Here is a 70,639-nt window from a genome sequence, read left to right as displayed (position 1 = left end):
GCTGGCAGTGTCCTTCGGGGACAAGCATATCTGGCTGCCACGTCTGAATGTTTGCAACCGCGGCAGAGCTCTGCAGGTGCAATTGTGCAGCAATGCAAACTGCTTACCCTTGCCAAACTTCCCGGGTGTAGAAGAAACCACGGAGGATTTACAAGGAGATGTTCACCCGGAACACCAGGAGGCCTGCTTGCAGCATGATTCTGGAATTCTTCCTAAGAAGCCTTGAAAGCAGTGAAACGCTTCTATGTTGCAATAACTCAGTACCTGATTCTGAGTGTTCCCGGCAGGGGTCATTGGGCTGAACACTACCGTGGACTAACTAGAGCAAGATGTAGGCAGTGCTGTCCACACTGCTGGATGGACAGTCGTCGAGTGCCAAAAAAACTGAGATCTGGTTCTCCAAACTTTCACAGAGTGCCATAAGTAGAGGTTCAACTTACTCCTCAGGTTGAGTAGAGTGTAGCCGTGAAAGCTGGAATCAGTAGCACTGAGGTGAGAAGAACGGGAAGCAGATATACCCAGTCAGCTGGCAGTGTCCTACGGGGACAAGCATATCTGGCTGCCACTTCTGAATGTTTGCAACCCCGGCAGAGCTATGCAGGCGCAATTGTGCAGAAATGCAAACTGCGTACTCTTGCCAAACTTCACGGGTGTAGAAGAAACCAAGGAGGATTTAAAAGGAGATGTTCACCCGGAACACCCGGAGGCCTGCCGGCAGCCAGATTCTGGAATTCTTCCCAAGAAGCCTTGAAACCAGTGAAACGCTCCTATGTTGCAATGACTCAGAACCTCATTCTGAGTGTTCCCGGCAGAGGTCACTCTTCTGAACACAGCTGTGGACTAGTTAGACCCAGATATAGCCAGTTCCGTCAACACTGCTGGATGGACAGTGGTCGCGTTCCAAACAACTGAGGTCTGGTTCTCCAAACTTGCACAGAGTGCCATAAGTAGAGGTTCAAATTTCTTCTCATGTTGAGTAGAGTGTAGCTGTGAAAGCTGGAATCAGTAGCACTCATGTGAGAAGAACGGGAAGCAGATATACCCAGTCAGCTGCGAGTGTCCTACGGGGTCAAGCATATCTGGCTGCTACGGATGAATGTTTGCAACCGCGGCAGAGCTCTATATTTGCAATTGTGCAGCAATGCAAACTGCGGACCCTGGCCAAACTTCACCGGTGTAGAAGAAACCTCGGAGGATTTTCAAGGAGATGTTCACCCTGAACACCCAGAGGTCTGCCCGCAGCTAGATTCTGGAATTTTTCCTAAGAAGCCTTGAAAGCAGTGAAACGCTCCTATGTAGCAATGACTGAGAACCTCATTTTGAGTGTTCCCGGCAAAAGTAATTCGGCTGAACACAACAGTGGACTAATTAGAGCCAGATATATGCAGTTCCGTCCACATTGCTGGATGGACAGTGGTCCCATGCCAAACAACTGAGGTCTGGTTCTCCAAACTCTCACAGAGTGCCATAAGTAGAGGTTCAACTTACTCCCCAGGTTGAGTAGAGTGTAGCCATGAAAGCTGGAATCATTAGCACTCAGGTGAGAAGAACGGGAAGCAGATATACCCAGTCAGCTGGCAGTGTCCTACGGGGACAAGCATACCTTGCTGCCCCGTCTGAATGTTTGCAACCGTGGCAGAGCTCTATAGGCACAATTGTGCAGCAATGCAAACTGCGAACCCTGGCCAAACTTCAGGGGTGTAGAAGAAACCACGGAGTATTTACAAGGAGATGTTCACCTGGAACACCAGGAGGCCTGCCGGTAGCAAGATTCTGGAATTTTTCTTAAGAAGCCTGGAAAGCAGTGAAAGGCTCCTATGTTGCAGTGACTCAGAACCTCATTCTGAGTGTTCCCGGCAGAGGTCACTCGGCTGAACACAACCATGGACTAATTAGGGGCAGATATATTCAGTGCCGTCCATAGTGCTTTAAGGACAGAGGTCACGTGGCAAACAACTGAGGTCTGGTTCTCCAAACTTTCACAGAGTGCCATAAGTAGAGGTTCAACTTACTCCTCAGGTTGAGTAGAGTGTAGCCGTGGAAGCTGGAATCAGTAGCACTGAGGCGAGAATAACGGGAAGCAGATATACCCAGTCAGCTGGCAGTGTCCTACGGGGACAAGCATATCTGGTTGCCACGTCTGAATGTTTGCAAGCGCGGCAGAGCTCTATAGGCGCAATTGCTCAGCGAGGCAAACTGAGTACCCTTGCCAAACTTCCCAGGTGTAGATGAAACCTCAGAGGATTTATAAGGAGGTGTTCAAAAGGATCACAGGGAGGCCTGCCGGCAGCAAGATTCTGGAATTTTTCCTGAGAAGCCTTGAAAGCAGTTAAACGCTCCTATGTTGCAATGACTCAGAACCTCATTCTGAGTGTTCCCAGCAGAGGTCACTCGGCTGAACACAACCGTGCACTAATTAGAGCCAGATGTAGGCAGTGCCGTCCATAGTGCTGGATGGACAGTGGTCGCGTGCCAAACAACTGAGCTCTAGTTCTCCAAACTTTCACAGAGTGCCATAAGTAGAGGGTCAACTTACTCCTCCAGTTGAGAAGAGTGAAGCCATCAAAGCTGGAATCAGTAGAACTCAGGTGAGAAGAACGGGAAGCAGATATACCCAGTCAGTTGGCAGTGTCCTACGGGGAACAGCCTATCTGGGTGCCATGCCTAAATGTTTGTAACCACGGCAGATCTATGCAGGCCCAATTCTGCAGCAATGCAAACTGCCTACCCTGGTCAAACTTCAGGGGTGTACAAGAAACCACGGGGGATTTACAAGGAGCTATACACCCGGAACAGCCGGAGACCTGCCGGCAGCAAGATTCCGGAATTCTTCCTAAGAAGCCTTGAAAGCAGTGAAACGCTCCTATGTTGCAATAACTCAGAACTTCATTCTGACTGTTCCCAGCAGAGGTCATTCGGCTGAACACAACCGTGGAATAATTAGAGCCAGATGTAGGCAGTGCCATCCATAGTGCTGAATGGACAGTGCTCGTTAGCCAAACAACTGAGCTCTAGTTCTCCATACTTTCACAGAGTGCCATGAGTAGAAGTTCAACTTACTGCAACAGTTGAGTAGAGTGTAGCCATCAAAGCCGAAACCAGTAGAACTCAGGTGAGAAGAACGGGAAGAAGATATACCCAGTCAGCTGGCAGTGTCCGACGGGGACCAGACTATATGGCTGCCACGCCTGAATGTTTGCACCCGTGGCAGAGCTATGCAGGCGCAATTGTGCAGCAATGCAAGCTGCGTACCATGGCCAAACTTCACTGGTGTACAAGAAACCACTGGGGATTTACAAGGAGATGTTCACCCGGAACAGCCGGAGGCCTGCCGGCAGCAAGATTCCAGAATTCTTCCTAAGAAACCTTGAAAGCAGTGAAACCTTCCTATGTTGCAATAACTCAGAACGTCATTCTGAGTTCTCCCGGCAGAGGTCATTCGGCTGAACACAACCGTTTACTAATTAGAGCCAGATGTAGGCAGTCTCGTCCATAGTGCTGGATGGACAGTGTTCGCGTGCCAAACAACTGAGCTCTAGTTCTCCAAACTTTCACAGAATGCCGGAAGCAGAAGTTCAACTTACTGTTCCGGTTGAACAGAGTGTAGCTGTCAAAGCTGGAATCAGTAGCACTCAGGTGAGAAGAACGGGAAGCAGATATACCCAGTCGCCTGGCAGTGTCCTACGGGGACCAGTCTATCTGGCTCCCACGCCTGAATGTTTGCAACCGCGGCAGAGCTATGCAGGCGCAATTGTTCAGCAATGCAAACTGCGTACCCTGGCCAAACTTCACGGGTGTACAAGAAACCAGGGGGGATTTACAGGGAGATGTTCACCCGGAACAGCCTGAGATCTGCCGGCAACAAGATTCCGGAATTCTTCCTAAGAAGACTTGAAAGCAGTGAAATGCTCCTATGTTGTAATAACTCAGAACCTCATTCTGAGTGTTCCCGGCAGAGGTCATTCGGCTGAACAAAACCGTGGACTCATTAGAGCCAGATGTAGGCAGATCCCTCCATAGTGCTGGATGGACAGTGGTCTCGTGCCAAACGACTGAGCTCTAGTTCTCCAAATTTTCACAGAGTGCCATAAGTAGAGGTTCAACTTACAGCTCCGGTTGAGTAGAGTCTATCCTTCAAAGCTGGAATCAGGAGCACTCAGGTTAGAAGAATGTGAAGCAGATATACCCAGTCGGCTGGCAGTGTTCTACGGGGACCAGCCTATCTGCCTGCCACGCTTGAATGTTTGCAACCGTGGAAGTGCTATGCAAGCGCAATTTTGCAGCAATGGAAACTGCGTACACTGGCCAAACTTCACGGGTGTACAAGAAACCACGGGGGATATCCAGGGAGATGTTCACCCGGAACAGCCGGATACCTGCTGGCAGCAAGATTCCGGAATTCTTCCTAAGAAGCCTTGAAAGCAGTGAAACTCTCCTATGTTGCAATAACTCAAAACCTCATTCTGAGTGTTCAACTCAGAGGTCATCTGGCTGAACACAAGCGTGGACTAATTAGAGCCAGATGTAGACAGTGCCGTCCATAGTGCTGGATGGACAGTGGTCGCGTGCCAAACAACTGAGCTCTAGTTCTCCAAACTTTCACAGAGTGCCATAAGTAGAGGTTCAACTTACTGCTCCAGTTGAGTAGAGTGTAGCCCTCAAAGCTGGAATCAGTAGCACTAAGGTGAGAAAAACGGGAAGCAGATATACCCTGTCCGCTGGCATTGTCCTACGTGGAACAACCTATCTGGCTACCACGCCTGAATGTTTGCAACCGCGGCAGAGCTATGCAGGCGAAATTGTGCAGCAATTCAAACTGCGTACCCTGGGCAAAAGTCACGGGTGTACAAGAAACCACAGGGGATTTACAAGGAGATGTTCACCCGGAACAGCCGGAGGCCTGCCGGCAGCAAGATTCTGGAATTCTTCCGAAGAAGACTTGAAAGCAGTGAAACGCTCCTATGTTGCCATAACTCAGAACCTCATTCTGAGTGTTCCCGGCAGAGTTCATTCTGCTGAACACAACCGTGGACTCATTAGAGCCAGATGTAGACAGTGCCGTCCATAGTGCTGGGTGGACAGTGGTCGCGTGCCAAACAACTGAGCTCTAGTTCTCCAAACTTTCACAGAGTGCCATAAGTAGAGGTTCAACTTACTGCTCCAGTTGAGTAGAGTGTAGCCGTCAAAGCTGGAATCAGTAGCACTCAGGTGAGAAGAACGGGAAGCAGATATACCCAGTCCGCTGGCAGTGTCCTACATGGACCAGCCTATCTGGCTGCCTCGCCTGAATGTTTGCAACCTTGGCCGAGCAATGCAGGCTCAATTGTGCAGCAATGCAAACTGCGTACCCTGGCCAAACTTCTTGGGTGTACAAGAAACCATGGGGGATTTACAAGGAGATGTTCACCCGGATCATGTGGACGCCTGCCGGCAGCCATATTCCAGAATTCTTCCTAAGAAGCCTTGAAAGCAGTGAAACGCTCCTATGTTGCAATAACTCAGAACCTCAGTCTGAGTGTTTCCGGCAGATGTCATTCGGCTGAACACAACCGTGGACTAATTAGAGCAAGATGTAGGCAGTGCCGTCCATAGTGCTGGACGGACAGTGGTCGCGTGCCAAACAACTGAGCTCTAGTCTTCCAAACTTTCACAGAGTCCCATAAGTAGAGGTTCAACTAACTGCTCCTGTTGAACAGAGTGTAGCCGTCAAAGCTGGAATCAGTAGCACTCAGGTGAGAAGAACGGGAAGCAGATATACCCAATCCGCTGGCAGGGTCCTACTGGGACCACCCTATCTGGCTGCCACGCCTGAATGTTTGCAACCGTGGCAGAGATATGCAGCACAATTGTTCAGCAATGCAAACTGGGTACCCTGGCCAAACTTCACCGGTGTACAAGAAACCAGGGGGGATTTACAAGGAGATGTTTACCCGGAGCAGCCGGAGATCTGCCGGCACCAAGATTCTGGAATTCTTCCTAAGAAGCCTTGAAAGCAGTGAATCACTCCTATGTTGCAATAACTCAGAACCTCATTCTGAGTGTTCCCGGCAGAGGTCATTCGACTGAACACAACCGTGGATTCATTAGAGCCAGATGTAGGCAGTGCTGTCCATAGTGTTGGATGGACTGTGTTGCCGTGCCAAACAACTGAGCTCTAGTTCTCCAAACTTTCAAAGACTGCCGTAAGTAGAGGTTCAACTTTCTGCTCTGGTTGAGTAACGTGTAGCCGTCAAAGCTGGAATCAGTAGCAGTCAGGTGAGAAGTACAGGAAGCAGATATAACCAATCCGCTGGCAGTGTCCTACAGGGACCAGCCTATCTGGCTGCCACGCCTCAATGTTTGCAACTGCGGCAGAGCTATGCAGGCGCAATTGTGCAGCAACATAAACTGCGTACCCTGGCCAAACTTTACGGGTGTACAAGAAACCACGGGGGATTTAAGAGGAGATGTTCACCCGGAACAGCCGGAGGACTGTCAGCAGGAAGATTCCGGAAATCTTCCTAAGAAGCCTTGAAACCAGTGAAACGCTCCTATGTTGCAATAACTCAGAACCTCATTCTGAGTGTTCCCGGCAGAGGTCATTCAGCTGAACCCAACCATGGAATAATTAGAGCCAGATGCAGGCAGTGCCCTCCATAGTGCTGGATGGACACTGGTCGTGTGCCAAACAACTGAGCTATAGTTCCCCAAACTTTCACAGAGTGCCATAAGTAGTGGTTCAACTTACTGCTGCGGTTGAGTAGAGTGTAGCCGTCAAAGCTGGAATCAGTAGCACTCAGGTGAGAAGAACGGGAAGCAGATAGACACAGACCGCTGGCAGTGTCCTACTGGGACCAGCCTATATGGCTGTCACTCCTGAATATTTGCAACCGCGGCAGAGCTAGGCGAGCGCAATTGTGCAGCAATGCATACTGCGTACCAGGGTCAAACTTCACGGGTGTACAAGAAACCACGGGGGATTTCCAAGGAGATGTTCACCCGGAACAGCCGGAGGAGTGCCGGCAGGAAGATTCCGGAGTTCTTCCTAAGAAGCCTTGAAAGCAGTGAAACGCTCCTATGTTGCAATAACTCAGAACCACATTCTGAGTGTTCCCGGCAAAGGTCATTCGGCTGAACACAACCGTGGCCTAATTAGAGCCAGATGTAGGCTGTGCCGTCCGTAGTGCTGGATGGACAGCGGTCGCGTGGAAACAACTGAGCTCTAGTTCTCCAAACGTTCACAGAGTGCCATAAGTAGAGGTTCAACTTACTGCTCCGGTTGAGTAGAGTGCAGCCGTCAAAGCTGGAATCAGTAGCACTCAGTTGAGAAGAACGGGAAGCAGATACACCCAGTTCGCTGGCAGTGTCCTACGGGGACCAGCCTATATGGCTTCCACTCCTGAATATTTGCGACCGCGGCAGAGCTACGCAAGTGCAATTGTGCAGCAATCCATACTGCGTACCCTGGTCAATCTTCACGGGTGTACAAGAAACCACAGCAATTTACAAGGATATGTTCACCCAGAACAGCCCGAGGCCTGCCGGCAGCAAGATTCCGGAATTTTCCGCAGAAGCCTTGAAAGTAGTGAAACGCTCCTATGTTGCAATAACCCAGAACCTCATTCTGTGTGTTCCTGGCAGAGGTCATTCGGCTGAACACAACCGTGGACTAATTAGAGCCAGATGTAGCCAGTGCCGTCCATAGTGCTGGATGGACAATGGTCGCATGCCAAACAACTGAGCTCTAGTTCTCCAAACTTTCACAGAGTGCCATATTAAGAGGTTGAACTTACTGCTCCGGTTGAACAGAGTGCAGTCGTCAAAGCTGGAATCAGTAGCACTCAGGTGAGAAGAACGGAAATCAGATATGCCCAGTCCGCTGGCAGTGTCTTACGGGGACCAGCCTATCTGGCTTCCACCCCTGAATATTTGCAACGGTGGCAGAGGTATGCAGGCACAATTGTGCAGCAATGCAAGCTGCGTAAGCTGGACAAACTTCACGGGTGTACAAGAAATCACGGGGGATTTACCAGGAGATCTTGACCCAGAACAGCTGGACGCCTGCCCGCAGCCATAATCCGGAATTCTTGCTAAGAAACTTTGAAAGCAGTGAAACGCTCCTACATTGCAATAACTCACAACCTCATTCTGAGTGTTCCCGGCAGAGATCATTCGGCTGAACACAACCGTGGACTAATTAGAGCCAGATGTAGGCAGTGCCGTCCATAGTCCTGGATGGAATGTGGTCGCGTGGGAAACAACTGAGCTGTAGTTCTCCAAATTTTCACAGAGAGCCATAAGTAGACGTTCAACTTACTGCTCCGGTTGAACAGAGTGTAGCCGTCAAAGCTGCAATCAGTAGCACTCAGGTGAGAAGAACGGGACGCAGATATACCAAGTCCGCTCGCAGTGTCCAACGGGGACCAGCCTATGTGGCTGCCACGCCTCAATGTTTGCAACCGCGGCAGAGCTATGCAGGCACAATTGTGCAGCAATGCAGACTGCGTACCCTTGCCAAAATTCATGGGTGTACAAGAAACCACGGGGGATTTACAAGGATATGTTCAACCGGAACAGCCGGGGACCTGCCGGAAGCAAGAATCCGGAATTCTTCCCAAGAAGCCTTGAAAGTAGTGAAACGCTCCTATGTTGCAATAACTCAGAACCTCATTCTGAGTGTTCCTGGCAGAGGTCATTCGGCTGAACACAACCGTGGACTAATTAGAGCCAGATGTAGGCAGTGCCGTCCATAGTGCAGGATGGACAGTGGTCGCGTGCCAAACAACTGAGCTCTAGTTCTCCAAACTTTCACAGAGTGCCATATGAAGAGGTTCAACTTACTGCTCCAGTTGAGTAGAGTGTAGCCGTCAAAGCTGGAATGAGTAGCACTCAGGTGAGAACGGGAAGCACATATGCCCAGTCCGCTGGCAGTGTCCTACGGGGACCAGCCTCTCTGACTTCCACGCCTGAATATTTGCAACCGCAGCAGAGATATGCAGGCGAAATTGTGCAGCAATGCAAACTGCGTACCCTGGCCAAACTTCACGGGTGTACAAGCAACCACGGGGCATTTACCAGGAGATCTTGACCCAGAACAGCTGGACGCCTGCCCGCAGCCATAATCCGGAATTCTTGCTAAGAAGCCTTGAAAGCAGTGAAACGCTTCTATGTTGCAATAACTCACAACCTCATTCTGAGTGTTCCCGGCAGAGGTCATTTGGCTGAACACAACCGTGGACTAATTAGAGCCAGATGTAGGCAGTCTCGTCCATAGTTCTGGATGGACAGTGGTAGCATGCCAAACAACTTAGTTCTAGTTCTCCAAACTTTCACAGAGTGCCATAAGTAGAGGATCAACTTAGTGCTCCAGTTTAGTAGAGTGCAGGGGTCAAAGCTGGAATCAGTAGCACTCAGTTGAATAGAACGTGAAGCAGATATACAAAGTCCACTGGCAGTGTCCTACATGGACCAGCCTATCTGGCTGCCTCGCCTGAATGTTTGCAACCTTGGCAGAGCTATGCAGGCTCAATTGTGCAGCAATGCAAACTGCGTACCCTGGCCAAACTTTACAGGTGTACAAGAAACCACTGGGGATTTACAAGGAGATGTTCACCCGGAACAGCTGGACGCCTGCTGGCAGCCAGATTCCGGAATTCTTCCTAAGAAGCCTTGAAAGCAGTGAAACGTTCCTAAGTTGCAATAACTCAGAACCTCATTCTGAGTGCTCCCAGCTAAGGTCATTCGGCTGAACACAACCATCGACTAATTAGAGCCAGATGTAGGCAGTGCCGTCCATACTGCTGGATGGAGAGTGGTCGCGTGCCAAACAACTGAGCTCTAGTTCTCCAAACTTTCACAGAGTGCCATAAGTAGAGGTTCAACTTACTGCTCCGGTTGAGTGGAGTGTAGCGGTCAAAGCTGGAATCAGCAGCACTCAGGTGAGAAGAACGGGAAGCAGATATACCCAGTCCGCTGATAGTGTCCTACATAGACCAGCCTATCTGGCTGCCTCACCTGAATGTTTGCAACCTTGGCAGAGCTATGCAGGCGCAATTGTTCAGCAATGCAAACCGGGAACCCTGGCCAAAGTTCAGGGGTATAGAAGAAAGCACGGAGGATTTAGAAGGAGATGTTCACCCTTAACATTCGGAGGCCTGCCAGCAGCAAGATTCTGGAATTCTCCCTAAGAAGCCTTGAATGCAGAGAAACGCTCCTATGATACAATGACTCAGAACCTCATTCTGAATGTTCCCAGCAAAGGTCATTCGGCTGAACTCGACCGTGGACTAATTAGAGCCAGATATAGGCAGTGACGTCTGTAGGGCTGGATGGACAGTGGTCGGGTGCCAAACAACTGAGGTCTGATTCTCCAAACTTTCACAGACTGCCATAAGTAGAGGTTCAACTTACTCCTCAGGTTGAGTAGAGTGTAGCCGTGAAAGCTGGAACCAGTAGCACTCAAGTGAGAAGAACGGGAAGCAGATATACCCACTCAGCTGGCAGTGTCCTACGGGGACAAGCATGTCTAGCTGCCACGTCTGAATGTTTGCAACCTCGGCAGAGCCCTGCAGGCAAAATTGTGCAGCAATGCAAACTGCGTACCCTTGCCAAACTTCACCGGTGTATAAGAAACCACGGAGGGTTTACAAGGAGATGTTCACCCAGAACACCCGGAGGCCTGCCATCAGCAAGGTTCTGGAATTCTTCCTAAGAAGCCTTGAAAACAGTGAAACCCTCCTATTTTGGAATAACTCAGAACCTCATTCTGAGTTTTCCCGGCAGAGGTCATTCGGCTGAACACAACCGTGGACTAATTAGAGCCAGATATATTCTGTGCTGTCCACACTGCTGGATGGACAGTGGTCGAGTGCCAAACAACTGAGGTCTGGTTCTCCAAACTTTCACAGAGTGCCATAAATAGAGGTTCAACTTACTCCTCTGGTTGAGTAGAGTGTAGCCTTGAAAGCTGGAATCAGTAGCACTCAGGTGAGAAGGTCGGGAAGCAGATATACCCAGTCAGCTGGCAGTGTCCTACGGGGACAAGCATATCTGGCTGCCAAGTCTGAATGTTTGCAAACGCGGCAGAGCTCTGCAGGCGCAATTGTGCAGGAATGCAAACTGCGTACCCTTGCCAAACTTCACGGGTGTAGAAGAAACCACGGAGGATTTACAAGGAGATATTCACCCGGAACACTGACAGGCCTGCCGGAAGCAAGATTCTGGAATTCTTCCTAAAGCCTGGAAAGCAGTGAAACGCTCCTATGTTGCAATAACTCAGAACCTCATTCTGAGTGTTCCCAACAGAGGTCATTTATCTGAACACAACCGTGGACTAAGTAGAGCCTGTTATTGCCAGTGCCGTCCACACTGCTGGATTTACAGTGATCGCGTGTCAAACCACTGAGGTCTGGTTCTCTAAACTTTCACAGAGTGCCATAAGTAGAGGTTCAACTTACTCCTCAGGTTGAGTAGAGTGTAGCCGTGAAAGCTGGAACCAGTAGCACTCAGGTGAGAAGAACGGGAAGCAGATATACCCAGTCAGCTGGCAGTGTCCTACTGGGACAAGCATATCTGGCTGCCACGTCTGAATGTTTGCTGGCTTGGACAAGACTCTGTGAGGTTGGCCCAGTCCAGTCTAGGAGAAGCTGGCTTGGACAGGGTTCTGTGAGCCTGGCCTGGTCCAGTCTAGGAAGAGCTGGCTTGGACAAGGCTCTGTGAAGTTGGCCCGGGCCAGTCTGGTAGAAGCTAGCTGGCTTGGACAGGACTCTGTGAGGCTGTCCCAGCCCAGTCTAGGAGGAGCTGGCTTGGACTGGGCTCCTTGAGGCTGGCCCCCATTGGTCCAGGCGGGGCTGGCTTGGACATGGCTCGAAAGACTGCCCCACGCCGGTCCAGGTAGTGCTGGCTTAGACAGGCCTCTTTGAGCCTGGCCCATGCAGGTCCAGGTAGTGCTGGCATAGACAGGGCTCTGTGAGTCGGGTGCAGTCCGGTTCAGTAGACACTGGCTTGGTCAGGGCTCTGTGAACCTGGCCCGGGCTGGTCAAGGAGCAGCTGGCTTAGACAAGACTCTGTGAGGTTGGCCCGGGCCAGTCAAGCAGGAGCTGGCATGGACAGGGCTCTGTGAGGCTGGCCCAGACCTGTCCAAGTGGCCCTGGTTGGACAGGACTCTCTGAGCCTGGCCTGGGCCGCTTCAGGCAGAGATATCTTGGACAGGACTCTGTGACGCTGGCCCGGTCCAGTCCAGTTGGCGCTGGCTTAGACAGGGCTTCTGAGGATGGCCTCGTCAGGTCAAGGAACAGCTGGCTTGGACAAGACTGTGAGGCTGGCCCGCACAGTCTTGGAGGAAATGGCTTGTACAGGGCTCTTTGAAGCTTGCCCTCCTCAGTCCAGGCACTGCTGGCTTGGACAGGACTGGAAATGCTGTCACCTGGGTGGTGCAGGCGGCACTGGCTTGGATAGGGCTCTGTGAGCCTGGCCCAGGCCAGTCAAGGAACAGCTGGCTTGGACAAGACTCTGTGAGGTTGGCCCAGGCCAGTCTAGGAGAAGTTGACTTGGACAGGGTTCTGGGACCCTGGCCTGGTCCAGTCCAGGAAGAGCTGGCTTGGACAAGGCTCTGTGAGATTGGCCTGGGCCAGTCTGGTAGAAGCTAGCTGGCTTGGACAGGGCTCTGTGAGGCTGGCCCAGGATGATGCAGGCATAGCTGGCTTAGATAGGACTTTGAGAACCTGTCCAGCGCTGGTCCATGCAGTACTGCAATGGACAGGGCTCTGTGAGCCTGGCCCACGACGGACCAGTTGGTGCTGCTTTGGACAGGGCTCTGTGAGACTGGCCCAGGCCTATCTAGGGGGTGCTGGCTTGGACAGGACTCTCTGAGCCTGGCCTTGGCCACTTCAGGCGGAGCTGGCTTGGACAGCGATTCTGTGAGTCTGGTCCAGTCGGGTCCAGGGCAGCTGGCTTGGACAAGACTCTGTGAGGATGGCACGGCCCAGTCTAGGAGTACCTGGCTTGGACATGGCTCAAAAGGCTGTCCCGTGGCTGGTCCAGGTGACCCTGGCATGGACAGAGCTCTGTGTGCCAGGCCCACACCTGTCCCGGTGGTGCTGTCTTCGACAGGGTTCTGTAAACCTGGCCAGCGCCGGTCCAAGTGGTTTTGGATTGGACAGGGCCCTGTGAGTCTGGTGCAGGCTGGTCCAGTCCAGGTGGCTCTGGATTGGACAAGGCTCGGTGAGGCTGGCCCAGTCAGCTCGCGGTGCAGCTGGATTGGACAAGACTCTGTGACGCTGGCCTCACCCAGTCTAGGAGGAGCTGGCTTGGACAGGGTTCTTTGAGGCTAGACCCCATCGATCCAGGCAGCGCTGGGTTGCACAGCACTAGAAAGGCTGTCTCCCGGCTGGTCTAGGCAGCCCTGATTTGGACACGGCTCTGTGAGCGGGAATGCCCCAGTCCAGGCAGTGCTGGCTTGCACAGGGCTCTGTGCGGATGGTGCAGTCTGGTCCAGGTGAAGGTGGCATAGACCAGGCTTTGTAAGGCTGACTAGGGCCAGTCAAGGAGCAGCTGGCTTGGACAAGACTCTTTGAGGTTGACCAGGGTCAGTCTAGGAGGATCTGGCTTGGACAGGGCTCTGTGAGGTTGGCCCGGGCCGGTCCCGGTGACCCTGTCTCACACAGGGCTTGTGCAGCTGCCCTAGGCTGGTCCAGGAGGAGCTGGCTTTGACAGGGCTCTGTGAGGCTGGCCTGGTCAGGTCGAGGAGCAGCTGGCTTGGACAAGACTCTGTGAGGCTGGCCCGGCCCAGTCTAGGAGGAGCTGGCTAGACTGGGCTCCTTGAGGCTGGCCCCCATTGGTCCAGGCGGGGCTGACTTGGACAGGGCTGGAAAGACTGCCCCACGCCGGTCCAGGTAGTGCTGGTTTAGACAGGCCTCTTTGAGCCTGGCCCATGCAGGTCCAGGTAGTGCTGGCACAGACAGGGCTCTGTGAGTCGGGTGCAGTCCGGTTCAGTAGACGCTCCCTTGGTCAGGGCTCTGTTAACCTGGCCCGGGCTGGTCAAGGACCAGCTGGCTTAGACAAGACTCTGTGAGGTTGGCCCGGGCCAGTCAAGCAGGAGCTGGCATGGACAGGGCTCTGTGAGGCTGGCCCAGGCCTAAGTGGCCCTGGCTTGGACAGGACTCTCTGAGCCTGGCCTGGGCCGCTTCAGGCAGAGATATCTTGGACAGGGCTCTGTGACGCTGGCCCGGTCCAGTCCAGTTGGCGCTGGTTTAGACAGGGCTTCTGAGGATGGCCTGGTCAGGTCGAGGAACAGCTGCTTGGACAAGACTCTGTGAGGCTGCCTCGCACAGTCTTGGAGGAAATGGCTTGGACAAGGCTCTTTGAGTCTTGCCCTCCTCAGTCCAGGCACTGCTGGCTTGGACAGGGCTCAAAAAGCTGTCTCCAGGGTGGTCCAGGCGGCACTGGCTTGGATAGGGCTCTGTGAGCCTGGCCCAGGCCAGTCCAGGAAGAGCTGGCTTGGACAAGGCTCTGTGAGGTTGGCCTGGGCCAGTCTGGTAGAAGCTAGCTGTCTTGGACAGGGCTCTGTGATCCTGGCCCAGGCCAATGCAGCTGTGGCTGGCTTGGATAGGACTTTGAGAGCCTGTCCCGCGATGGTCCATGCAGTACTGCAATGGACAGGGCTATTTGAGCCTGGCCCACGATGGATCAGGCAGTGCTGCTTTGGACAGGGCTCTGTGAGACTGGCCCTGGCCTATCTGGGGGCGCTAGCTTGGACAGGACTCTCTGAGCCTGGCCTTGGCCACTTCAGACCGAGCTGGCTTGGACAGGAATTCTGTGAGGCTGGTCTAGTCGGGTCCAAGGCAGCTGGCTTGGACAAGACTCTGTGAGGCTAGCCCGGCCCAGTCTAGGAGTAGCTGGCTTGGACATGGCTCAAAAGGCTGTCCCCTAGCTGGTCCAGGCGACCCTGGCTTGGACAGAGCTCTGTGTGCCAGGCCCGCACCGGTCCCGGTGGTGCAGTCTTGGACAGGGTTCTGTAAACCTGGCCAGCGCTGGTCCAAGTGGTGTTGGATTGGACAGGGCCCTGTGAGTCTGGTGCAGGCTGGTCCAGTCCAGGTGGCTCTGGATTGGACAAGGCTCCGTGAGGCTGGCCCAGTCAGGTCGAGGTGCAGCTGGCTTGGACAAGACTCTGTGAGGCTGGCCTGGCCCAGTCTAGGAGGAGCTGTCTTGGACAGGTCTCTTTCAGGCTGACCCCCATTGGTCCAGGCAGCACTGGCTTGGACAGGGCTCAAAAGGCTGTCCAACGGATGGTCTAGGAGATCTTGACTTGCACAGGGCTCTGTGAGCCTGGCCTGCACAGGACCAGGCAGTGCTGGCTTGCAAAGGGATCTTTGAGGCTGGTGTGGTCTGGTCCAGTTGAAGGTCGCATGGACAGTGCTATGTGAGGGTGGCCAGGGCCGGTCAAGGAGCAGCTGGCTTGAAGAAGTCTCTGTGAGGTTGGCCCGTGCCAGTCTAGGAGGAGCTGGCTTGGACAGGGCTCTGTGAGGCTGGCCCAGGCCGGTGCAGGCGTGGCTGGCTTGGACAGGACTTTGAGAGCCTGTCCCGCTCTGGTCCAGGCAGTACTGGCAAGAACAGGGCTCTGTGAGCCTGACCTGCGACAATTCAGGCGGCACTGGTTTGGACAGGGCTCTGTGAGGCTGGCCCGGCCCAGTCTAGGAGGAGCTGGCTTGGACAAGGCTCAAGAGGTTGTCCCCGGGCTGGTCCAGGCGACCCTGGCTTGGACAGAGCTCTGTGTGCCTGGCCCGCACCGGTCCCGGTGGTGCTGGCTTGGACAGGGTTCTGTAAACCTGGCCCGCGCCGGTCCAAGTGGCGCTGGATTGGACAGGGCCCTGTGAGTCTGGTGCAGGCTGGTCCAGGTGGCGCTGCCTTGGACAAGGCTCTGTGAGGCTAGCCCAGAGAGGTCAAGGTGCAGCTGGCTTGGACTAGACTCTGTGAGGCTGGCCCAGCCCAGTCTTTGAGGCTGGCCCACATCGGTCCAGTCAATGCTGGATTGGACAGGGCTCGACAGGCTGTCCCCAGGCTGATCCATGCGGCCCTGCCTTGGACAGGACTCTGTGAGCTTGGCCCGCTCCAGTCCAGGAGGAGCCGGCTTGGACAGGGTTCTGTGAGACTGGCTGGCGCCGGTCCAGGCAGTGCTGGCTTGGACAGGACCCTGTGAGGCTGGTGCAGTCTGGTTCAGTTGACAATGGCTTGGACAAGGCTCTGTGAGCCTGGCCTGGGCCGGTCAAGGAACAGCGGGCTTGGACAAGACTCTGTGAGGTTGACCCGAGCCAGTCTAGGTGGATCTGGCTTGGACAGGGCTCTGTGAGGTTGGCCCGGGCCGGTCCCAGTGGCCCTGTCTCACACAAGGCTTGTGCAGCTGCCCTAGGCTGGTCCAGGAGGAGCTGGCTTTGACAGGGCTCTGTGAGGCTGGCCTGGTCAGGTCGAGGAGCAGCTGGCTTGGACAAGACTCTGTGAGGCTGGCCCGGCCCAGTCTAGGAGGAGCTGGCTAGACTGGGCTCCTTGAGGCTGGCCCCCATTGGTCCAGGCGGGGCTGGCTTGGACAGGGCTGGAAAGACTGCCCCACGCCGGTCCAGGTAGTGCTGGCTTAGACAGGCCTCTTTGAGCCTGGCCCATGCAGGTCCAGGTAGTGCTGGCATAGACAGGGCTCTGTGAGTCGGGTGCAGTCCGGTTCAGTAGACACTGGCTTGGTCAGGGCTCTGTGAACCTGGCCCGGGCCGGTCAAGGAGCAGCTGGCTTAGACAAGACTCTGTGAGGTTGGCCCGGGCCAGTCAAGCAGGAGCTGGCATGGACAGGGCTCTGTGAGGCTGGCCCAGACCTGTCCAAGTGGCCCTGGCTTGGACAGGACTCTCTGAGCCTGGCCTGGGCCGCTTCAGGCAGAGATATCTTGGACAGGGCTCTTTGACGCTGGCCCGGTCCAGTCCAGTTGGCGCTGGTTTAGACAGGGCTTCTGAGGATGGCCTGGTCAGGTCGAGGAACAGCTGGCTTGGACAAGACTCTGTGAGGCTGGCCCGCACAATCTTGGAGGAAGTGGCTTGGACAGGGCTCTTTGAGGCTTGCTCTCCTCAGTCCAGGCACTGCTGGCTTGGACAGGGCTCGAAAAGCTGTCCCCAGGGTGGTCCAGGCGGCACTGGCTTGGATAAGGCTCTGTGAGCCTGGCCCAGGCCATTCAAGGAACAGCTGGATTGGACAAGACTCTGTGAGGTTGGCCCAGGCCAGTCTAGGAGAAGTTGATTTGGACAGGGTTCTGTGAGCCTGGCCTGGTCCAGTCCAGGAAGAGCTGGCTTGGACAAGGCTCTGTGAGGTTGGCCTGGGCCAGTCTGGTAGAAGCTAGCTGGCTTGGACAGGGCTCTGTGAAGCTGGCCCAGGCCAATGCAGGCGTGGCTGGCTTGGATAGGACTTTGAGATCCTGTCCCCCGCTGGTCCAGGTAGTACTGCCATGGATACGGCTCTGTGAGCCTGGCCCGTGACGGTCCAGGCTGCGCTGGCTTGTACTGGACTCGAAAGGCTGTCCCCCAGCTGTTCTAGGCAGCCCTGATTTGGACACGGATCTGTGAGCCGGCCTGCACCGGTCCAGTCAGTGCTGGCTTGCACAGGGCTCTGTGAGTATGGTGCAGTCTGGTCCAGTTGAAGGTGGCATATACAGGGCTTTGTAAGGCTGACTAGGGCCAGTCAAGGAGCAACTGGCTTGGACAAGACTCTGTGAGGTTGACCCGGGCCAATCTAGGAGGATCTGGCTTGGACAGGGCTCTGTGAGTTGGCCATCGCCCATCCCGGTGGCCCTGTCTCACACAGGGCTTGTGCAGCTGCCCCAGGCTGGTCCAGGAGAAGCTGGCTTCAACTGGGCTCTGTGAGGCTGGCCTGGTCAGGTCGAGGAGCAGCTGGCTTGGACAAGACTCTGTGAGGCTGGCCCGGCCCAGTCTAGGAGGAGCTGGCTTTGACTGTGCTCCTTGAGGCTGGCCCCCATTGGTCCAGGCGGCACTGGCTTGGACATGGCTCGAAAGACTGCCCCACGCTGGTCCAGGTATTGCTTTCTTAGACAGGCCTCTGTGAGCCAGGCCTATGCGGATCCAGGTAGTGCTGGCTTAGAAAAAGCTCTGTGAGTCTGGTGCAGTCTGGTTCAGTTGATGCTGGCTTGGTCAGGGCTCTGTGAACCTGGCCCGGGCCGGTCAAGGAGCTGTTGGCTTAGACAAGACTCTGTGGCGTTTGCCTTGGCCAGTCAAGGAATAGCTGGCGTGGACAGGGCTCTGGGAGGCTGGCCTGGTCAGATCAAGGAACAGCTGCCTTGGACAAGACTCTGTGAGGCTGGCCCGGCAGAGTCTAGGAAGGGCTGGCTTGGACTGGGGTCTTTGAGACTGGCCCCCATCGGTCCAGGCGGCGCTGGCTTGGATATGGCTCGGAAGACTGGCCCCTCGCCGGTCCAGTTAGTGCTGCCTTAGACAGGCCTCTGTGAACCTGGCCCATGCCGATCCAGGTAGTGCTGGCTTGGACAGGGTTCTGTGAACCTGGCCCGGGCCTGTCATGGAGCAGCTGGCTTAGACAAGATTCTGTGAGGTTGGCCCGGGCCAGTCAAGGAGCAGCTGGCGTGGACAGGGCTCTGTTAGGCTGGCCTGGTCAGGTCGAGGAGCAGCTGGCTTGGACAAGACTCTGTGAGGCTGGCCCGGCCCAGTCTAGGATGAGCTGTCTTGGACAGGGCTCTGTGAGGCTGGCCTGCATCAGTCAGGCAGCACTGGCTTGGACAGGGCTAGGTGAAGTCCGGTCCTGGTGGCGCTGGCTTGTACAGGGCTCTGTGAGGCTGGTCTGGTCGGGTGCAGGGCAGCTGGGTTGGATAAGACTCTGTGAGGCTCACCTGGCCCAGTCTAGGAGGAGCTGGCTTGGACAGGGCTCTTTGAGGCTGGCCTGCATCAGTCAGGTGGCACTGGCTTGGACAGGACTCAAGAGACTGTCCCCGGGCTGGTCCAGATGACCCTGGTTTGGACAGAGCTCTGTGAGCCTGGCCTGTGCCGGTTCAGGTGGTGCTGTCTTTGACAGGGTTCTGTAAAACTGGCCCGCGCCGGTCCAAGTGGCACTGGATTAGACAGGGCCCTTTGAGTCTGGTGCAGGCTGGTCCAGGTGGCGCTTGCTAGGACAAGGCTCCATGATGCTGGCCCAGTCAAGTCGATGTGCAGCTGGCTTGGACAAGACTCTGTGAGGCTGTCCCGGCCCAGTCTAGAAGGCGGTGGCTTGGACAAGGCTCTGTGAGGCTGGCCCGGCCCAGTCTAGGAAGAACTGGCTTGGACTGGGCTCTTTGTGGCTGGCCCCCATTGGTCCAGGCGGCGCTGGCTTGGACATGGCTGGAAAGACTGTCCCCACGCCGGTCCAGGTAGTGCTGGCTTAGACAGGCCTCTGTGAGCCTGGCCCATGCCGATCCAGGTAGTGCTGGCTTGGACAGGGCTCTGTGAAACTGGCCCCGGCCTGTCAAAGAGCAGCTGGCCTGGAAAGGGCTCTGTGAGGCTGGTCCGGTCGGGTGCAGGGCAGCTTGCATGGATAAGACCCTGTGAGGCTGGCCCAACCCAGTCTAGGAGGAGCTGGCTTGGACAGGGCTCTGTGAGGCTGGCCTGCATCAGTCAGGTAGCACTGGCTTGGACAGGGCTAGGTGCAGGCCGATCCTGGTGGAGCTGGCTTGTACAGGGCTCTGTGAGGCTGGGCCGTTCCGGTCCAGGAGGAGCTGTCTTGGACAGGGCTCTCTGAGGCTGGCCTGGGCCGGTCCACGTGGCCCTGACTTGAACAGGATTCTGTGAGCCTGGCCTGGGCTAGTCCAGCTGGGGCTGCCTTGGACAAGGCCCTGTTAGACTGGCCGGGTCCGGTCCAGTTGGAGCTGGCTTAGACAAGTCTTTGTGAGGCAGCTCCGTTCCAGTCTAGGAAGACCTGGCTTGTACAGGGCTCTGTGATCGTGGCCCAGACTGTTCAAGGAACAGCTGGTTAGACAAGACTCTGTGAGGTTGGCCCGGGCCAGTCAAGGAGGAGCTGGCGTGGACAGGGCTCTGTGAGGCTGGCCCCGTCAGGTGCAGGGCAGCTGGCTTGGACAAGACTCTGTGAGGCTGGCCCGGCCCAGTCTAGGAGGAGCTGGCTTGGACAGGGCTCTGTGAGGCTGGCACCAATCGGTCCAGCCAGCGCAGGGCTGGAAAGGCTGTCCCCCAGCTGGTCTAAGGTGGCCCTGATTGGACAGGGCTCTGTGACCCTGGCCTGCACTGGTCCAGACAGTGCTGGCTTGCAAAGGGCTCTGTGAGGCTGGTGCAGTCTGGTGCAGTTGAAGGTGGCATGGACAGGGCTTTGTGAGGCTGGCCCAAGCCGGTCAAGGAGCAGATGGCTTGGAGAAGTCTCTGTGAGGTTGGCCCAGGCCAGTCTAGGAGGAGCTGGCTTGGACAGGACTCTGTGAGACTGGCCCAGGCCGGTGCAGGCATGGCTGGTTTGGACAGGACTTTGAGAGCCTGTCCCACAGTCGTCCAGGCAGTACTGGCATGGACAGGGCTCTGTGAGCCTGGCCCATGTTGGTCTAGATGGTGCTGGCTTGGACAGTGCTCCTTGAGGCTGGCTCAGGTGGGTCCAGATGGCCCTGTCTCGCACAGGGCTTGTGCAGCTGCCCCAGGCGGGTCGAGGAGGAGCTGGCTTCGACAGGGCTCTGTGAGGCTGGCCTGGTCAGGTCAAGGAGCAAATGTCTTGGACAAGACTTTGTGAGGCTGGCCCAGCCCAGTCTAAGAGAAGCTGGCTTGGACTGGCCTCTTTCAGGCTGGCCCCCATCGGTCCAGGCGGCACTGGCTTGGACATGGCTCGAAAGACTGTCCCCACGCCGGTCCAGGTAGTGCTGTCTTAGACAGGTCTCTGTGAGTCTGGTGCAGTCTGGTTCAGTTGACGCTGGATTGGACCGGGCTCTGTGAGCCTGGCCTGCAGTGGTCCAGGCAGTGCTGGCTTGCAAAGGGCTCTGTGAGGCTGGTGCAGTCTGGTCCAGTTTAAGGTGGCATGGACAGGGCTTTATGAGGCTGTCCCTGGCCTGTCAAGGAGCAGCTGGCTTGGAGAAGTCTCTGTGAGTTTGGCCCGGGCCAGTCTAGGAGGAGCTGGCTTGGACAGGGCTCTGTGAGGCTGGCCCAGACTGGTGCAGGAGTGGCTGGCTTGGACAAGACTTTGAAAGCCTGTCCCATGGCAGTCCAGGTAGTACTGGCATGGACAGGGCTCTGTGAGGCTGGCCCGGCCCAATGTAGGGGCAGCTGGCTTGGACAGGGCTCAAGAGGCTGTCCCCGTGCTGCTCCAGGCGACCCGGGCTTGGACAGAGCTCTGTGTGCCTGGCCGGCACCGGTCCCGGTGGTGCTGGCTTGGACAGGGTTCTGTAAACCTGGCCCGCGCCGGTCCAAGTGGCGTTGGATTGGACAGGGCCCTGTGAGTCTGGTGAAGGCTGGTCCAGGTGGCGCTGCCTTGGACAAGGCTCTGTGAGGCTGGCCCAGAGAGGTCAAGGAGCAGCTGGCTTGGACATTACTCTGTGAGGTTGGCCCGGCCCAGTCTAGGAGGAGCTGGATTGGACTGAGCTCTTTGAGGCTGGCCCCCATTGGTCCAGGCGGCGCTGGCTTAGACATGACTCAAAAGACTGTCTCCATGCCGGTCCAGGTAGTGCTGGCTTAGACAGGCCTCTGTGAGTCTGGTTCAGTCTGGTTCAGTTGACGCTGGCTTGGACAGGGCTCTGTGAGACTGGTCGGCACGGGTCCAGGCAGCCCTGGCTTGGTCAGGGCACTGTGAGGCTGGTGCAGTCTGTTCCAGTTGACACTGGCTTGGACAGGGCTCTGTGAGCCTGGCCCAGGCCGGTCAAGGAGCAGCTGGCTTGGACAAGGATCTGGGAGGTTGACAAGGGCTAGTCCTGGAGGAGCTAGATTATACAGGGTTCTGTGATGCTGGCCCAGGCCGGTCCAGGTGGCCCTGTCTCGCACAGGGCTTGTGCAGCTGGCACCAGGCTGGTCCAAGAGGAGCTGGCTTTGACAGGGCTCTGTGAGGCTGGCCTGGTCAGGTCGAGGAGCACCTGGCTTGGACAAGACTATGTGAGTCTGTCCCGGCCCAGCCTAGGAGGAGCTGGCTTGGACTGGGCTCTTTGAGGCTGGCCCCCATCGGTCCAGGTGGCGCTGGCTTGGACATGCCTCGAAAGACTGTCCCAATGCCGGTCCAGGTAGTGCTGGTTTAGACAGGCCTCTGTGAGCCTGGCCCATTCCGGTCCAGGTAGTTCTGGCTTAGACAGTGCTCTGAGTCTGGTGCAGGCTGGTCCAGTCCAGGTGGCTCTGGATTGGACAAGGCTCCGTGAGGCTGGCCCCCATTGGTCCAGGCAGCACTGGCTTGGACAGGGCTCAAAAGGCTGTCCCCCCCCCCCCCCCCCCCGGTCTAGGCGATCCTGACTTGCACAGGGCTCTGTGAGCCTGGCCTGCACCGGTCCAGGCAGTGCTGGCTTGCAAAGGGTTCTGTGAGGCTGGTGTATTCTGGTCCAGTTGAAGGTCCAATGGACAGTGCTATGTGAGGGTGGCCAGGCCCGGTCATGGAGCAGCTGGCTTGAAGAAGTCTCTGTATGGTTGGCCAGGGCCAATCTAGGAGGAGCTGGCTTGGACAGGGCTCTGTGAGGCTGGCCCAAGCCGGTGCAGTCGTTGCTGGCTTGGACAGGATTTTGAGAGCCTGTCCCGCTCTGGTCCAGGCAATACTGGCATGAACAGCGCTCTGTGAGCCTGGCCTGCGACAATTCAGGCAGCACTGGTTTGGACAGGGCTCTGTGAGACTGGCCCAGGCCTATCCAGGCAGTGCTGGCTTGGACAGGACTCTCTGAGCTTGGCCTTTGCGACTTCAGGTGGAGCTGGTTTGGACAGGGATTCTGTGAGGCTGGTCTGGTCAGTTCCAGGGCAGCTAGCTTGGACAAGACTCTGTGAGGCTGGCCAGGCCCAGTCTAGGAGGAGCTGGCTTGGACAGGGCTCAAGAGGCTGTCCCCGGGCTGGTCCAGGTGACCGTGGCTTGGACAGAGCTCTGTGTGCCTGGCCCGAACCGATCCCGTTGGTGCTGTCTTCGACAGGGTTCTGTAAACCTGGCCCGCGCAAGTCAAAGTGGCGCTGGATTGTACACGGCCCTGTGAGTCTGGTGCAGGCTGGTCCAGGTGGCGCTGCCTTGGACAAGGCTCTGTGAGGCTGGCCCAGAGAGGTCAAGGTTCAGCTGGCTTGGACTAGACTCTATGAGGCTGGCCCGGCACAGTCTAGGAGGAGCTGTCTTGGACAGGGCTCTTTGAGGCTGGCCCACATTGGTCCAGTCAATGCTGGATTGGACAGGGCTCGACAGGCTGTCCCCAGGCTGATCCATGCGGCCCTGCCTTGGACAGGACTCTGTGAGCTTGGCCCGCTCCAGTCCAGGAGGAGCCGGTTTGAACAGAGTTCTGTGAGACTGGCTGGCGCTGGTCCAGGCAGTGCTGGCTTGGACAGGACCCTGTGAGGCTGGTGCAGTCTGGTTCAGTTGACAATGGCTTGGAGAAGGCTCTGTGAGCCTGGCCTGGGCCGGTCAAGGAGCAGCTGGCTTGGACAAGACTCTGTGAGGTTGACCCGAGCCAGTCTAGGTGGATCTGGCTTGGACAGTGCTCTGTGAGGTTGGCCCGGGCCGGTCCTGGTGGTCCTGTCTCACACAGGGCTTGTGCAGCTGCCCCAGGCTGGTCCAGGAGGAGCTGGCTTCGACAGGACTCTGTGAGGCTGGACTGGTCAGGTCGAGGAGCAGCTGGCTTGGACAAGACTCTGTGTGGCGGGCCCGGCCCAGTCTAGGAGCAGCTGGCTTGGAGAGGGTTCAAGAGGCTGTCTCCGGGCTGGTCCAGGCGACCTTGGCTTGGACACAGTTCTGTGTGCCTGGCCCGCACAGGTCCCGGTGGTGCTGGCTTTGACAGGGTTCTGTAAACCTGGCCCGCGCTGGTCCAAGTAGCGCTGGATTGGAAAGGGCCATGTGAGTCTGCTGCAGGCTGGTCCAGGTGGCGCTGCCTTGGACAAGGCTCAGTGAGGCTGGCCCAGAGAGGGCGACGAGCAACTGGTTTGGACAAGACTCTGTGAGGCTGGTCCGGTCCAGTCTAGGAGGAGCTGGCTTGGACTGGGCTCCTTGAGGCTGGCCCCCATTGATCCAGACGGCGCTGGCTTGGACATGGCTCAAAAGACTGCCCCACGCCGGTCCAGGTAGTGCTGGCTTAGACAGGCCTCTTTGAGCCTGGCCCATGCAGGTCCAAGTAGTGCTGGCATAGACAGGGCTCTGTGAGTCGGGTGCAGTCCGGTTCAGTAGACGCTGGCTTGGTCAGGGCTCTGTGATCCTGGCCCGGGCCGGTCAAGGAGCAGCTGGCTTAGACAAGAATCTGTGAGGTTGGCCCGGGCCAGTCAAGCAGGAACTGGCATGGACAGGGCTCTGTGAGGCCAGCCCAGACCTGTCCAAGTGGCCCTGGCTTGGACAGGACTCTCTGAGCCTGGCCTGGGCCGCTTCAGGCAGAGATATCTTGGACAGGGCTCTGTGACGTTGGCCCGGTCCAGTCCAGTTGGCACTGGCTTAGACAGGGCTTCTGAGGATGGCCTGGTCACGTCGAGGAACAGCTGGCTTGGACAAGACTCTGTGAGGCTGGCCCACACAGTCTTGGAGGAAATGGCTTGGACAGGGCTCTTTGAGGCTTGCCCTCCTCAGTCCAGGCACTGCTGGCTTGGACAGGGCTCGAAAAGCTGTCCCCAGGGTGGTCCAGGCGGCACGGGCTTGGATAGGGCTCTGTGAGCCTGGCCCAGGCCAGTAAGGAACAGCTGGCTTGGATAAGCCTCTGTGAGGTTGGCCCAGGCCAGTCTAGGAGAAGTTGACTTGGACAGGGTTCTGTGAGCCTTGCCTGGTCCAGTCAGGGAAGAGCTGGCTTGGACAAGGCTCTGTGAGGTTGACCCGGGCTAGTCCAGGAGGAGCTGGATTCGACAGGGTTCTGTGAGGATGGCCTGGCCATGTCGAGGAGCATCTGGCTTGGACAAGACTCTGTGAGGCTGTCCCGGCCCAGTCTAGAAGGAGCTGGCTTGGACTAGGCTCTTTGAGTATGGGACCCATCGGTCCAGGCGGCCCTGGCCTAGACATGGCTCAGAAGACTGTCCCCACACCGGTCTAGGTAGTGCTGGCTTAGACAGGCCTCTGTGAGTCTGGTTCAGTCTGGTTCAGTTGACGCTGGCTTGGACAGGGCTCTGTGAGACTGGCCGGCGCGGGTCCAGGCAGCCCTGGCTTGGTCAGGGCACTGTGAAGTTGTTATAGTCTGGTCCAGTTGACACTGGCTTGGACAGGGCTCTGTGAGCCTGGCCCAGGCCAGTCAAGGAGAAGCTGGCTTGGACAAGACTCTGTGAGGTTGACATGGGCTAGTCCAGGAGGAGCTGGATTAGACAGGGTTCTGTGATGCTGGCCCAGGCCAGTCCAGTTGGCCCTGTCTTGCACAGGGCTTGTGCAGCTGGCCCCAGGCTGGTCCAAGAGGAGCTGGCTTAGACACGGCTCTGTGAACCTGCCCAGGACCGGTCAAGGTGCAGCTGGCTTGGACAAGACTCTTAGGCTGGCCCGGTCCTGTCTAGAGGAGCTGGTTTGGACTGGGCTCTTTGAGGCTGGGCCCCATTGGTCCAGGACGTGCTGGCTTGAACAGGCTTGAAAGGCTGCCCCCAGTCTTGTCCAGGGGGCCCTGCCTTGGACAGGACTCTGTGAGCTTGGCCTGCACCAGTCCATGAGTACCAGGCTTAGACAGGTTTCTGTGAGACTGGCCGGCGCGGGTCCAGGCAGCCCTGGCTTGGTCAGGGCACTGTGAGGCTGGTGCAGTCTGGTCCAGTTGACACTGGCTTGGACAGGGCTCTATGAGCCTGGCCCGGGCCGGTCACCGAGCAGTTGGCTTGGACAAGACTATGTGAAGCTGTCCCGGCCCAGTCTAGGAGGAGCTGGCTTGGACTGGGCTCTTTGAGGCTGGCCCCCATAGGTCCAGGTGGCGCTGGCTTGGACATGGCTCGAAAGACTGTCCCAATGCCGGTCCAGGTAGTACTGGTTTAGACAGGCCTGTGTGAGCCTGGCCCATGCCGATCCAGGTAGTGCTGGCTTAGACAGGGCTCTGAGTCTGGTGCAGTCTGGTTCAGTTAACGCTGGCTTGAACAGGGTTCTTTGAGGCTGGCCCTCCTCAGTCCAGGCACTGCTAGCTTGGACAGGGCTGGAAAAGCTGTCCCTAGGGTGGTCCAGGTGGCGCTGGCTTGGACAGGGCTCTGTGAGCCTGGCCTAGGCCGGTCAAGGAACGGAACAGCTGGCTTGGACAAGACTCGGTGAGGTTGGCCCATGCCAGTCTAGGAGAAGTTGCCTTGGACCGGGTTCTGTGAGCCTGGCCTGGTCCAGTCCAGGAAGAGCTAGCTTGGACACGCCTCTGTGAGGTTGGCCTGGGCCAGTCTGGTAGAAGCTAGCTGGCTTGGACAGGGCTCTGTGAGGCTGGCCCAGGCCGATGCAGGTGTGGCTGGCTTGGATAGGACTTTGAGAGCCTGTCCCAAGCTGGTCCATGCAGTACTGCAATGGAGAGGGCTCTGTGAGCCTGGCCCAGGACGGATCAGGTGGCGCTGGTTTGGGCAGGGCTCTGTGAGACTGGCCCGGGCCTATCCAGGGGGCACTGACTTGAACAGGATTCTCTGAGCCTGGCCTTGGCCACTTCAGGCGGAGCTGGCTTGGACAGGGATTCTGTGAGGCTGGTCCAGTCGGGTCCAGGCAGCTGGCTTGGACAAGACTCTGTGAGGCTGGCCCGGCCCAGTCTAGGAGGAGCTGTCTTGGACAGGGCTCTTTGAGGCTGGCCCCCATCGGTCCAGGCAGCACTGGCTTGGACAGGGCTCAAAAGGCTGTCCCCCGGCTGGTCTAGGCGATCCTGGCTTGCACTGGGCTCTCTGAGCCTGGCCTGCACCGGTCCAGGCAGTGCTGGCTTGCAAAGGGCTCTGTGAGGCTGGTGTAGTCTGGTCCAGTTGAAGGTCCAATGGACAGTTCTATGTGAGGGTGGCCAGGGCCGGTCAAGGAGCAGCTGGTTGGAAGAAGTCTCTGTGAGGTTGGCCAGGGACAGTCAAGGAGGAGCTGGCTTGGACAGGGCTCTGTGAGGCTGGCCCAGGCCGGAGCAGGCTTGGCTGGCTTGGACAGTACTTTGAGAGCCTGTCCCGCTCTGGTCCAGGCAGTACTGGCATGAACAGGGCTCAGTGAGCCTGGCGGGCGACAATTCATGCGGCACTGGTTTGGACAGGGCTCTGTGAGACTGGCCTGGGCCTCTCCAGGCGGTGCTGGCTTGGACAGGACTCTCTGAGACTGGCCTTGGCATCTTCAGGTGGAGCTGGTTTGGACAGGGATTCTGTGAGGCTGGTCTGGTCGGTTCCAGGGCAGTGGCTTGGACAAGACTCTGTGAGGCTGGCCTGGCCCAGTCTAGGAGGAGCTGGCTTGGACAGGGCTCAAGAGGCTGTCCCCGGGCTGGTCCAGGTGACCCTGGCTTGGACAGAGCTCTGTGTGCCTGGCCCGCACCGGTCTCGGTGGTGCTGTCTTGGACAGGGTTCTGTAAACCTGGCCCGCGCCGTTCCAAGTGGCGCTGGACCGTACACAACCCTGTGAGTCTGGTGCAGGCTGGTCCAGGTGGCGCTGCCTTGGACAAGGCTCTGTGAGGCTGGCCCAGAGAGGTCAAGGTGCAGCTGGGTTGGACTAGACTCTGTGAGGCTGGCCCGGCGCAGTCTAGGAGGAGCTGTCTTGGACAGGGCTCTTTGAGGCTGGCCCACATCGGTCCAGTCAATGCTGGATTGGACAGGGCTCGACAGGCTGTCCCCAGGCTGATCCATGCGGCCCTGCCTTGGACAGGACTCTGTGAGCTTGGCCTGCTCCAGTCCAGGAGGAGCCAGTTTGGACAGGGTTCTGTGAGACTGGCCGGCGCCGTTCCAGGCAGTGCTGGCTTGGACAGGACCCTGTGAGGCTGGTGCAGTCTGGTTCAGTTGACAATGGCTTGGACAAGGCTCTGTGAGCCTGGCCTGGGCCGGTCAAGGAGCAGCTGGCTTGGACAAGACTCTGTGAGGTTGACCCGAGCCAGTCTAGGAGGATCTGGCTTGGACAGGGCTCTGTGAGGTTGGCCCAGGCGGGTCCCGATGGCCCTGTCTCACACAGGGCTTGTGCAGCTGCCCCAGGCTGGTCGAGGAGGAGCTAGCTTCGACAGGGCTCTGTGAGGCTGGCCTGGTCAGGTCAAGGAGCAGCTGGCTTGGACAAGACTCTGTGAGGCTGGCCCGTCCCAGTCTAGGAGGACCTGTCTTGGACAGGGCTCTTTGAGGCTGGCCCACATCGCTCCAGTCAATGCTGGATTGGACAGGGCTCGACAGGCTGTCCCTAGGCTGAACCTGGCGGCCCTGCCTTGGACAGGACTCTGTGAGCTTGGCCCGCTCAAGTTCAGGAGCAGCAGGCTTGCACAGGGTTCTGTGAGCCTGGCCAGCGCTGGTCCAGGCAGTGCTGGCTTGGACAGGACCCTGTGAGGCTGGTGCAGCCTGGTTCAGTTGAAAATGGCTTAGACAAAGCTCTGTGAGCCTGGCCTGGGCCAGTCAAGGAGCAGCTGGCTTGGACAAGACTCTGTGAGGTTGGCCCAGGCCAGTCTAGGAGAAGTTGACTTGGACAGGGTTCTGTGAGCCTGGCCTGGTCCAGTCCAGGAAAAGCTGTCTTGGACAAGGTTCTGTGAGGTTGACCCAGGCCAGTCTTGGAGGATCTGGCTTGGACAGTTCTCTGTGAAGTTGGCCCGGGCCAGTCCCGGTGGCCCTGTCTCACACAGGGCTTGTGCAGCTGAGCCAAGCTGGTCCAGGAGGAGCTGGCTTCGACATGGCTCTGTGTGCCTGCCCTGGTCAGGTCGAGGAGCAGCTGGCTTTTACAAGAATCTGTGAGGCTGGCCCGGGCCAATCAAGCAGGAGCTGGAATGGACAGGGCTCTGTGAGTCTGGCCCAGGCCTGTCCAAGTGGCCCTGGCTTGGACAGGACTCTCTGAGCCTGGCCTGGGCCGCTTCAGGCAGAGATATCTTGGACAGGGCTCTTTGACGCTGGCCCAGTCCAGTCCAGTTGGCGCTGGCTTAGACAGGGCTTCTGAAGATGGCCTGGTCAGGTCGAGGAACAGCTGGCTTGGACAAGACTCTGTGAGGCTGGCCCGCACAGTCTTGGAGGTAATGGCTTGGAGAGGGCTCTTTGAGGCTTGCCCTCCTCAATCCAGGTATTGCTGGCTTGGACAGGGCTCGAAAAGCTGTCCCCAGGGTGGTACAGGCGGCACTGGCATGGATAGGGCTCGGTGAGCCTGGCGCAGGCCAGTCAAGGAACAGCTGGCTTGGACAAGACTCTGTGAGGTTGGCCCAGGCCAGTCTAGGAGAAGTTGACTTGGACAGGGTTCTGTGAGCGTGGCCTGGTCCAGTCCAGGAAGAGCTGGCATGGACAAGGCTCTGTGAGGTTGGGCTGGGCCAGTCTGGTAGAAGCTAGCTGGCTTGGACAGGGCTCTGTGAAGCTGGCCCAGGCCAATACAGGTGTGGCTGGCTTGGATAGGACTATGAGATCCTGTCCCCCGCTGGTCCAGGTAGTACTGCCATGGATACGGCTCTGTGAGCCTGGCCCATGAGGGTTCAGGCTTCGCTGGTTTGGACAGGGCTCTGTGAGACTGGTCCAGGCCTATCCAGGAGGCGCTGGCTTGGACAGCACCCTCTGAGCCTGGCCTTGGTCAATTCAGGAGGAGCTGGTTTGGACAGGTATTCTGAGAGGCTGGTCCAGTCAGGTCCAGGGCAGCTGGCTTGGACAAGACTCTGTGAGGCTGGCCAGGCCCAGTCTAGGAGGAGCTGGCTTGGACAGGGCTCAAGAGGCTGTCCCCGGGATGGTCCAGGTGACCCTGGCTTGGACAGAGCTTTGTGCGCCTGGCCTGCACCCATCCCGTTGGTATTGTCTTGGACAGGGTTCTGTAAACCTGGCCAGTGTTGATACAAGTGGCGCTGGATTGGACAGGGCGCTGTGAGTCTGGTGCAGGCTAGTCCAGTCCAGGTGGTGCTGGCTTGGACAAGGTTCTGTTAGCCTGTCCCAGTCAGGTCGTGGTGCAGCTGGACTGGACAAGACTCTGTGAAGCTGGACCGGCCCAGTCTAGGAGGAGCTGGCTTGGAGAGGGCTCTTTGAGGCTAGCCCCTATCGGTCCAGGCAGCGCTGGCTTGCACAGGGCTCGAAAGGCTGTCCCCCGGCTGGTCTAGGCAGCCCTGATTTGGACACGGTCTGTGAGCCGGCCTGCACCAGTCCAGGCAGTGCTGGCTTGCACGGGGCTCTGTGAAGTTGGTGCAGTCTAGTCCAGTTGAAGGTGGCATAGACCGGGCTTAGTAAGGCTGACTAGGGCCAGTCAAGGAGCAGCTGGCTTGGAGAAGTCTGTGGGAGGTTGGCCCGGGAAAGACTATAAGGAGCTGGCTTGGACAAGGCTCTGTGAGGCTGGCCTAGCCCAGTGCAGGCGTGGCTGGATTGGACAGGACTTTGGGAGCCTGTCCCACGGAGGCCCAGGCAGTACTCGCATGGACAGTGCTCTGTGAGCCTGGCCCATGTTGGTCCAGATGGTGCTGGCTAGGACAGGGCAGTGTGAGGCAGTCCCAGGCCAGTCCAGGTGACCCTCTCACGCACAGGGCTTATGCAGCTGGCCCCAGGCTGGTCCAGGAGGAGCTGGATTTGACAGGGTTCTGTGAGGATGGCCTGGTCAAGTCGAGGAGCAGCTGGCTTGGACAAGACTCTGTGAGGCTGTCCCGGCCCAGTCTAGGAGGAGCTGGCTTGGACTGGGATCTTTGAGGCTGGTCCCCATTGGTCCAGGTGGCGCTGGATTAGACATGGCTCAAAAGACTGTCCCCACGCCAGTCAAGGTAGTGCTGGCTTAGACAGGCCTGTGTGAGTCTGGTTCAGTCTGGTTCAGTTGATGCTGGCTTGGACAGGGCTCTGTGAGTCAGGCCGGCGCGAGTCCAGGCAGCCCTGGCTTGGTCAGGGTGCTGTGAGGCTGGTGCAGTCTGGTCCAGTTGACACTGGCTTGGATAGGGCTCTGTGAGCCTGGCCCAGGCCGGTCAAGGAGAAGCGGGCTTGGACAAGACTCTGTGAGGTTGACCCAGGATAGTCCAGGATGCTGGCCCAGTCTGGTCCAAGTGGCCCTGTCTCGCACAGGGCTTGTGCAGCTGGCCCCAGGCTGGTCCAAAGGAGCTGGCTTCGACAGGGCTCTGTGAGGCTGGCCTGGTCAGGTCGAGGAGCAGCTGGCTTGTACAAGACTATGTGAGGCTGTCCCGGCCCAGTCTAGGAGGAGCTGGCTTGGACTGGGCTCTTTGAGGCTGGCTCCCATCGGTCCAAGTGGTGCTGGCTTGGAAATAGCTCGAAAGACTGTCCCAATGCCGGTCCAGGTAGTGCTGGTTTAGACAGGCCTCTGTGAACCTGGCACATGCCGGTCCAGGTAGTGCTGGCTTAGACAGGGCTCTGAGTCTGGTGCAGTCTGGTTCAGTTAACGCTGGCTTGAACAGGGTTCTTTGAGGCTGGCCCTCCTCAGTCCAGGCACTGCTAGCTTGGTCAGGTCTGGAAAAGCTGTCCCCAGGGTGGTCCAGGTGGCGCTGGCATGGACAGGGCTCTGTGAGCCTGGCCCAGGCCGGTCAAGGAAAAGCTGGCTTGGACAAGACTCTGTGAGGTTGGCCCAGCCCAATCTAAAAGAAGTTGGCTTGGACAGGGTTCTGTGAGCCTGGCCTGGTCCAGTCCAGGAAGAGCTGGCTTGGACAAGGCTCTGTGAGGTTGGCCCGGGCCAGTCTGGTAGAAACTAGCTGGCTTGGACAGGTCTCTGTGAGGCTGGCCCAGGCCAATGCAGGCATGGCTTGCTTGGATAGGACTTTGAGAGCCTGTCCCACGCTGGTCCATGCAGTACTGCAATGGACAGGGCTCTGTGAGCATGGCCCGGGCCTATCCAGGGGGCGCTGGCTTGGACAGGACTCTATGAGCCTGGCCTTGGCCACTTCAGGCGGAGCTGGCTTGGACAGGGATTCTGTGAGGCTGGTCCAGTCGAGTCCAGGGCAGCTGGCTTGGACAAGACTCTGTGAGGCTGGCCCGGCCCAGTCTTGGAGGAGCTGGCTTGGACAGGGCTCAAGAGGCAGTCCCCGGACTGGTCCAGGCAACCCTGGCTTGGACAGACCTCTGTGTGCCTGGCCTGCACTGGTTCTGGTGGTGCTGTCTTGGACAGTGTTCTGTAAAGCTGGCCAGCACCAGTCCAAGTAGTGTTGCATTGGACAGGGCCCTGTGAGTCTGGTGCAGTCTGGTCCAGTCCAGGTGGCTCTGGATTGGACAAGGCTCCGTGAGGCTGGCCCAGTCAGTTCGCGGTGCAGCTGGATTGGACAAGACTCTGTGAGGCTGGCCCTGCCCAGTCTAGGAGGAGCTGTCTTGGACAGGGCTCTTTGAGGCTGGCCCTCATCAGTCCAGGCAGCACTGGCTTTAACAGGGCTCAAAAGGCTGTCCCCCGGCTGGTCTAGGCGATCCTGACTTGCACAGGGCTCTGTGAGCCTGGCCTGCACCGGTCCAGGCAGTGCTGGCTTGCAAAGAGCTCTGTGAGGCTGGTGTAGTCTGGTTCATTTGAAGGTCGCATGGACAGTGCTATGTGAGGGTGGCCAGGGCCGGTCAAGGAGCAGCAGGCTTGAAGAAGTCTCTGTGAGGTTGGCCCCGGGCCAGTCTAGGAGGAGCTGGCTTGGACAGGGCTCTGTGAGGCTGGCCCAGGCCGGTGCAGGCGTGGCTGGCTTGGACAGGACTTTGATAGCCTGTCCCACTCTGGTCCAGGAAGTACTGGCATGAAGAGGGCTCTGTGAGCCTGGCCGGCGACAACTCCGGCAGCACTGGTTTGGACAGGGCTCTGTGAGACTGGCCTGGGCCTCTCCAGGCGGTGCTGGCTTGGACAGGACTCTCTGAGACTGGCCTTGGCATCTTCAGGTGGAGCTGGTTTGGACAGGGATTCTGTGAGGCTGGCCTGGTCGGTTCCAGGGCAGCTGTCTTGGACAAGACTCTGTGAGGCTGGCCCAGCCCGGTCTAGGAGGAGCTGGCTTGAACAGGGCTCAAGAGGCTGTCCCCGGTCTGGTCCAGGCGACCCTGGCTTGGACAGAGCTCTGTGTGCCTGGCCTGCACTGGTCCTGGCGGTTCTGTCTTGGACAGGGTTCTGTAAACCAGGCTGGTGCCGATACAATTGCCGCTGGATTGGACAAGACCCTGTGAGTCTGGTGCAGGCTGGTCCAGTCCAGGTGGTGCTGGCTTGGACAAGGTTCCGTGAGGCTGTCCCAGTCAGGTCCTGGTGCAGCTGGCTTGGACAAGACTGTGTGAGGCGGGCACGGCCCAGTCTAGGAGGAGCTGGCTTAGACATGGCTCTTTGAAGCTAGCCCCCATCGGTCCAGGCAGCGCTGGCTTGCACAGGGCTCGAAAGGCTGTCCCCAGGCTTGCCCAGGGGGTCCTGCCTTGGACAGGGCTCTGTGAGCTTGGCCCGCGCCAGTCCAGGAGGACTAGACTTAGGGTTCTGTGAGACTGGCCGGCCCGGGTCCAGGCAGCCCTGGCTTGGTCAGGGCACTGTGAAGTTGTTATAGTCTGGTCCAGTTGACACTGGCTTGGACAGGGCTCTGTGAGCCTGGCCCAGGCCAGTCAAGGAGAAGCTGGCTTGGACAAGACTCTGAGGTTGACATGGGCTAGTCCAGGAGGAGCTGGATTAGACAGGGTTCTGTGATGCTGGCCCAGGCCGGTCCAGGTGGCCCTGTCTCGCACAGGGCTTGTGCAGCTGGCCCCAGGCTGGTCCAAGAGGAGCTGGCTTTGACAGGGCTCTGTGAGGCTGGCCTGGTCAGGTCGAGGAGCAGCTGGCTTGTACAAGACTATGTGAGGCTGTCCCGGTCCAGTCTAGGAGGAGCTGGCTTGGACTGGGCTCTTTGAGGCTGGCCCCCATCGGTCCAGGTGGCGCTGGCTTGGACATGGCTCGAAAGACTGTCCCAATGCCGGTCCAGCTAGAGCTGGTTTAGACAGGCCTCTGTGAGCCTGGCCCATGCCGGTCCAGGTAGTGCTGGCTTAGACAGGGCTCTGAGTCTGGTGCAGTCTGGTTCAGTTAATGCTGGCTTGAACAGGGTTCTTTGAGGCTGGCCCTCCTCTGTCCAGGCACTGCTAGCTTGGACAGGGCTGGAAAAGCTGTCCCCAGGGTGGTCCAGGTGGCGCTCGCTTGGACAGGGCTCTGTAAGCCTGGCCCCGGCTGGTCAAGGAACAGCTGGCTTGGACAAGACTCTGTGAGGTTGGCCAAGGCCAGTCTAGGAGAAGCTGGCTTGGACAGGGTTCTGTGAGCCTGGCCTGGTCCTGTCCAGGAAGAGCTGTCTTGGACAAGGCTCTGTGAGGTTGGCCCTTGCCAGTCTGGTAGAAGCTAGCTTGCGTGGACAGGGCTCTGTGAGGCTGGCCCAGGCCGATGCAGGCATTGCTGGCTTGGATAGGATTTTGAGTGCCTGTCCCCCGCTGGTCCAGGTAGTACTGCCATGGATACGGCTTTGTGAGCCTGGCCCGTGACAGTTCAGGCTTCGCTGGTTTAGATAGGGCTCTGTGAGATTGGCCCAGGCCTATCCAGGCGGCGCTGGCTTGGACAGGACCCTATGAGCCTGGCCTTGGTCACTTCAGGCGGAGTTGGCTTGGACAGGGATTCTGAGAGGCTGGTCCAGTCGGTACCAGGGTAGCTGGCTTGGACTAGACTCTGTGAGGCTGGCCTGGCCCAGTCTAGGAGGAGCTGGCTTGGGCAGGGCTCAATAGGCTGTCCCTGGGCTTGTCCAGGTGACCCTGGCTTGGACAGATCTCTGTGTGCCTGGCCTGCACCGGTCCTGGCGGTTCTGTCTTGGACAGGGTTCTCTAACCCTGGCTGTTGTCCATCCAAGTGGCGCTGAATTGGACAGGGCCCTGTGAGTCTGGTGCAGGCTGTTCCAGTCCAGGTGGGGCTGGCTTGGACAAGGGTCCGTGAGGCTGGCCCAGGCCAGTCTAGGAGAAGTTGGCTTGGACAGGGTTCTGTGAGTCTGGCCTGGTCTAGTCCAGGAAGAGCTGGCTTGGACAAGGCTCTGTGAGGTTGGCCCAGGCCAGTCTGGTAGAAACTAGCTGGCTTGGACAGGGCTCTGTGAGGCTGGCCCAGGCCGATGCCGGCATGGCTTGCTTGGATAGGACTTTGGGAGCCTGTCCCGCGCTGGTCCATGCAGTACTGCAATGGACAGGGCTCTGTGAGCATGGCCCGGGCCTATCCAGGGGGCGCTGGCTTGGACAGGACTCTATGAGCCTGGTCTTGGCCACTTCAAGCGGAGCTGGCTTGGATAGGGATTCTGTGAGCCTGGTCCAGTCGGGTACAGGGCAGCTGGCTTGGACAAGACTCTGTGAGGCTGGCCCGGCCCAGTCTTGGAGGAGCTGGCTTGGACAGGGCTCAAGAGGCAGTCCCCTGGCTGGTCCAGGTGACCCTGGCTTGGACAGAGCTCTGTGTGCCTGGCCTGCACCGGTTCCGCTGGTGCTCTCTTGGACAGCGTTCTGTAAACCTGGCCAGCGACAGTCCAATAGTGTTGGATTGGACAGGGCCCTGTGAGTCTGGTGCAGGCTGGTCCAGTCCAGGTGGCTCTGGACTGGACAAGGCTCCGTGAGGCTGGCCCAGTCAGGTCGCAGTGCAGCTGGATTGGACAAGACTCTGTGGGCTGGCCTGGCCCAGTCTAGGAGGAGCTGGCTTGGAGAGGGCTCTTTGAGGCTAGCCCCCATCGGTCCAGGCAACGCTGGCTTGCACAGGGCTCGAAAGGCTATTCCCCAGCTGGTCTACGCAGCCCTGATTGGGACACGGCTCTTTGAGCCGGCCTGCACCGGTCCAGGCAGTGCTGGCTTGCACAGGGCTCTGTGAGGTTGGTGCAGTCTGGTCCAGTTGAAGGTGGCATAGACCGGGCTCTTTAAGGCTGACTAGCGCCAGTGAAGGAGCAGCTGGCTTGGAGAAGTCTCTGTGAGGTTGGGCCGGGCCAGTCTAGAAGGAGCTGGCTTGGACAGGGCTATGTGAGGCTGGCCCAGGCCGGTGCAGGCATGGCTGGCTTGGACAGGACTTTGAGAGCCTGTCCCACGGAGGCCCAGGCAGTACTGGCATGGACAGTGCTCTGTGAGCCTGCCCCATGTTGGTCCAGATGGTGCTGGCTTGGAGAGGGCAGTGTGAGGCTGTCCCAGGCCAGTCCAGGTGGCCCTGTCATGCACAGGGCTTGTGCAGCTGGCCCCAGGCTGGTCCAGGAGGAGCTGGATTCGACAGGGTTCTGTGAGGATGGCCTGGTCACGTCGAGGAGCAGCTGGCTTGCACAAGACTCTGTGAGGCTGTTCCAGCCCAGTCTAGGAGGAGCTGGCTTAGACTGGGCTCTTTGAGACTGGCCGCCATCGGTCCAGGTGGCGCTGGCTTAGACATGGCTAAAAAGACTGTCCCCACCCCGGTCCAGTTACTGCTGGCGTAGACAGGCCTCTGTGAGTCTGGTTCAGTCTGGTTCAGTTGTCGCTGGCTTGGACAGGGTTCTGTGAGACTGGCCGGCGCGGGTCCAGGCAGCCCTGGCTTGGTCAGGGCACTGTGAGGCTGGTGCAGTCTGGTCCAGTTGACACTGGCTTGGACAGGGCTCTGTGAGCCTGGCCCAGGCCGGCCAAGGAGCAGCTGGCTTGGACAAGAATCTGTGAGTTTAACCCAGGCTAGTCCAGGAGGAGCTGGATTATACAGGGTTGTGTGATGATGGCCCAGGCCGGTCCAGGTGGCCCTGTCTCTCACAGGGCTTGTGCAGCTGCCCCAGGCTGGTCCAAGAGGAGCTGGCTTGGACAGGGCTCTGTGAGGCTGGCCTGGTCAGGTCGAAGAGCAGCTGGCTAGTACAAGACTATGTGAGGCTGTCCCGGCCCAGTCTAGGAGGAGCTGGCTTGGACTGGGCTCTTTGAGGCTGGCTCCCATCGGTCCAGGTGGCGCTGGCTAGGACATGGCTCAAAAGACTGTCCCAATTCCGGTCCAGGTAGTGCTGGTTTAGACAGGCCTCTGTGAGCCTGGCCCATGCCGGTCCAGGTAGTGCTGGCTTAGACAGGGCTCTGAGTCTGGTGCAGTCTAGTTCAGTTAACACTGGCTTGAACAGGTTTCTTTGAGGCTGGCCTTCCTCAGTCCAGGCACTGCTAGCTTGGACAGGGCTAGAAAAGCTGTCCCCAGGGTGGTCCAGGTGGAGCTGGCATGGACAGGGCTCTGTGATCCTGGCCCAGGCCGGCCAAGGAGCAGCTGGCTTGGACAAGAATCTGTGAGGTTGACCCAGGCTAGTCCAGGAGGAGCTGGATTATACAGGGCTGTGTGATGCTTGCCCAGGCTGGTCCAGGTGGCCCTGTCTCGCACAGGGCTTGTGCAGCTGCCCCAGGCTGGTCCAAGAGGAGCTGGCTTGGACAGGGCTCTGTGAGGCTGGCCTGGTCAGGTCGAGGAGCAGCTGGCTTGGACAAGACTCTGTGAGGCTGGCCCGGCCCAATCTAGGAGCAGCTGACTTGGACAGGGCTCCAGACGCTGTCCCCGTGCTGCTCCAGGCGACCCTGGCTTGGACAGAGCTCTGTGTGCCTGGCCGGCACCGGTCCCGGTGGTGCTGGCTTGGACAGGGTTCTGTAAACCTGGCCCGCGCTGGTCCAAGTGGCGTTGGATTGGACAAGGCCCTGTGAGTCTGGTGAAGGCTGGTCCAGGTGGCGCTGCCTTGGACAAGGCTCTGTGAGGCTGGCCCAGAGAGGTCGAGGAGCAGCTGGCTTGGACAATACTCTGTCAGGCTGGCCCGGCCCAGTCTAGGAGGAGCTGGATTGGACTGAGCTCTTTGAGGCTGGGCCCCATTGGTCTAGGCGGCGCTGGCTTAGACATGGCTCAAAAGACTGTCCCCACACTGGTCCAGGTAGTGCTGGCTTAGACAGGCCTCTGTGAGTCTGGTTCAGTCTGGTTCAGTTGACGCTGGCTTGGACAGGGCTCTGTGAGACTGGCCCAGGCCGGTCAAGGAGCAGCTGGCTTGGACAAGGATCTGTGAGGTTGACCCGGGCTAATCCTGGAGGAGCTCGATTATACAGGGTTCTTTGATGCTGGCCCAGGTCGGTCCAGGTGGCCCTGTCTCGCACAGGGCTTGTGCAGTTGGCACCAGGCTGGTCCAAGAGGAGCTGGCTTTGACAGGGCTCTGTGAGGCTGGCCTGGTCAGGTCGAGGAACACCTGGCTTGGACAAGACTCTGTGAGGTTGACCCGGGCCAGTCTAGGAGGATCTGGCTTGGACAGTGCTCTGTGAGGTTGGCCCGGACCGGTCCGGGTGGTCCTGTCTCACACAGGGCTTGTGCAGCTGCCCCAGGCTGGTCCAGGAGGAGCTGGCTTCGACAGGACTCTGTGAGGCTGGACTGGTCAGGTCGAGGAGCAGCTGGCTTGGACAAGACTCTGTGTGGCGGGCCCGGCCCAGTCTAGGAGCAGCTGGCTTGCAGAGGGCTCAAGAGGCTGTCCCCGGGTTGGTCCAGGCAACCCTGGCTTGGACAGAGTTCTGTGTGCCTGGCCCACACAGGTCCCGGTGGTGCTGGCTTTGACAGGGTTCTGTAAACCTGGCCCGCGCTGGTTCAAGTGGCGCTGGATTGAAAAGGGCCATGTGAGTCTGCTGCAGGCTGGTTCAGTTAGCGCTGCCTTGGACAAGGCTCAGTGAGGCTGGCCCAGAGAGGGCGACGAGCAACTGGTTTGGAAAAGACTCTGTGAGGCTGGCCCGGTCCAGTCTAGGAGGAGCTGGCTTGGACTGGGCTCCTTGAGGCTGGCCCCCATTGATCCAGACGGCGCTGGCTTGGACATGGCTCAAAAGACTGCCCCACGCCGGTCCAGGTAGTGCTGGCTTAGACAGGCCTCTTTGAGCCTGGTCCATGCAGGTCCAGGTAGTGCTGCCATAGACAGGGCTCTGTGAGTCGGGTGCAGTCCAGTTCAGTAGACGCTGGCTTGGTCAGGGCTCTGTGAACCTGGCCCGGGTCGGTCAAGGAGCAGCTGGCTTAGACAAGAATCTGTGAGGTTGGCCAGGGCCAGTCAAGCAGGAGCTCGCATGGACAGGGCTCTGTGTGGCTGGCCCAGGCCTGTCCAAGTGGCCCTGGCTTGGACAGGACTCTCTGAGCCTGGCCTGGGCCGCTTCAGGCAGAGATATCTTGGACAGGGCTCTGTGACGCTGCCCCGGTCCAGTCCAGTTGGCGCTGGCTTAGACAGGGCTTCTGAGGATGGCCTGGTCAGGTCGAGGAACAGCTGGCTTGGACAAGATTTTGTGAGGCTGGCCCCCACAGTCTTGGAGGAAATGGCTTGGACAGGGCTCTTTGAGGCTTGCCCTCCTCAGTCCAGGCACTGCTGGCTTGGACAGGGCTCGAAAAGCTGTCCCCAGGGTGGTCCAGGCGGCACTGGCTTGGATAGGGCTCTGTGAGCCTGGCGCAGGCCAGTCAAGGAACAGCTGGCTTGGACAAGACTCTGTGAGGTTGGCCAGGCCAGTCTAGGGAAAGTTGATTTGGACAGGGTTCTGTGAGCCTGGCCTGGTCCAGTCCAGGAAGAGCTGGCTTGGACAAGGCTCTGTGAGGTTGGTCCGGGCCAGTCTGGTAGAAGCTAGCTGGCTTGGACAGGGCTCTGTGAAGCTGGCCCAGGCCAATGCAGGCGTGGCTGCCTTGGATAGGACTTTAAGATCCTCTCCCCCGCTGGTCCAGGTAGTACTGCCATGGATACGGCTCTGTGAGACTGGCCCGTGACGGTTCAGGCTTCGCTGGTTTGGACAGGGCTCTGTGAGACTGGCCCAGGCCTATCCAGGCTGCGCTGGCTTGGACAGGACCCTCTGAGCCTGGCCTTGGTCACTTCAGGTGGAGCTGGCTTGGACAGGGATTCTGAGAGGCTGGTCCATTCGGGTCCAGGGCAGCAGGCTTGGACTAGTCTCTGTGAGGCTGGCCAGGCCCAGTCTAGGAGGAGCTGGCTTGGACAGGGCTCAAGAGGCTGTCCCCGGGATGGTCCAGGCGACCCTGGCTTTTACAGAGCTCTGTGTGCCTGGCCTGCACCGGTCCCGGCGGTTCTGCCTTGGACAGGGTTCTGTAACCCTGGCGGGTGCCCATCCAAGTGGCGTTGGATTGGACAGGCCCCTGTGAGTCTGGTGCAGGCTGGTCCAGTCCAGGTGGTGCTGGCTTGGACAAGGCTCCGTGAGCCTGGCCCAGTCAGGTCACAGTGCAGCTGGATTGGACAAGAATCTGTGAGGCTGGCCCGGCCCAGTCTAGGAGGAGCTGGCTTGGACAGGGCTCTTTGAGGCTAGCCCCCATCGGTCCAGGCAGCCCTGGCTTGCACAGGGCTCAAAAGGCTGTCCCCTGGCTGGTCTAGGCAGCCCTGATTTGGACATGGCTCTGTGATCCTACCTGCACCAATCCAGGCAGTGCTGGCTTGCACAGGGCTCTGTGAGGTTGGTGCAGTCTCGTCCAGTTGAAGGTGGCATAGACCGGGCTTTGTATGGCTGACTAGGGCCAGTCAAGGAGCAGCTGGCTTGGAGAAGTCTCTGTGAGTTTGGCTCGGGCCAGTATAGAGGAGCTGGCTTGGACAGGGCTCTGTGAGGCCGGCCCAGGCCAGTGCAGGCATGGCTGGCTTGGACAGGATTTTAAGAGCCAGTCCCACAGAGGCCCGGGCAGTACTGACATGGACAGTGCTCTGTGAGCCTGGCCCATGTGGGTCCAGATGGTGCTGGCTTGGACAGGGCAGTGTGAGGCTGTCCCAGGCCAGTCCAGTTGGCCCTGTCACGCTCAGGGCTTGTGCAGTTGGCCCCAGGCTGGTACAAGAGGAGCTGGATTCGACAGGGCTCGGTGAGGATGGCCTGGTCAATTCGAGGAGCAGCTGGCTTGGACAAGACTCTGTGAGGCTGGCCCGGCCCAGTCTAGGAGAAGCTGACTTGGACTGGGCTCTTTGAGGCTGGCCCACATCGGTCCAGGCGGCGCTGGCTTAGATATGGCTCAAAAGACTGTCCCCATGCCGGTCCAGGTAGTGCTGGCTTAGACAGGCCTCTGTGAGTCTGGTTCATTCTGGTTCAGTTGACCCTGGCTTGGACAGGGCTCTGTGAACCTGTCCCGGACCGGTCAAGGTGCGGCTTTCTTGGAGAAGACTCTGAGGCTGGCCCGGTCCTGTCTAGAGGAACTGGCTTGGACAGGGCTCTTTGAGGCTGACCCACATTAGTCCAGGACGTGCTGGCTTGAACAGGCTCAAAAGGCTCTCCCCAGGCTTGTCCACGGGGCCCTGCCTTGTACAGGACTCTGTGAGCTTGGCCCGCGCCAGTCCAGGTGGACCAGGCTTAGACAGGGTTCTGTGAGACTGGCCGGCGTGGGTCCAGGCAGCCCTGGCTTGGTCAGGTCACTGTGAGGCTGGTGCAGTCTGGTCCAGTTGACACTGGCTTGGACAGGGTTCTGTGAGCCTGGCCCAGGCCGGTCAAGGAGCAGCTGGCTTGGACAAGACTCTATGAGGTTGACCCGGGCAAGTCCAGGAGGAGCTGGATTAGACAGGGTTCTGTGATGCTGGCCCAGGCTGGTCCAGGTGGCCCTGTCTCACAAAGGGCTTGTGCAGTTGGCCCCAGGCTGGTCCAAGAAGAGCTGGCTTGGACAGGGCTCTGTGAGAATGGCCTGGTCAGGTCAAGGAGCAGCTGGCTTGTACAAGACTATGTGAGGCTGTCCCAGCCCAGTCTAGGAGGAGCTGTCTTGGACTGGATTCTTTGAGGTTGGCCCCCATCGGTCCAGGTGGCGCTGGCTTAGACATGGCTCGAAAGACTGTCCCAATGCCTGTCCAGGTAGTGCTGGCTTAGACAGGGCTCTGAGTCTGGTGCAGTCTGGTTCAGTTAACGCTGGCTTGAACAGGGTTCTTTGAGGCTGGCCTTCCTCAGTCCAAGCACTGCTAGTTTGGACAGGGCTGGAAAAGTTGTCCCCAGGGTGGTCCAGGTGGCACTGGCTCACTCTGTGAGCCTGGCCCAGGCCCGTCAAGGAACAGCTGGCTTGGACAAGACTCTGTGAGGTTGGCTCAGGCCAGTCTAGGAGAAGCTGGCTTAGACAGGGCTCTTAGTCTGGTGCAGTCTGGTTCAGTTAACGCTGGCTTGAACAGGGTTCTTTGAGGCTGGCCCTCCTCAGTCCAGGCACTGCTAGTTTGGACAGAGCTGGAAAAGCTGTCCCCAGGGTCGTCCAGGTGGCACTGGCTCACTCTGTGAGCCTGGCCCAGGCCCGTCAAGGAACAGCTGGCTTGGACAAGACGCTGTGAGGTTGGCTCAGGCCAGTCTAGGAGAAGCTGGCTTGGACAGGGTTCTGTGAGCCTGGCCTGGTCCAGTCCAGGAAGAGCTGGCTTGGACAAGGCTCTGTGAGTTTGGCCCGGGCCAGTCTGGTAGAAGCTAGCTGACTTGGACAGGGCTCTGTGAGGTTGGCCCAGGCCGATGCAGGCGTGGCTGGCTTGGATAGGACTTTGAGAGCCTGTCCCGAGCTGGTCCATGCAGTACTGCAGTGGACAGGGCTCTTGGAGACTGGCCCGGGCCTATCCATGGGGTGCTGGCTTGGATAGGACTCGCTGAGCCTGGCCTTGGTCACTTCAGGCGGAGCTGACTTGGACAGGGATTGTGACTCTGTGAGGCTGGCCCGGCCCAGTCTAGGAGGAGCTGGCTTGGACAGGGCTCAAGAGGCTGTCCCCGGGCTGGTCCAGGCGACCCTGGCTTGGACAGAGCTCTGTGTGCCTGGCCCGCACTGGTCCAGGTCGTGCTGTCTTGGACAGGGTTCTGTAAATCTGGCCCTCTCCGGTCCAAGTCGCGCTGGATTGTACATGGCCCTGTGAGTGTGGTGCAGGCTGGTCCAGGTGGCGCTGCCTTGGACAAGGCGCTGTGAGGCTGGCCCAGAGAGGTCAAGGTGCATCTGGATTGGACTAGACTCTGTGAGTCTCAGCTGAGTGCAACTGATTCCAGCTTTGACGGCTACACTCTACTCAAGCTGAGGAGTAAGTTGAACCTCCACTTATGGCACTCTGTGAAAGTCTGTAGAACCAGACCTCAGTTGTTTGGCACTTGACTAATGTCCATCCACGATTATGGACTGCACTGGCTATATCAGGCTCTAATTAGTCCATGGTTGTGTTCAGCCAAATGTCCTCTGCTGGGAACACTAAGAATGAGGTTCTGAGTTATTGCAACATAGCAGCGTTTCACTGCTTTCCAGGCTTCTTAGGAAGAATTCCAGAATCTTGCTGCTGGCAGGCCTCCGGGTGTTCCAGGTGACAAACTCTTTGTAAATCCTCTGTGGTTTCTTCTACCCCCGTGACGTTTGGCAAGGGTACGCAGTTTGAATTGCTGCACAATTGCGCCTGCACAGCTCAGCCGACGTTGCAAACATTCAGGCGTGGCAGCCAGATAGGCTTGTCCCCGTAGGACACTGCCAGCTGACTAGGTATATCTGCTTCCCGTTCTTCTCACCTGAGTGCTACTGATTCCAGTTTGACAGCTACAATCTACTCAACCTAAGGAGTAAGTTGCTCCTCTACTTATGGCACTCTGTGAAAGTTTTGAGAACCATACCTCAGTTGTTTGTCATGTGACCAATGTCCATCCAGGCCTATGGACGGCACTGGATATATCAGGCTCTAATTAGTCCACGGTTGTGTTCAGCAGAATGACCTCTGCCGGAAACACTCAGAATGAGGTTCTGAGTTATTGCAACATAGGAATGTTTTACTGCTTTCCAGGCTTCTTAGGAAAAATTCCAGAATCTTGTTGCCGGCAGGCCTCCGGGTGTCCTGGGTGAACATCTCCTTGTAACTCCTCCATGGTTTCTTCTACCCCTGTGAAGTCTGGCAAGGGTACGCATTTTTCATTTTTGCACAATTGCGCCTGCAGAGCTCTGCCCCAGTTGCAAACATTCAGGCGAGGAAGCCAGATAGGCTTGTCCCCGTAGGACACCTCCAGCTGACTGGGTATAACTGCCTCACGTTCTTCTCCCCTGAGTGCTACTGATTCCAGCTTTGACGGCTACACTCTACTCAACATGAGGAGTAAGTTGAACCTCCACTTATGGCACTCTGTGAAAGTTTGGAGAACCAGAGCTCAGTTGTTTGGCAATTGACCACTGTCCATCCTTGCCGATGGACGGCACTGGCTATATCAGGCTCTAATTAGTCCACGGTTGTGGTCAGCCAAATGACCTCTGCCAGAAACACTCAGACTGATGTTCTCAGTTATTGCAACATACAACCGTTACATTGCTTTCCAGGCTTCTTAGGAAGAATTCCAGACTCTTGCTGCCAGCAGGCCTCCGGGTGTCCCCGGTGAACATCTCCTTGTAACTCCTCCGTGGTTTCTTCTACCCCCGTGAAGTTTGCCAAGGGTACGTAGTTTGAATTCATGCACAATTGCGCCTTCAGAGCTCTGCCCTGGTTCCAAACATTCAGGCGTGGCAGCCAAATAGTCTTGTCCCCATAGGACACTGCCAGCTGACTGGGTTTATCTGCTTCCCGTTCTTCTCACCTGAGTGTTACTGATTCCAGCTTTGACGGCTACACTCTACTCAACCTAAGAAGTAAGTTGCTCCTCTACTTATGGCACTCTATGAAAGTTTGGAGAACCAGACCTCAGTTGTTTGTCATGCAACCACTGTCCATCCAGGCCTATGGACGGCACTGGCTATATCAGGCTCTAATTAGTCCACAGTTGTGTTCAGCCAAATGACCTCTGCCAGGAACACTCAGAATGAGGTTCTGAGTTATTGCAACTTAGGAGTATTTCACTCCTTTCCATGATTCCTAGGAAGAATTCCAGAATCTTGCTGCTGGCAGGTTTCCGGGTGTCCTGGGTGAACATCTCCTTGTAACTCCTCCGTGGTTTCTTCTACCCCAGTGAAGTTTGCCAAGGGTACGCAGTTTGCATTGCTGCACAATTGCCCCTGCAGAGCTCTGCCGTGGTTGCAAACATTCAATCGTGGCAGCCAGATAGGCTTGTCCCTGTTGGACACTGCCAGCTGACTGGGTATATCTGCTTCCCGTTCTTCTCACCAGCTGCCGGAAGACCTCTGGGTGACCGGGGTGAACATCTCCTTGTAACTCCTCTGTGGTTTCTTCTACCCTGTGAAGTTTGGCAAGGTTACGCATTTTTCATTTTTGCACAATTGCGCCTGCAGAGCTCTGCCCCAGTTGCAAACATTCAGGCGTGGCAGCCAGATAGGCTTGTCCCCGTAGGACACCGCCAGCTGACTGGGTATATCTGCCTCACGTTCTTCTCACCTGAGTGCTACTGATTCCAGCTTTGACGGCTACACTCTACTCAACCTCAGGAGTAAGTTGAACCTCCACTTATGGCACTCTGTGAAAGTTTGGAGAATCAGAGCTCAGTTGTTTGGCAATTGACCACTGTCCATCCTTGCCGATGGACGGCACTGACTATGTCAGGCTCTAATTAGTCCAAGGTTGTGGTCAGCCAAATGACCTCTGCCAGAAACACTCAGAATGAGGTTGTCAGTTATTGCAACATACGACCTTTACATTCCTTTCCAGGCTTCTTATGAAGAATTCCAGAACCTTGCTGCCTGCAGGCCTCCAGATGTCCCAGGTGAAAATCTCCTTGTAACTTCTCCGTGGTTTCTTCTACCCCTTGAAGATTGGCAAGGGTACGCAATTTGCATTTCTGCACAATTGCGCCTGCACAGCTCAGCTGTGGTTGTAAACATTCTGGCGTGGCAGCCAGATAGGCTTGTCCCCATAGGACACTGCCAGCTGACAGGGTATATCTGCTTCCCGATCTTCTCACCTGAGTGCTACTGATTCCAGCTTTGATAGTTACACTCTACTCAACCTAAGGAGTAAGTTTCTCCTCTACTTATGGCATTCTATGAAAATTTGGAGAACCAGACCTCAGTTGTTTGGCACACGACCACTGTCCAACCAGGCCTATGGATGGCACTGGCTACATCAGGCTCTAATTAGTCCACGGTTGTGGTCAGCCGAATGACCTCTGCCCGGAACACTCAGAATGCAGTTCTGAGTTATTGCAACATAGGACCGTTACACTGCTTTCCAGCCGAATGACCTCTGCCGAGAACACTCAGAATGAGGTTCTGAGTTACCGCAACATAGGAGCGTTTCAGTGCTTTCCAGGCTTCTTAGGAACAATTGCAGAACCTTGCTGCCGGCAGGCCTCCGGGTGTCCCGGGTGAACATCTCCATGTTACTCCTCCGTGGTTTCTTCTACCCCCGTTAAGTTTGGCAAGGGTACGCAGTGTGCATTGCTGCACAATTGCGACTGTAGAGCTCTGCCACGGTTGCAAACATTCAGGCATGGCAGCCAGATAGGCTTGTCCCCGTAGGACACTGCCAGCTGACTGGGTATATCTGCTTCCCGTACTTCTTACCTGCTACCGGCAGGCCTCCAATTGTCCCTGGTCAGTATCTCCTTGTAAATCCTCCGTGGTTTCTTCTACCCCCGTGAAGATTGGCAAGGGTACGTAGTTTGCGTTGCTGCACAATTGCGCCTGCAGAGCTCTGCCACGGTTGCAAACATTCAGGCATGGGAGCCAGATAGGCTTGTCCCTGTAGGACACTGCCAGCTGACTGGCTATATATGCTTCCCTTTCTTCTCACCTGAGTGCTACTGATTCGAGCTTTGAAGGCTACACTCTACTCAACCTGAGGAGTAAGTTGAACCTCTACTTATGACACTGTGAAAGTTTGGAGAACCAGCCCTCAGTTGTTTGGCACGTGACCACTGTCCACCCAGGCCTATGGACAGCACTGGTTATATCAGGCTCTAATTAGTCCACGGTTGTGGTCAGCTGAATGACCTCTGCCCGGAACACTCAGAATGCAGTTCTGAGTTATTGCAACATAGGACCGTTACACTGCTTTCCAGCCGAATGACCTCTGCCAAAAACACTCAGAATGAGGTTCTGAGTTACTTGCTGCCTGCCGGCAGCAAGATTCTGGAATTCTTCCGAAGGAGCCTTGAAAGCAGTGAAACGCTCCTATGTGGCAATAACTCAGAACCTCATTCTGAGTGTTCCCGGCAGGTCATTCAGCAGAACACAACCGTGGACTAACTAGAGCCAGATATAGCCTGTGCCGTCCATAGTGCTGGATGGACAGTGGTCACGTGCCAAACAACTGAGGTCTGGATATCCAATAGGTTCAACTTACTCCTCAGGTTGAGTAGAGTGTAGCCGTGAAGCTGGAATCAGTAGCACTCAGTTTAGAAGAACGGGAAGCAGATATACCCAGTCAGCTGGCAGTGTCCTAAGAGGACAAGCCTATCTGGCTGCCACGTCTGAATGTTTGCAACCGCGGCAGAGCTCTGCAGGCACAATTGTGCAGCAATGCAAACTGCTTACCCTTGCCAAACTTCCCGGGTGTAGAAGAAACCACGGAGGATGTACAAGGAGATGTTCACCCGGAACACCCGGAGGCTTGCCGCCAGCAAGATTCTGGAATTCTTCCCAAGTAGCCTTGAAAGCAGTAAAACGCTCCTTTGTTGCAATAGCTCAGAATCTCATTCTGACTGTTCTCAGCAGAGGTCATTCGGCTGAACACAACCATGGACTAATTAGAGCCAGATATAGCCAGTGCCGTCCATAGTGCTGGATGGATAGTGGTCGCGTATCAAACAACTGAGGTCTGGTTCTCCAAACTTTCACAGAGTGCCATAAGTAGAGGTCCAACTTACTCCTCAGGTTGAGTAGAGTGTAGCCGTGAAAGCTGGAATCAGTAGCGCTCAGGTAAGAAGAACGGGAAGCAGATATACCCAGTCAGCTGGCGGTTCCAGGCAGGCCTGCCTTGGAGAGGGCTCTTTGATTCTAGTCCCCATCGGTCCAGGCAGCACTAGCTTGCACAGGGCTCGAAAGGCTGTCCCCCAGCTGGTCTAGGTAGCCCTGATTTGGACACGGCTCTGTGAGCCGGCCTGCACCTGTCCAGGCAGTGCTGGCTTGCTCAGGGCTCTGTGAGTTTGGTGCAGTCTGGTCCAGTTGAAGGTGGCATAGACCGGGCTTTGTACGGCTGACTAGGGCCAGTGAAGGAGCAGCTGGCTTGGAGAAGTCTCTGTGAGGTTGGCCCGGGCCAGTCTAGAAGGAGCTGGCTTGGACAGGGCTCTGTGAGGATGGCCTGGACAAGTCGAGGAGCAGCTGGCTTGGACAAGACTCTATGAGGCTGGCCCGGCCCAGTCTAGGAGAAGCTGGCTTGGACTGGGCTCTTTGAGGCTGGCCCCCATCGGTCCAGGCGGCGCTGGCTTAGACATGGCTCAAAAGACTCTCCCCACGCTGGTCCAAGTAGTGCTGGCTTAGACAGGCCTCTGTGAGTCTGGTTCAGTATGGCTCAGTTGACTCTGGCTTGGACAGGGGTCTGTGAACCTGCCCCGGACCGGTCAAGGTGCAGCTGGCTTGGACAAGACTCTGAGGCTGGCTCAGTCCCGTCTAGAGGAGCTATCTTGGACAGGGCTCTTTGAGGCTGGCCCCCATTGGTCCAGGACGTGCTGGCTTGAACAGGCTCGAAAGGCTGTCCCCAGGCTTGTCCAGGGGGCCCTGCCTTGGACAGGACTCTGTGAGCTTGGCCTGCGCCAGTCCAGGAGTACCAGGCTTAAACATGGAGTATTTAGAGGCTGTAATGGAAAGAACTCAGGTGGGAGGAACATTAAGTGAATATTCCCAGTCAGCTGTCAATGTCCTTCGGGGACAAGCACAACTGACTGCCATGTGTGGATGCTTCCAACCATGGCAGAGCTTTGCAGACTCAAATGTGCAGCAATGCAAACTGAGTAACCTTGCCAAACTTCAGGGGTGTAGGAGAAACCACGTAGGATTCACAAGGAGATATTAATCAGGAATACCTGGGGTCTGTCAGCAACAAGAATCTGGAATTCTTCCTAAGAAGCCTTGAAAGCAGTGAAATGCTCTTATGTTGTGATCACTCAAAACCTCAATCTGAGTGTTCACAGCAGAGGTCATTCGGCTCAACACAACCGTGGAGTATTTAGAGGCTTATATTTCTGGTGCCGTCCATAGCAATGGATGGATATAGGACATGTCCCTAACAATGGAAGTCTGGTTCTCAAATCCTGAACACATTGCCATAAGTAGAGATTCAACATGTTCCTCGGGTTGAGGTTAGAATAACTGTAAAAGCTGTAATCAGCAGGACTCAGGTGGGAGGAATGGGAAGTGGATATTCCCAGTCAGCTGGCAACGTCCTACAGGGACAAGCACAACTGGCTGCCACGTCTGAAGACTTGCAACCGCTGCAGAGCTCTGCAAGCACAATTGTCCAGCAATGCAAACTGAGTAACCTTGCCAAACTTCAGGGGTGTAGAAGAAACCATGTAGGATTTACAAGCAGATATTAACACAAAACAGCTGGGGCCTGCCAGCCACAAGAATCGTGAGTTGGTATCTCAATGTTGTTTTGATTTGCATTTCTTTTATGGCTAGAGAGGTTGAGCATTTCTTCATGTGTCTATTGGCCTTCCTTCTTTCCTCTTCAGAGAATTTTCCCTTTAAGGCTTTAGCCCACTTATTTATTGGGCAGCTGTTTCTTTGGAGATTTGTTGTTGGGGGATTTAATTTTTTGAGTTACAGGTATATTTTAGATATGAGACCCTTGTCTGTTGTATGGATAGTGAAGATCTTCTCCCAATCCATGGGCTTTCTATTAATCTTGCTAGCTATGTGCTTTGCCATGCAGAAGCTCTGCAATTTCATGCAATACCATTTGTCCAAACTTTCTTTGATTTGTAGTGTTTCTGGGTCTCTATTATGAAAATTTCAGTGAGTGGCAAGGAGACTTAGGGTTTCTCCTATTCCGTCGTATAACATTTTCAGAGGGTCTGCTTTGACTCTGAGGCCTTTGATCCATTAAGATCAAAGCATTTGGATCACAGCAATGCATGGATATCATTCGTGTCCCAAAGAACGGAAATCTGGTTCTAAAATATTCAACACAGTGCCATAAAAAGAGGTTCAACTTACTACTCAGGTTGAGGAGACTGTAGTGGTAAAAGCTGTAATCAGCAGGAATCAGGTGGGAGGGACAGGAAGTGGATATCCACAGTCAGCTGGCAGCATCCTATGGGGACATGCACAACTGGCTTCCATGTCTGAAGGCTTGTAACTGTTGCAGAGCTCTGCAAGCCCAATTGTGCAGCAATGCAAACTGAGTAACCTTGCCAAACTTCAGGGGTGTGAAAAAAAAACAGGAAGGATTTACAAGGAGATATTAACAAGGATCACCTGGGGGGCCTACCGGCCCCAAGAATCTGACATTCTTCCTAAGAAGCCTTGAAATCAGTGAAAAGCTCTTATGTTGCAATGACTCAGAACCTCATTCTGAGTGGTCCGGACAGAAGATATTCGGATCAACAGAACCGTGGATTATATAGAGGGTGATACTTCTGGTGTTGTCCATAGCAACGGATGGACATAGGTCACGTCCCAAACTACGGAAGTATTGTTCTCAAATCTTCAACAGTGTCATAAGTACAGGTTCAACTTACTCCTCAGGTTGAGGACAATGTAGCAGTAAAAACTGTAATCAGCAGGACTCAGGTGGGAGAAAGGGGAAGATGATATTCCCAGTCAGTTGGCAGCGTCCCATGGGGACAAGCATAACTGGCTGCCACGTATGAATGCTTGCAAGCAATGCAGGGCACTGCACATGCAATTGTGTAGCAATTGAAACTGAGTAATGTTACCAAACATCAGGGGTATAGAAGAAACTATGAAGGATTTACACGGAGATATTAACCCAGAACATCTGAGGGCCTTCCAGCAACAAGTATCTGGAATTGTTCCTAAGAAGCCTTGAAAGCAGTGAAATGTTTTTATGTTGCGATCACTCAGAACCTCAATCTGAGTGTTCACGGCAGAGGTTATTTGGCTCAACACTACCGTGGAGTATTTAGAGACTGATATTTCTGGTGCTGTCCATAGCAATGGATGGACATAGGTCACGTCCCAAACAATGGAAGTCTGGTTCTCATATCTTCAACACAGTGCCATAAGTAGAGGTTCAACTCACACCTAGGTTGAGGAGAGTGTAGTGGTAAAAGTTGTAATCAGTAGGACTCAGGTGGTAAAAACTAGAAGCAGATATTCACATTCTGCTTACAGCATCCTACGGGGACAAGCATAACAGTCTGCCATGTCTAAATGCTTGCAACCACTGCAGAACCCTCCAGAAGCAATTGCGCAGCAATGCAAGCTGAATAACCTTGCCAAACATCAGGTGTGTAGAAGAAACCACGTAGGATTTACTAGGAAATATTAATCTATAACACCTGGGGGCCTGCCGGCCCCAAGAATCTGGCATTCTTCCTAACAAGCCTTGAAAACAGTGAAATGCTGTTATGTTGTGATGACTCAGAACCTCATTCTAAGTGGTCCCTGCAGGGGTCATTCGGCTCAACACAACTGTGCAGTATTTAGAGGCTTATATTTCCAGTGCCGTCCATATTAATCAATGGACATAGGTTGTGTCCCAAACAACAGAAGTTTTGGTCTCAAATCTTCAACAGAGTGCCATAAGTAGAGGTTCTACTTCCTCCTCGGGTTGAGGAGAGTGTAGCAGTAAAAGCTCTAATCAGCAGGACTCAGGTGGGAGGAACGGTAAGCGGATATTCCCAGTGAGCTGTCAGGGACCAACCGGGACAAGCACAACTGGCTGACACGTCTGGATGCTTGCAACCGCAGCAGAGCTCTTCAGACTCAATTGTGCAGCAATGCAATCTGAGTAACCTTGCCAAACTTCAGGGGGATATTAGAAACCACATCGGATATACAAGAAGATATTAACTCAGAACACCTGGGGTCAGTCAGCAACAAGAATCTGGAATTCTTCCTAAGAAGCCTTGAAAGCAGTGAAATGCTCTTATGGTGCAATGACTCAGAACCTCATTCTGAGTGTTCCCGGCAGAGGTCCTTCGTCTCAACACAACCATGGATTATTTAGAGGCTGATATTTCCGGTGTCGTCCATAGCAACAGATGGACAAACAACGAGAGTCTGGTTCTCAAATCTTCAACACAGTGCATAAGTACATGTTCAATTTATTCCTCAGGGTGAGGAGATTGCAGCGGTAAAAGCTGTAATCAGCAGGAGTCAGGTTTGAGGAAAGGGAAGGAGTTATTCCGATTCAGCTGGCAGCATCCTACAAGGACAAGCACAACTGGATGCCATGTCTGAAGGCTTGAAACTGCTGCAGAACTCTGCAGGCACAATTGTGCAGCAATGCAAACTGAGTAACCCTGCCAAACTTCACTGGTGTTGAAGAAACCATGTAGGACTTAAAAGGAGATATTAACCCGGAACACCTGGGGGCCTGCCAGCCGCAAGTATCTGGCATTCTTTCTAAGAAGCCTTGAAAGCAGTGATATGCTCTCAGGTTGCGATGATTCAGAATCTCATTCTGAGCACTCCTGGCAGAAGTCATTCGGCTCAACACAACCGTGGACTATTTAGAGGCTGATATTTCCGATGCTGTCCAAACAAATGGATGGACATAGGTCACATCTGAAACAATGGAAGTCTGGTTCTCAAATCTTCAAAACAGTGCCATAAGTAGAGGTTCAACTTACTCCTCAGGTTCAGGAGAGTGTAGCAGTAAAAGCTTTTAATTGGAAAGACTCAGGTGGGAGGAACGTTAAGCTGATATTCCCAGTCAGCTGTCAACGTCCTACTGGAACAAGCACAGCTGGCTGCCATGTCTGAAGGCTTGCAAGTGCTGCAGGGCTCTGCAAGCCCAATTGTAAAGCAATGCAAACTGAGTAACCTTGCCAAACTTCAGGGGTGTAGAAGAAACCGTGTCGGATTTACAAGGAGCTATTAACCTGGAACACCTGGGGTCTGTAGGCAACAAGGATCTGGAATTCTTCCTAAGAAGCCTTGAAACCAGTGAAATGCTTTATGTTGCGATGACTCAGAATCACATTCTGAGTGTACACGGAAGAGGTCATTCGGCTCAACACAACCATGGAATATTTAGAGGCTGATATTTCCGGTGCTGTCCATAGCAGTGGATGGACAAAGGTCGCATCCTAAACAATGGAAGTCTAGTTCTGATATGTTCAACACAGTGCCATAAGTAGAGGTTCGCCATATTCCTCAGGTTGAGGAGATTGTAGTGGTAAAAACTGTAATCCGCAGGACTCAGGTGAGATGAATGGGAAGCAGATATTCCCAGTCAGCAGGCAGCATCCCACAGGGACAAGCACAACTGGTTGCCACGTCTGAAAGCTTGCAACCGCTGCAGAGCACTGCAGGTGCAATTGTGCAGTAATGCAAACTGAGTAACATTGCCAAACTTCAGGGGTGTAGAAGAAATCACCTAAATTTTACAAGGAGATATTAACCCGGAACATCAGGAGGTATGTCCACAACAAGGATCTGGAATTCTTCCTAGGAAGCCTTAAAAGCCGTGAAATGCTCTTCCATTGTGATGACTCAGAACTTCAATCTGAGAATTGCTGGCAGTGGTCATTAGGCTAAACACAAGCGTGGAGTATTTAGAGACTGATATTTCCTGTGCCGTCCATAGCAATGGATGGGCAAAGGTCGCATCCTAAACAACAGAAGCCTGGTTCTCAAATCTTCAACACAGTGCCATAAGTAGAGGTTCAACTTACTACTCAGCTTGAGGAGAATGTAGTGGTAAACTCTGTAATCAGCAGAACTCAGGTGAGTGGAACGTGAATCGGATATTCCCACTCAGGTGCAACGTCCTAAGGAGACAAGCACAACTGGTTGCCACCTCTGAATGTTTGCAACCACTGAAGAGCTCTGCAGCTGCAATTGTGCAGCCATGCAAACTGAGTAACCTTGCCAAACTTCAGGGTTGTGGAAGAAACCACTTAGGATTTACAAGGAGATATTACCCCGGAACACCTGGGGGCCTGCCGGCAACAAGAATCTGGAATTCTTCCTAAGTAGCCTTGAAAGCAGTGAAGTACTCTTTTGGTGCCATGACTCAGAACCTCATTTTGAGTGTACCCGGCAGAGGTTATTCCACTCAGCACAACCATGGAGTATTTAGAGGCTGATATTTCTGGTGCTGTCCATAGCAATAGATAGACATAGGTCATGTCCCAAACAACGGAGGACTCGTTCTCAAATCATCAACACAGTGCCATAAGTAGAGGTTCAACTTACTCCTCAAGTTGAGGAGTATTTAGCTGTAAAAGCTGTAATCAGCAGGACTCAGGTGGGTGGAACGGGAATCGGATATTCTCAGTCAGCTTGCAGTGTCCTACGGGGGCAAGCACAACTGGTTCCCACAGGTGAATGCTTGCAACTGCTACAGAGCCCTGCAGGCACATTTGTGCAGCAATGCAACTAGTAACCTTGCCAAATTTCAGGGGTGTAGAAGAAACCACGTAGGATTTACAAGTAGATATTAACTCGGAACACCTGGGGCCTGCTGGCCACAAGAATCTGTCCTTCTTGCTAAGAAGCCTTGAAAGCAGTGAAATGCTCTTATGTTGCCATCAATCAATCTTATTCTGAGTGTTCCCGGCAGAAGACATTCAGCTCAATACAACTGTAATCAGCAGGACTCATGTGGGCGGAATGGGAAGCAGATATTCCCAGTCAGCTGGAAGAGACCTACGGGGAAAAGCACAACTTGCTGCCAAGTCTGAATGCTTGCAACCGCTGCAGAGCTCTATAGCACAATTGTGCAGAAATGCAAACTGAGTAACTTTGCAAAACCTCAGGGATGTAGAAGAAACCACGTAGGATTTACCAGGAGATATTACCCCTGAACACCAGGGGGCCTGAAGGCAACAAGGATCTGGAATTCTTCCTAAGAAGCCTTGAAATCAGTGAAATGTTCTCTTGTTGTGATGACTCAGAAATTCATTCTGAGTGTTCACAACAGAGGTCATTCGGCTGAAGAAAACTGTGGAATATTTAGAGACTGATATTTCCGATTCAGTCCATAGCAATAGATTGACAAAAGTTGCGTCCAAAACAACGGAAGTCTGGTTCTCAAATCTTCAACACAATGCCATAAGTAGAGGTTGAACTTACTCCTCAGTTTGAAGAGCATGTAGCAGTAAAAGCTGTAATCAGCAGGACTCAGGTGAATGGAATGTGAAGCAGATATTCCCAGTGAGGAGGCAACGTCCTAAAGGGACAAGCACAACATGTCTGCCATGTCTGAATGCTTGCAACTGCTGCAGAGTTCTGTAGGTGCAATTGTGCAGCAATGCAAACTGAGTAACCTTGCCATATTTCAGCCATGTAGAACCTACCACGTAGGATTTACAAGGAGATATTCACCCGGAACAACTGGGGGCCTGCCGGACTCAAGAATCTGCCATTCTTCCTAAGAAGCCTTGAAAACAGTGAAATGCTCTTATGTTGCTATGACTGAGAACCTCATTCTGTGTGTTCCTGGCAGAGGTCATTGGGCTCCACACAATCGTGCATTATTTAGAGGCTGATATTTCTGATACCTTCCTTAGCAATGGATGGACATAGGTCGCATCCCAAACAGAAGTCTGGTTCTCAAATCTTAAACACAGTGCCATAAGTAGAGATTCAACTTGCTCCTCAGGGTGAGTACAGTGTACTGTTAAAACCTGTAATCAGTAGGACTCAGGTGGGAGGAAGGGAAAGCAGATATTCCCAATCAGCTGGCATAGTCCTACGAGGAGAAGCAAAACTGGCTGCCACTTCTGAATGCTTGCAAGAGCTGCAGAGCTCTGCAGGCACAATTGTACAGCCATGCAAACTGAGTAACTTCAGTGTTGTGTACAGGAAACCATGTAGGATTTACAAGGAGCTATTATCCCGGAACACCTGGGGGACTGTCGGCAAAAAGGATCTGGAATTCTTCCTAAGAAGGCTTGAAAGCAGTGTAATGTTCTTATGTTGGGATGACTGAGAACCTCATTCTGAGTGTTGCCAGCAGAGGTCATTCTGCTTAACCCAACCATGGAGTATTTAGAGGCTGATAATTCCGGTGTTGTCCATAGCAATGGATGGACATAGGTCGTGACCCAAACAACAGAAATCTGGTTCTCAAGTCTTCAACACAGTGCCAAAAGAAGAGGTTCAACTTACTCCTTAGGTTGAGGAGAGTGTAGTGGTAAAACCTGTAATCAGCAGTACTCAGGTGGGAGGAACAGGAAGCAGATATTCCCAGTCAACTGACAGCATCCTATGGGGACAAGCACAACTGGCTGCCACTTCTGAATGCTTGCAACCACTGCAGAGCTCTGCAGGTCCAATTGTGCAGCAATGCAAACTGAGTAACCTTGCCAAATTTCCGGGGTGTAGAAGAAACCATGCAGGAATTACAAGGAGATATTAACCCAGAACACCTGGAGGCCTGCTGGCCGAAAGAATCTGCCATTCTTCCTAAGAAACCTTGAAATCAATGAAATGCTCTTATGTTTCAATGACTCTTACATCATTCTGAGTGTATCCAGCATAGGTCATTTGGCTCAACACAACCTTGGAGTATTTAGAGGCTGATATTTCCTGTGCCGTCCATAACAATGGATGGACATAGGTCACGTCCCAAACAACGGAATTCTGGTTCTCAAATCTTCAACAGAGTGCCATAAGTAGATGTTCAACTTACTCCGCAGGTTGAGGAAAGTGTAACCCTAGAAGCTGTAATCAGCAGGACTCAGGTGGGAGGAATGGGGTGCGGATATTTCCAATCATCTGGCAGCTTCCTACAGGGACAAGCACAAACTTGCCAAACTTCAGTGGTGTAGAAAAAATTACACAGGATTTACCAGGAGATATTAATCTGGAACACCGGGGGGGGGGGGGGGGGGGGGGGCCTGTTGGCAACAAGAATCTGGAATTCTTCCTAAGAATCCTCGAAAGCAGTGAAATGATCTTTTGTTGGGATGACTCAGATCCTCATTCTGAGTGCTCCTGGCAGAGGACATTTAGCTCAAAACAACCATGGAGTATTTAGAGGCTGATATTTCCGGTTCCGTCCATAGCAATGACTGGGCATAGGCCGCGTCCCAAACAACAGAAGACTCGGTCTCAAATATTCAACACTGTGCCATAAGTAGATGTTCAACTTACTCCTCAGGTTGAGGAGAGTATAACGGTAGAAGCTGTATTCAGCAGGACGCAGGTTGGAGGATCAGGCAGTGGATATTCCCAGTCAGCTGGCAGCGTCCTATGGAAACAAGCAGAACTGGCTTCCATGTCTGAAGACTTGCAACCACTGAAGAGATCTCCATGTCCAATTGTGCAGCAATGCAAACTGAGTAACCTTGCCAAACTTCAGTGGTGTTGAAGAAACCACTTAAGATTTACAAGGAGATGTTAACCCGAAACACCTGGGGGCCTGCCAGCCACAAGAATCTTGCATTCTTCCTTAGAAGTCTTGAAAGCACTGATATGCTCTCAGGTTGTAATGACTCAGAAACTCATTCTGAGTGTTCTTGATAGAAGTCCTTTGGCTCAACACGGCCATGGACTATTTAGAGGCTGATATTTCCGATGCTGTCCATACAAATGGATGGACATAGGTCGGGTCACAAACCATGCAAGTCTGGTTCTTAAATCTTCAACACAGTTCCATAGGTAGAGGTTCATGATATTCCTCAGGTTGAGGAGAGTGTAGCGGTAAAAGCTGTAATACCCAGGACTCAGGTGGGAGGAACGGGAAGCAGATATTCCCAGTCAGCTGGCAGTGTCCTAGGGGGACAAGCACAACTGGTTGCCACGTCTGAATGCTTGCAACTGCTGCACAGCTCTGCAGACACAATTGTGCAGCAATGCAAACTGAGTAACATTGCCAAACTTCAGGGGTGTAGAAGAATCCACGTAGGATGTACAAGGAGATACTAACCTGGAACACCGGGGGGCCTGTCGGCAATAAGAAACTGGAATTCTTCCTAAGAAGCCCTGAAAGCAGTGAAATGCTTTTATGTTGTGATGACTCAAAACCTCATTCCGAGTGTTCACGGCAGAGGTCATTTGGATCAACACAACCGTGGATTATATAGAGTCTGATATTTCCGATTCTGTCAATAGCAATGGATGGACATAGGTCGCGTCCTAAACAATGGAAGTCTGGTTCTCAAATCTTCAGCACAGTGCCGTAAGTAGAGGTTCAACTTTTTCCTCAGGTTTCAGAGAGTATAGCTGTAAAAGCTGTAATCAGCAGGACTCAGTTGAGTGGAACTTGAAGCAGATATTCCCATTCAGGTGGCATCGTCCTACCGGGACAAGCACAACTGGCTGCCACGTCTGAAGGCTTGCAACTGCTGCAGTGCTCTGCAAGCCCAATTATGCAGCAATGAAAACTGAGCAACTTTCCCAAACTTCAGGGGTGTAGAAGAAACCACCCAGGAATTACCAGCCAATATTAACCAGGAACACCTGGGGACCTGCTGGCAACAAGAATCTGAATTTCTTTCGAAAAAGCCTTGAAAGCAGTGAAATGCTCTTATGTTGTGATGACTCAGAACCTCATTCTAAGTGTTCCCAGCAGAGGTCATTCGGCTCAACACAACCGAGGAGTATTTAGAGGCTGATATTTCCGATGCCTTCCACAACAATGGAAGGATATAGGTCGCGTCCCAAACAATGGAAGTCAGTTCCTCAAAATCTTCAACACAGTGCCATAAGTAGAGGTTCAACTTACTCCTCAGATTGAGGAGCGTGTAGCTCTAAAAGCTGTTATCAGCTGGACTGAGATGGGAGGAACGGGAAGCAGATATTCCCAGTCAGCTGGCAGCATCCTATGGGGACAAGCACAACAGGTTGCAACATGTGAATTATTGCAACCGCTGCAGAGCTCTACAGGCACAATTGGGCAACAATACAAACTGAGTAACCTTGCTAAACTTGAAGTAGAAGAAGCCACGTAGGATTTACAAACAGGTATTAACCCGGAACACCTGGGGGCCTCAAGAATCTGGAATTCTTCCTAAGAAGCTTTGAAAGCAGTGATATGCTCTCAAGTTGCAATGATTCAGAACCTCATTCTGAATGTTCTGGCAGAGGTCATTGGGCTCAACACAACAGTGGATTATTTAGAGGCTGATATTTCTGGTGGCATCCATAGCAATAGATAGACATAGGTCACGTCTCAAACAACGGAAGACTCCTTCTCACAGTGCCATAAGTAGAGGTTCAACTTACTCCTCAGGTTGAGAAAAGTGTAGCGGTCAAAGCTGAAATCAGCAGGACTCACATGGGAGGAACGGGAAGCATATATTCCTATACAGCTAACATCATCGTACAGGGACAAGCACAACTATCTTCCAAGTCTGAATGCTTCTAACCGCTGCAGAGTTCTACAGGTGCAATTATGCAGAAATGCAAACTGAGTAAGCTTGCCAAACTTCAGCGCTGTAGAAGAAACCATGAAGGGTTTACAAGGGGATATTAACCCGGAACACCTGGGGGCCTCCAGGCAAGAAGACTCTGGAATTCTTCCTAAGAAGCCTTGAAAATAGTGAAATGCTCTTATGTATCAATGACTCAAAACCTCATTCTGAGTGTACCCGACAGAGGTCAATCAACTCAGCACAACCTTGGAGTACTTAGAGTCTGATATTTCCGGTGCCGTCTAAAGCAATGGATAAACATTGTTTGCGTCCCAAACAACGGAAGACTGGTTGTCAACTCATCAACACAGTGCTATAAGTAGAGGTTTAACTTACTCCTCAGGTTGAGGAGAGTGCGGTTGTAAAAGTTGTAAACAGCAGGACTCAGGTTACAGGAACCGGAAGCAGATAATCCTAGTCAGCTGGCGGCTTCCTACAGGGAGAAGCACAACTGGCTACCACATCTGAGTGCTTGCAACCTATGCAGAGCTGTGCAGGTGTAATTGTGCAGGAATGCAAACTGAGTAACCTTGCCAAATTTCAGGGGTGTAGAAAAAGCACGAAAGATTTACACGGAGATATTAACCCCGACCACATGGGTCCTGCCGGCCGCAAGAATCTGCCATTCTTCCTAAGAAGCCTTGAAAGCACTTAAATCGTCTTATGATGCAGTGACTCAGAACCTCATTGTGAGTGTTCCCAGCAGATGTCATTCGACTTAACACAACCATGAAGTATTTAGAGGCTGAAATTTCCGGTGCTCTCCATAGCAATGGATAGAAACAGGTTGCAACCCAAATAACGGGAGACTCGTTCTCAAATCTTCAACACAGTGCAATAAGTAGAGGTTCAACTTACACCTCTGGTTGAGGAGAGTGTAGCAGTAAAAGCTGTAATCAGCAGAACTCGGGTGGGTGGAACGGGAAGCGGGTATTCCCAGTCAGCTCGCAGCATCCTATGGGGACAAGCACAACTGACTGCCACGTCTGAATGCTTGCAAGCATAGCAGAGTTCTGCAGGCGCAATTGTGCAGCAATGCAAGCTGAGTAACATTGGCAAACTTCAGTGGTGTAGAAGAAATAATGTAGGTTTTACCAGGAGATATTATTCTGGAAAACCTGTGGGCCTGTCGGCAACAAGAATCTTGAATTCTTCCTTAGAAGCATTGAAAGCAGTGAAATGATCTTATGTTGCGATGACTCAGAACCTCATTCTGAGTGTTCACGACAGAGGTCATTTGGCTAAACCCAAAAGTGGAGTATTTACAGAATGATAGTTCCCGTGCCATCCATAGCAATGAATTGACATAGGTCGCGTCCAAAACAATGGAAGTCTGGTTCTCAAATCTTCAACACAGTGCTATAAGTAGAGGTTCAACTTACTCCTCAGGTTGAGGAGAGTGTATCAGTATAAGCTGTAATCCACAAGACTCTGGCGGAAGGAACGGGAAGCAGATATTCCCAGTCAGCTGGCAGAGTCCTACGGGGACAAGCACAACTTGCTGCCATGTCTGAATGTTTCCAATCGCTGCAGAGCTTTGCCAACCCTATTGTGCAGCAATGCAAACTGAATAATCTTGCCAGTCTTCAGTGGTGTAGAAAATACCATGTTGCATTTACAAGGAGATATTAACCTGGAACCGCTGGGGTCCTGCCAACAACAAGAATCTGGCATTCACCAAAAGCCACCAAAGAAAGTCCGGTAACACATGGAGGCTGAACAACACACTGCTGAATCACGAGTGGGTCATGAAGAGATTAGAAAGGAAATTCAAATGTTCATGCTATTCAACAAAAATGAGCACACAAATTACCAGCTCCTCTGGCACACAGCAAAGGCAGTACTCAGAGGCAAGTTTATAGCTCTGAGCTCCTACATCAACAAATTGGAGAGATCTGAAACCAACAATTTAATGAGACATCTGAACCCCCTTGAAAAAGACCAGCAAGATAAACCCCAATCCAGTAGATGGAAAGAAATAATTAAAATTAAATCAGAATTAAATGAATTAGAATCCAAAAAAAACTATAGAAAGAATCAACAAAACAAAGAGTTGGTTCTTCGAAAAAATTAACAAAATTGAGAGACCCTTAGCAAATCTTATCAGAAAAAGAAGAGAACACACCCAAATAAATAAACTTAGAGATGAGAATGGAAACATCACCACGGAAACAACCAAGATGCAGAACATTATAAGGGAATATTCTCAAAACTTTATGCTAATAAGTTTGAGAACTTGACAGAAATGGACCTTTTCCTAGCAAATATTGACATGCCAAAACTAAACCAAGATGAGTTAAACCAGCTTAAGAGGCCCATATCAAGCATTGAAATAGAAACAGAAAGAAGAGATCTCCCAGCTAAGAAAAGTCCAGGACCAGATGGTTTTACAGCAGAATTCTACAAGGCCTTCAAAGCAGAGCTCACACCAATACTCCTCCAACTCTTCAATGAAATTGAAAGAGAAAGCTCACTACCGAACACATTCTATGAAGCCATCATAACCCTCATCCCAAAAGCAGGCAGGGACTCATCAAAGAAAGAGAACTGTAGACCCATTTCTTTGATGAACATTGATGCAAAACTTCTCAACAAAATTTTGGCCAATAGACTTCAACAATTCATCCAAAAAATCATACACCACGATCACACAAGATTCATTTCAGGGATGCAAAGCTGGTTCAATATACGCAAATCAATTAATATTATTCATCACATCAAGAGGAGAAGGGATAACAACCACATGGTTATCTCAATAGATGCAGAAAAAGCATTCGACAAGATCCAACACCCCTTTATGATGAAGGTTTTGGAAAAATTAGGAATCCATGGAACATTCCTCAATACAATAAAGGCTGTATATGACAAACCTACAGCCAGCACTATACTTAATGGTGAAAAACTAAAGCCATTTCCTCTTAACTCAGGAACAAGACAAGGATGTCCACTCTCTCCACTTCTATTCAATCTAGTATTAGAATACCTAGCTACAGCAATAAGAGAAGATGCAAACATAAAGGGGATCCAAATAGGGAAAGAAGAAATAAAACTCTCCCTCTTTGCAGATGACATGATCTTGTAGTTAAAGAATCCCATACACTCCACTCCCAAATTACTCAAGCCGATTCAAAATTTTGGCAAAGTAGCAGGGTATAAAATTAACCCCCAAAAATCAATGGCTTTTCTGTATGCCAACAATGAGAAAAGTGTGGCTGAAATTAGGAAAGTAACTCCATTTGTAATAGCCCCTCAAAAATTAAAATACCTAGGAATTAACTTAACTAAAGAAGTGAAGGACCTCTATGATGAAAACTTTAAAATCTTGAAAAAGGAAATCAACACAGAACTTAAAAAATGGCAAAACCTCCCATGCTCCTGGATTGGAAAGATTAACATCATGAAAATGGCAATACTTCCCAAGGCTAGCTACAAATTCAATACGATACCTATGAAAATTCCAACCTCATTCTTCCAGGAAATAGAAGATGCAATCCAAAAATTCATATGGAATAATAAAAGACCCCAAATAGCAAAAACGCTCCCCAATGGAAATAACACTGCTGGTGGAATATCAATACCAAATTTCAAACTCTACTATAAAGCCATAGTAATCAAAACAGCTTGGTACTGGCGTAAGAACAGACCTCAGGACCAATGGAATAAGATTGAAAACCCAGAAATGAACCTACAGACCTATAGCCATCTAATCTTCGATAAGGGAGCTAAAATAATAGAATTTTAAGAAAGACAGCCTCTTCAGTAAATGATGCTGGTAAAATTGGTTAACTACATGTAGAAAACTAAAACTAGATCCTTATATATCACCCTGCACCAGAATCAACTCCAAATGGATGAAAGACCTCGGAGTCAAAGCAGACACTCTGAAAACATTACAGGATGGATTAGGAGAAACCCTAGGCCTCCTTGGCACAGGCCGAAATTTTCTTAATAGAGACCCGGAAACACAACAAATCAAAGAATGGTTGGACAAATGGGATTGCATGAAGTTCCAGAGCTTCGGCATGGCAAAGGACATAGCTAGCAAGATCAATAGAAAGCCCACAGATTGGGAGAAGATCTTCACTAGCCATATAACCGACAAGGGTCTCATATCTAAAATATATTTGGAACTCAAAAAACTAAATCTCCCAACAACAAATCCTCAAAGAAACAACTGCCCAATAAGTAAGTGGGCTAAAGACTTAAAGAGAAACTTCTCTGAAGAAGAAAGAAGGATGGCCAATAGACACATGAAGAAATGCTCAACCTCCCTAGCCATAAAAGAAATGCAAATCAAAACAACATTGAGAAACCACCTCACCCCAGTTAGAATGGCTATAATCAAGAACTCTAATAACAACATATGCTGGAGGGGATGTGGACAGAAGGGAACCTTACTTCATTGTTGGTGGGAGTGTAAACTTGTTCAACCACTTTGGAAAGCAGTATGGAGGTTCCTCAAAAGACTTCACATAAAGCTCCCCTATGACTCAGCAATCCCACTTTTGGGCATTTACCCAAATGTTTACAAACAAGACCACACTAAAGCTACCAGCACAACTATGTTTATTGCAGCATTATTTACCATAGCTAAGATATGGAACCAACCCAGATGCCCCTCAGTAGATGAATGGATCAAGAAAATGTGGTATATATACACAATGGAATTCTATGCCTCCATCAGAAAGAATGACATTTCCACATTTGTTAGGAAATGGAAAAACTTGGAAAAAATTATATTAAGTGAAGTAAGCCAAGCCCAAAGAAACATAGGTCCCATGGTTTCCCTTATTTGCAATATCTGGTATATGTATGATGAAGCAGGAAAAGTCAGATAATGTGATGCTAGGAAAATAAACCCTTACGTATGTATTTAAATGTTTTTTTTCTTTCATGCATGTGTTTCTAACGCATTTATAAGATTATTTCTTTGTAGCTTTGTATGTCCCTCCCCCACAGTATAACCCCTGCTTTCACTATATTTGATGTCGGTATAATTTGTGGAGGAGATGGGGAAAAACAAGTTGTTTAAGGATACAGGTGGACCCGATGCAACTATGAGAAGTACAAGTTGTCATGTCCAAAACGAACTTTACAACTTTGGTGCCGGGGGGGGGGGGGGGGATTGATTGGGGGGATGGGGGGAGGCTGGGAAGGGATGTGAATGGTAAACAAAGGAGGAGACTGCAATGCTTGATAAGAAATGTACTCATTATCTTGCCCATGTAATTGTAACCCCTCTGTACAGTATGTTCACAAAAAAATTAAAATTAAAATTAAAAAAAGGCAAAAAAAAAAAAAAAGAATCTGGCGTTCTTCCTAAGAAACCTTGAGAGCAGTGAAATGCTCTTATATATCCATGACTCAGAACTTCATTCTGAGTGTACCCGGCAGAGGTCATTCGACTCAGCACAACCTTGGAGCATTTAGAGTCTGATATTTCTGGTGCCGTCCAAAGGAATGCTTAGACATACTTCGGGTCCCAACAACAGAAGACTGGTTGTCAAATCTTCAACACAGTGCCGTAAGTAGAAGTTCAACTTACTTTCAGGTTAAGGGGAGTTTAGCAGTAAAAACTGTAATCAGGACTCAGGTGGAAGGAATGGGAGGCAGATAGTCACAGTCAGCTGGCAGAGTCCTACGGAGACAAGCACAACTGGTTGCCATGTCTGAATGCTTGTAACTGCTGCAGAACCCTCCAGGTGCAATTGGGCAGCAATACAAACTGCATAACCTTGCCAAACTTCAGGGGTGTAGAAGAGACCCTGTAGGATTTACAAGGAGATATTCACCCTTAATACCTGGGGGCCTGCTGACAAAACAAACCTGGTATCCTTCCTAAGAAGGCTTGAAAGCAATGAAATGCTCTCATGATGCGATGGCTCAGAATCTCATCTTGTGTGTTCATGGCAGAGGTCATTCGGCTCCACACAACCGTGCATTATTTAGAGGCTGATACTTCCTATGCAGTCCATAGCAATGGATAGACACAGGATGTGCCCCAAACAATGAAAGTCTGGTTCTCAAATCTTCAACACAGTGCCATAAGTAGAGATTCAACTTGCTCCTCAGGGTGAGTAGAGTTTAGTGGTAAATCCTACAATCAGTAGGACTCATGTGGTAGGAATGGGAAGCGGATATTCCCAGTCAGCTGGCACCGTCCTACGGGGACAAGCACAACTGGCTGCCACTGCTGAATGCTTGCAACCACAGCAGAGCTCTGCAGGCACAACTGTACAGCCATGCAAACTGAGTAAATTTGCCAAACTTCAGGGGTATTGAAGAAACCACGTAGGATTTACAAGGAGATATTAACCGGACTACCTGGGGGCCACTCAACAAGAATCTGACATTCTTCCTAAGAAGCCTTGAAAACAGTGAAATGCTCTTATGTTACCAGGACTGAGAACCTCATTCTGAGTGTTCCCGACAGAGGTCATTCGGCTTAACACAACTGTAAAGTATTTGGAGGCTGGTATTTCTGATGCCGTCCATTGCATTGCATGGACATAGGTCGCATCCCAAACAACGGAAGTCTGGTTCTCAAAATCTTCAACTCAGTGGCATAAGTAGAGGTTCAACTTACTTCTCAGGTTGAGGAGACTGTAATCAGCAGGACTCAAGTAGGAGGAATGGGAAATGGATATTCCCAGTCAGCTGGCATTGTCCTACAAGGACAAGCACAACTGGCTGCAACATCTGAATGCTTACAACTGCTGCAGAGCTCTGTAGGCCCAATTGTGCAGTAATGCAAACTGAGTAACCTTGCCAAATTTCAGGGGTGTAGAAGAAGCCATGTAGGATTTACAAGGAAATATTAACCCGGATCACATGGAAGCCTGCTGACAACAAGAATCTGGCATTCTTCCTAAGAAGCCTTGAAAGGAAAGAAATGCTCTTATGTTGTGATGACTCAGACCTCATTCTGAGTGTACCCGGCAGAGATAATTCGACTCAGCACAACCATGGAGTATTTAGAGGCTGATATTTCTGGTGCCGTCCAAAGGAATGTATAGACATAGGTTGCATTCCAAACAACGGAATATTGGTTGTCAAATATTCAACACAGTGCCATAAGGAGAGGTTAAACTTACTCCTCATGTTGAGGAGAGTGGAGCAGTAAAAGCTGTAATCAGCAGGACTCAGGTGGGAGTACTGGGAAGTGGAAACTACCAGTCAGTTGGCAGCGTCCTACCGGGACAAGCACAACTGGTTGCCACGTCTGAATGCTTGCAACCGCAGCAGAGCTCTCCAGGCGAAATTGTGCAGCAAAGCAAATTGAGTAACCTTTCCAAACTTCAGGGGTGTAGAAGAAACCACGTAGGATTTACAAGCAGATATTTACCCAGAATACCTGGGACCTGCCAGCAGCAAGAATCTGGCATTCTTCCTAAGAAGCCTAGAAAGCAGTGAAATACTCTTATTTTGCGATGACTCAGAACCTCATTCTGAGGTCATTTGGCTCAACACAGCCATGGAGTATTTAGAGGCTGATATTTCCTATGCCATCCATAGTAATGGATGGAAATTGGTAGCGTCCAAAGCAACAGAAGTCTCATTCTCAAATCTTCCACAGAGTGGTATAAGTAGAGGTAAAAGTTCCTCCTCAAGTAGAGGAGATTGTATGAGTGAAGGCTGTAATCTGCAGGACTCAGGTGGGAAAAACAGGAAGTGAATATTCTCAGTCAGCTGGCAGAGTCCTACGGGGGCAAGCACAACTGGTTTCTAGGTCTGAATGCTTGCACCCACTGCAGAGCTCTGCAGGTGAAGTTGTGCAGCAATGCAAACTGAGTAACCTTGCCAAACTTGAGCAGTGTAGAAGAAACCATGAAACATTTACATGTCGATATCAACCCAGAACACCTGGGGGCCTGCCAGCAAGAAGACTTTGGAATTCTTTCTAAGAAGCATTGAAATCAGTGAAATGCTCTTAAGTTGGGATGATTTAGAACCTCATACTGACTATTCCTGACAGAGGTCAGTCAACTCAACACAACCATGGAATATTTAGAGGCTGATATTTCCAATGCTGCCCCTATCAATGGGTGGACATAGGTCGCGTCCCAAACAACGGAAGACTGGTTGTGAAATCATAAGTAGAGGTTCAACTTGCTTCTCAGGTTGAAGAGAATGTAGCTGTAAAAGCTGTAATCAGCAGGACTCAGTTGTGAGGAACGGGAAGCTGAAACTCCCAGCAGCTGGCAGCGTCCTACAGGGACAAGGACAACTGGCTGCCACATCTGAATGCTTCCAACCGCTGCAGAGCTCTCTAAGCACAATTGTGCACCAAAACAAACAGAGTAACCTTGCCAAACTTCCGGTGAGTAGAACAAACCACGTAGGGTTTACAAGAAGATATTCACGTGGAACAACTGAGGGCCTGCTAGCAGCAAGAATCTGGCATTCTTCCTAAGAAGCCTTGAAAGCAGTGATATTCTCTCACATTGCGTTTGACTCAGAACCTCATTTTGAGTGTTCCCAGCAAAGGTCATTCGACTCACCACAATTGTCGAGTATTTAGAGCCTGATATTACCACTGCCATCCATAGCAATGGATAGACTTAGGTACTGTCCCAAACAAGGGTAGACTTGTACTCAAATTTTCAATGCAGTGCCATAAATAGAGGTTCAACTTACTCCTCAGGTTGAGGAGAGTGTAGCTCTAAAAGCTGTAATCAGCAGGACTCAGTAGAGTGGAATGTGAAGCGGATATTCACAGTCAGGTGGCATTGTCCTACAGGGACAAGCACAACTGGCTGCCACGTCTGAATGCGTGCACCCACTGAAGAGCTCTGCAGGTGCAATTGAGCAGGAATGCAAACTGAGTAACCTTGTCAAACTTCAGAGGTTTAGAAGAAATCACGAAGTATTTACAAGTAGATATTAACCCGGAACACTTGAGTGCCAGCCGGCAAGAAGACTCTGGAATTCTTCCTAAGAAGCATTGAAAGCAGTGAAATGCTCTTATGTTGTGATGACTCAGACCTCATTCTGAGTGTCCCCGGCAGTGGTCATTCAGCTCAATACAACCATGGAGTATTTAGAGGCTGATATTTCCGTTGACGTCCATACCAATGGATGGACATAGGTCACATCCCAAACAACGGAAGACTGGTTCTCAAATCTTCAACATAGTGCCATAAGTAGAGATTCAACTTACTCCTCAGGTTGAGGAGAGTGTAGCAGTAAAACATGTAGTTAGCAGGACTCAGGTGGGAAGCACAGGAAGTGGATATTCCCAGTCAGCTGGCAGTGTCCTATGTGGATAAGCACAACTGGTTGCCACGTCTCAATGCTTGCAACTGCTGCAGAGCTCTCCAGGCACAATTGGGAAGCAATGCAAACTGAATAACCTTGCTCAACTTCAGCGGTGTAAAAGAAACAAGGTAGGATATACACCTGGGGGCCTGCTGGCAAGAAGACTCTGGAATTCATCCTAAGAAGCGTTGAACGCAGTGAAATGTTTTTATGTTGCAATGACTCAGAACTCATTCTGAGTGTACCCAGCAGTGGTCATTCAGCTCAAAACAGCTGTGGAGTATTTAGAGTCTGATATTTCCGGTGCCGTCCATAGCAATGGATGGACATAAGTCGGGTCCCAAACAATGATAGACTTGTTCTCAAATCTTCAACACAGTCCCATTAAGTAGAGGTTCAACTTACTCCTCAAGTTGAGGAGAGTGTAGCTGTAAAAGATGTAATCAGCAGGACTCAGTTGAGTGGAAAGTGAAGTGGATATTCCTAGTCAGGTGGCATCGTCCTACGGGGACAAGCACATCTGGCTGCCACGTCTGAATGCTTGCAACTGCTGCAGAGCTCTGCAGACCCAATTGTGCAGCAATGCAAACTGAGGAACCTTGCCAAACATCAGGGGTGTAGAAGAAACCACATAGGATTTACAAGGAGATATTAACCCGGAACACCTGGGGGCCTGTTGACAACAAAAAACTGGCATTCTACCTAAGAAGCCTTGAAAGCAGTGAAAGGCTCTTGTGTTGTGATGACTCAGAACCTCATTCTGACTGTTAACGGAAGAGGTAATTCAGCTCAACACAACCATGGAGTATTTAGAAGCTGATATTTCTTATGCCGTCCATGGCAATGGATGGAAATAGGAAGCGTCCCAAACAATGGAAGTCTGGTTCTCTAATCTTCAACAGAGTTCTATAGGTAGAGTTTCAACTTACTGCTCAGGTACAGGAGATTGTAGGGGTTAAAGCTGTAATCAGCAGTACTCAGGTAGGAGGGACGGGATGCAGATATTCCCAGTCAGCTGACATTGTCATACGGGCACAACTACAACTGGTTGCCACGGCTGAAAGCTTGCAACCACTGTAGGGCTCTGCAGACGTAATTGTGCAGCAACGCAAACAGAGTAACCTTTCCAACCTTCAAGGGTGTAGAAGAAACCACTTAGGATTTACAAGGAGATATTTACCCGGCATATCTGGGGGCCTGCCGGCTGCAAGAATCTGTCATTCTTCCTAAGAAGCCTTGAAAGTAGTGAATTGCTCTTATGTTGCGATAACTCAGAACCTCATTCTGAGTGATAGTGGCATAGGTCATTCAGCTCAACACAACGGTGCATTATGTAGAGGCTGATATATTCAATGCCATCCATAGTAATAGATGGACAAAGGTCGCGACCTAAACAATGGAAGCCTGGTTCTCAAATCTTCAACTCAGTGCCATAAGTAGAGATTCAACTTATTCCTCAGGTTGAGGAGAGCGTAGCTGGAAATGCTGTAATCTGCAGGAATCAGGTGAGTGGAACGTGAAGCAGATATTCACAGTCAGCTGGCATCGACCTACGGGGCAAGCACAACTGGCTGCCACATCTGAATGCTTGCTACCTTTGCAGAGCTCTACAGGCGCAATTGTACAGCAATGCAAACTGAGTAACTTTGCCAAACCTCAGGGATGTAGAAGAAACCACATATGATTTACAATGAGATATTAACCTGGAACACTAGGAGACCTGTGGCCAACAAGGATCTGGAATTCTTCCTAAGAAGCCTTGAAAGTAGTGAAATGCACTTATGTTGCGATGACTCAGAACCTCATTCTGAGAAATCACGGCAGAGGTCATTTGGCTAAACGCAACCATGGAATATTTAGAGGCTGATATTTGCAATTCGATCCATATCAATGGATTGAAATAGGTCACGTCCAAAAGAACGGAAGTCTGGTTCTCAAATCTTCAACACAGTGCCATAAGTAGAGGTTCAACTTACTCCTCAGGTTGAGGAGAGTGTACCTGTAAAAGCTGTAAGCAGCAG

This window comes from Dipodomys spectabilis, unplaced genomic scaffold, assembly GCF_019054845.1.
Source record: "Dipodomys spectabilis isolate Male_0828 unplaced genomic scaffold, ASM1905484v1 ptg000136l, whole genome shotgun sequence".
Lineage (NCBI taxonomy): Eukaryota > Metazoa > Chordata > Mammalia > Rodentia > Heteromyidae > Dipodomys > Dipodomys spectabilis.
This window is presented reverse-complemented; position numbering follows the sequence as displayed.